This window comes from Aquarana catesbeiana, linkage group LG12 (genome assembly GCF_042186555.1).
Source record: "Aquarana catesbeiana isolate 2022-GZ linkage group LG12, ASM4218655v1, whole genome shotgun sequence".
Lineage (NCBI taxonomy): Eukaryota > Metazoa > Chordata > Amphibia > Anura > Ranidae > Aquarana > Aquarana catesbeiana.
Window position 1 is genome coordinate 71456454 of NC_133335.1, and position 72089 is coordinate 71528542.

The following is a 72089-nucleotide window of genomic DNA, read 5'->3' on the forward strand; positions in this document are numbered from 1 at the left end:
ACCCAGAGGACAACATGAAACAGGCCAATTGGGTACTCCGGCTCTGATCACGTGTTTGTGGGGGGGATGACAGACTTGGTGGAGACCCTCTTGGTCTGGCGCCCCTCAAAGTGCACGGCCACACACATGGAGTGATTGATTTCTGGATGAATGATGGTAGGGGATGGATTGTGTGGGCTGGGGGGGTGGCGCCCCTGCGCCCCTTGTTGACTGACCACCACTGGTCCATACATGAGTAGAATTTAGTTTAAATTTCAGTTTCAAAACTTTAGTTACATTTTTTAATCATTAGTGGGGTCATGAAAAGCATTAAAAAAACCTTGCCATGACACATGGTCCTCAGAAACATCTAAATGGTAAAATAATTTTTTAGGCATGCCGTGTAAATGGTAACACATAACAAATCCATAGTGTTGTTTTCTCAAATTTGAATGCAAAAGTGGAAACGGGCTTTAAGGAATTATTTCTTTAGAATGTTGACTCAAACTCAAGTCTCCCTGTGTTAGCACACCTTCTACCATTTTCTTCTAATTAAACTGTAGTACTATTATACTGATATGTCTTCTATGCATCAACTACTCAAAATTTACAGAAAGCACAGAAGAAAGGAAAGGTGTCTTGATAATATCATTGAATTGTCTTTCATGTATGGAATGCAAACAACTGTATCAGCAAATTATGTGATAATCAGTGTGATGGTTAGCCAGGCAATAGACGGACAGAATTTCAAATGAAAATTCGTAGGAAAATTCTTAAGAAAATTCTCAAAACATTCTCAGAATATTAGAATATTGTTCGAAAGATTTCATTTACTTTTAACATTTGATTTAGGAAAGAATGGACTTTACTAAATGAAAACCACATACACTGTTAGAAAGTCACTTGCTCGAGAAAAATATTCTATCCTGCTCCTTCAAATTTTCTCATCACTGCAGTCAAAAACAAACTAACTAGTGCCTATTATGTATTAGGTCCAATAACCCTGGGTGCAAATAATAGATGCCCCAATGTTGGATCTAATGGCTAAACATGCAATAAGAGCTGAGGAAAAGAGTTATTCTTTTGGTGAATACGACAAACTTGATACGAGAGATAAAATAACACTATGGGTTCTATTTATACATTTTTCCACACAAGATCCACTCAACTTTCAGCCAAAATTCACACATTTTATTCCATTGAATCCAATTGAAAAAAAATTGTGAATCTTGGGTAAAGGTTGTGGGAATATTTTGTGAAAATATTAATAACCAGACTCCCATGACAACATTCTCAGGGTAAGATCATTTTCTTTCTTTTTCGAAGGGAATATACAGTATATATTTTCTTTCTATATTATATTTAAATAAAAATGATGTTTAAATATAAAATATTTTAAATATTTCATATTAACATTCTTTGTCATTGGGAGAGCCCTCTATTTTAGAGGTTGGACAAGGTAATCCTAACTGCTTTGCTGAAAAAAAAGATCTACAGATCTCCATAGCTCAATCATGAACTTTTTTTTTTTTCATTAATATTATTATTATACAGGATTTATATAGCGCCAACAGTTTGTGCAGCACTTTACAAAATAATGCAGACATTACAGTTACAATACAATTTGGTAAAGAGGAATCAGAGGGCCCTGCTCGTTAGAGCTTACAATCACGCAGCTGAACGATTAAACTCTTCAATATAAAGCCCAACATCTTTTGCTCTACTTGGTACTCCCTGCATTCACACCTATGGGATTATGATGCAGTGCAGTTTGTGTGATGTGTTTTACACGTATTCTTCGCTATAAAAGGTGTGTTTTAATTAGAAACTGCGCCAAAGGTGCAGCAAGCAAGATTTTTTAATGTGCTCCACTAAAGACTAAAGTATATTTGTAATTAAGGGTCTCAAATATTACAAATACCAAGGAGAAACCACTTTTAATAGACTCTAATGGGCAGCTATTGTATGATACTCATAAAGTAAGTATACTGTACATAATAAACAAAACAGAACAAAAATCACTGCAAATCATGTCCCCTCCAAAAAGACCATTTATTGTAGAAAATATTAAATCACTGAGGTATACTGAGGTATACCTATCCCCATTAAAACTGACATACCACCAGTATATAATGTGCACAATAAATGGTCTTTGTGTGGACTCATGATCTGTGGTGGTTTTTGTCCAGCTTTGTTTATATATATGCAATATACTTTATGAGTATCACACAGTAGCTGGTAATTTTACTATATTAACAGTGGTTCCTTCTTGGTATTGGTATGTAAAGTCACTGAAGACTCCAGAGGGGTGAAGGGTTTGTAGGCCTCAATCTCAGTATTAGGTCTTAAATATCACCCTCTCGATTCAGTTTGCAGCTGCTATGATTTTTTTTAAATCTTGGGCAACATTGACAGTTCCCTTCAAATATCTTACTTTTTTCCCTTGTAATTGCCTCCCTGCTTTCCTAGAAGTCCACAAAGGGCATGAACTAAAATGATAGGCATTCCTTGAAAAATAAACGTTTAAATTGCCAGTAGTGATGGGCAAGCATCACCCATTCGGGTGTTCGAGAACATACTGCTGAGCGCCCCACAATTCACTGCACAGTGCATTGAAACAGCCCTCATTGGCACCGCTGGTCTGGATACCACTGGTCAGGGCACAGAGCACAGTGAATAGCTAGCCGTTAAGGAGCAGGCCACGTCCTTAACAATGGATCCTTAACCGCGTCTTTAACAATGATTTTAAAAAAAAAACATTGGCGGCAATACAAAAATGTGGACAAAAAAAAAAATGGTGTGGAGGTGCCCCCCAATCCATACCAGGCCCTTTGGTTCTGGTATGGATTTTAAGGGCAACTCCCATATCCTTATCCGAGCATGCAGCCTGGCAGGCCAGGAAAGGGGGGGAACGAGCGAGTTCCCCCCCCTCCTGAACCATATCAGGCCACATGCCCTCAACATGGGGGGTAGCAGCTTTACTACATCAGCTTGTCACTGGAGAGAGGAGCCGACTGCCCCGGCTCCCTGGATCTCCACAGTTGTTGCCGGTGCTGGGCAGAGGTTGGTAGCACTCTGCCCTGTTGCCAGCACTTCTGCTGGGGACTTCACACCCTCTGCTCCGGCTAACTGTTGGGGCAGGAGGCTGGATTCCCCCACTCCCGAACTGTGTAGCTGCCACTGGGGAGGTGAGTCGGCTGCTTCCTGTTCCATTCCCTCATCTGGCTGCTGGGACGACATGTCTGTGGTACTGTCTCCCAGGTGCATGGATCTTTGCTGGGGAGGAAAGACCGCTTCCTCCACCCTGGCCAACTGTTGGGGAGGGACGAAGAACACCTCCTCTCCCTTCTCCCCCTGTATCTGCTGCTGGGAAGTGATTGCCACCTTCTCACCCTGAGCCTCCGAAACTGCCACAGGTGTGGGGCAGAGGTCTTGGACCCTCTGTCTGGTGACCAGCACTTCAGCTGGGGAAGTTCCTTGTAACTCCACAGATACTGCTGTTGGTGCTCGGCAGAGCACAGTGAAGTTTGGCCCTAATAAAAGCTCTTCTGCTGGAGGCTCATCAGGTTGTTCTTCCTCAGCAGAAAAGTCTATTAAATCCCCTGTCTCTATAACTGGTGTCTGGGGATAGAGGTTCACCATCTCCTGTCCGTGGAACTCAGAAGATGCTATCGGTGCTGAGCAGAGCACAGTGAAGTTTGGCCCTAATACCAGCTCTTCTGCTGGGGGCTCTTTCCAGAGTTCGCAGTGAATAGAATCACACCATCCCAGCAGGACCTGCTCTGATACTGGTCCACTGTGCTGTATGTGCATCTCTCACAACCTCCTTCTGAATTCCTCCTCCATGGCGGCTGGTATCTGTACCTCTCCTCTCCTCTCCTGCTATCCGGACCTTGGATCCAGGTGGAAGTTTGGCTGTCCCAGACTGCAGGAAGCATCCCGCTGCTTGCCACCAATGTCACGGAAACGTCCCTCACTCCCAAGCATAAAACAAGACGACACTTGTTTCACTGCTAACATGGACTAACCTTTTATTTGAGATCTCACACAAGTATATACAGCATGATGGCTAAAACCTAACCTAATTAACATGAGCTAATTATCTAATCCGTTATCTAGCCTAGGTGACTAAGAGACATGACCTTTTAGAACATACTTGTGGTCACTGAGCTTCACACAATAGTATTCTCACAATAGCAGGAGCTAATTACAATTAACAATACAAACAGTGTTCTCCCCCCTCCTCAGCCTAGTCAACAACAAACTATAGTAGGAGTAGACTGTTTGTCTCCTAGCCAGTCCTGGAGGCCAATGTGATCAGCTCACTCAATTAACATGTTGAGTTCAGAATCAAACAAACCAATAATAGTCTTTACATATATATCCTGGGAGATATTGGGGATAAATATTACTGTCCCATTTTAAGCAATCCAAGACATACCCTCAAAGTCACCATTTCCCATATGGCATACACAGAGTCCCCAAAGTCTGTGTGTCCTGGGGGACCAGGACCAGAATCCACAGTAATACCACCTCAAGGGTCCCCAGGCATACAGCTCACAAAGAGCACCGTTCCCCCAAATGCCAGGGCCCATAATCGATTGGCAAGAGGCTTGCATTCAGTCCCCTCCAAAAGCCTCTATCCCGGGTGAGTCTGTCACAGTGGGGAAAAAATAGCAAATAAAGAAAAAATAATATAGGATATATAATTGCGTATATAATTGCGACACTAATCATTATGTAATTGAATGTTATTAAAAATTACCTTTCCTTTTCAATCTGCAGCTGCTTTAATTCTCTGAGAATGCATTGCAATATGGCAGAATGTGTACTACCCCCCAGAAACATAATTTCCTGCTTGTGTGATTGGCTTACCGATTTTTCCAGAAGTCTGCCTAAGATACAGGTCAGATTTCAGCCATCCTCTACAACAAAAATGTCATTTTTGGAGAGATACTTTCAATAGGAACACATCTAAAGGGATGCAGCTCAGCAGATTTCCTCATTAGTGCCCTGCAGCTGCACACCTGACAGTTAATTATGAAACCACTCCCATTAGGCCTACTCAGAACAAAGGCACAGAGAAACACAGAGGGATTTCTTCAGAGTAACAAAAGGTAGGAATCTGCAAAAAAGTTTGTTAAAATCCTTGCAATGTAAATAACACTAATAAACAACAAATTGGCAGTCATGTTCCTCCAACCGCAGCATATTGCCAAGTTTCAGTGATGAAGATGGAGGGGATGATGATGATGAGGTCACTGACTCTACTTGGGTGCCTGAAAAAACAGAAGAGAAAAATAAGGGGGAGGCACAACCCCAACAAGGCAGGATGTCCTCCAGAGGCAGCCCTCATGGAACTGTGGGGAGCACCCACCCTATTCCATCAGATTTTAGAGCTCTTATCTCTGGACCCACTTCCCAGAGCTCAGCTGTGGGACATAATTTTAAGAGCAGAGTCCACTCTTGCGTTTGTCAAGGATAAATGTAAAGGGTTACGGTGTGAAGGCACCACCAACACCCGAGGCCCAATTTTTCTGCACCTGTTACTTCTATCCAAAGTCTGCGAAAGAGACGCCAGACTTTATCTAAATGTAGCGCTGGTAGATTTTCAATCTATCACTGATAGGTAAATTTTGTGGGTTGCTTGTTAGGTGAAGTTAGATTTGCCTCTGTTCCAGCTTGGCTGAATTACGTGTAGTTCCACACTGTGCCGGTGGGTGTCGTTGTTACCATGGGCTGGTGTTGGAAAGGCAACGTGTTGAAGCGTATGAGTGCTCCTCTGTCCCGGAGACAACTCGGTGGAGGTGGTCCTCTGAGTTGCATTCTGGGAGAGGGTACTTATGGGACAGACGCCATGTTTAGGGGTTCCTTTTCAGCCACCTGCTGGCCCTCCCGGCTGACAGGTATGCGTTAGGAGTACCACCTCGTGGTCCTCTGATCGGGAGGCCCGCCGCAGCGTGTGGGTGGGCCCAGAAGCCTGTCTGGGGCCTACCACAGCAGCAGAGGAATGGTCCTGAGCTGTCTATCCTGAGAGAAGAAGGTATTTGAGCTTCTCTGCAACTTTCCTTCTGCCTCTTTCCTGCTACTTCCGTTGTTACTTGTTTATTAAAGCATTGGAAAATATATTCAAGTGTTTGGTGTATACATCGTCCAGAGCTCCACCGAGAGTTAGTGCTACATAAAGAAATCATTACTCTTGGCCTGAGTGTACTATAATTTGGCTTCTTCACATAAGGCTTGCTCACTGTGGTGCAAAACTTTGTTAATTCCATTCAAAGTCTGCCAAAGAGACACCGGTATTTATCCAAAAAATCTCCAGTCTTGTGCACTAAAACATGGCCTCATCATACTGACTGGCTCCCCAAGTGGTTGTTTACAAAATGTAATGTGTACACCACCAGAAAAGTAGTAGCAGCTGCACTACGGTTGCACTGTATTGTGTGCTGTGTACACCACCAGAAAAGTAGTAGCAACTGCACTATGGCTGCACTGTATTGTGTAATGTGTACACCACCAGAAAAGTAGTAGCAACTGCACTACGGTTGCACTGTATTGTGTGCTGTGTACACCACCAGAAAAGTAGTAGCAACTGCACTACGGCTGCACTGTATTGTGTAATGTGTACACCACCAGAAAAGTAGTAGCAGCTGCACTATGGTTGCATTGTATTGTGTGCTGTGTACACCACCAGAAAAGTAGTAGGAACTGCACTACAGCTGCACTGTATTGTGTAATGTGTACACCACCAGAAAAGTAGTAGCAACTGCACTACAGCTGCACTGTATCGTGTAATGTGTACACCACCAGAAAAGTAGTAGCAACTGCACTACGGTTTCACTGTAGATATACACTACACTGGAAGCTGCAGCGTGTATATATATATATATATATATATATATATATATATACAGTCAGGTCCATAAATATTGGGACATCGACACAATTCTAATCTTTTTGGCTCTATACACCACCACAATACATTTGAAATGAAACAAACAAGCTGTGCTTTAACTGCAGACTTTCAGCTTTAATTTGAGGGTATTTACATCCAAATCAGGTGAACGGTGTAGGAATTACAACAGTTTGTATATGTGCCTCCCACTTTTTAAGGGACTAAAAATAATGGGACAATTGGCTGCTCAGCTGTTCCATGGCCATGTGTGTGTTATTCCCTCATTATGCCATTTACAAGGAGCAGATAAAAGGTCCAGAGTTAATTTCAAGTGTGCTATTTGTATTTTGAATCTGTTGCTGTCAACTCTCAATATGAGATCCAAAGAGCTGTCACTATCAGTGAAGCAAGCCATCATTAGACTGAAAAAACAAAACAAACCCATCAGAGAGATAGCAAAAACATTAGGTGTGGCCAAATCAACTGTTTGGAACATCCTTAAAAATAAAGAAAGCACCGGTGAGCTCAGAAACACCAAAGACCCGGAAGACCACGGAAAAAAACTGTGATGGATGACCAAAGAATTCTTTCCCTGGTGAAGAAAACACCCTTCACAACAGTTGGCCAGATCAAGAACACTCTCCAGGAGGTAGGTGTTTGTGTGTCAACAATCAAGAGAAGACTTCACCAGAGTGAATACAGAGGATTCACCACAATATGTAAACCATTGGTGAGCCTCAAAAACAGGAAGGCCAGATTAGAGTTTGCCAAACAACATCTAAAAAAAGCCTTCACAGTTCTGGAACAACATCCTATGGACAGATGAGACCAAGATCAACTTGTACCAGAGTGATGAGAAGAGAAGAGTATGGAGAAGGAAAGGAACTGCTCATGATCCAAAGCATACCACCTCATCAGTGAAGCATGGTGGTGGTACTGTCATGGCGTAGGCATGTATGGCTGTCAATGGAACTGGTTCTCTTGTATTTATTGATGATGTGACTGCTGACAAAAGCAGCAGGATGAATTCTGAAGTGTTTCGGGCAATATTATCTGCTCATATTCAGCAAAATGCTTCTGAACTCATTGGACGGCGCTTCACAGTGCAGATGGACAATGACCTGAAGCATACTGCGAAAGCAACCAAAGACTTTTTTAAGGGAAAGAAGTGGAATGTTATGCAATGGCCAAGTCAATCACCTGACCTGAATCCGATTGAGCATGCATTTCACTTGCTGAAGACAAAACTGAAGGAAAAATGCCCCAAGAACAAGCAGGACTGAAGACAGTTGCAGGAGAGGCCTGGCAGAGCATCACCAGGGATGAAACCCAGCATCTGGTGATGTCTATGCATTCCAGACTTCAGGCTGTAATTGTCTGCAAAGGATTTGCAACCAAGTATTAAAAAGTGAAAGTTTGATGGATAATTGTTAATCTGTCCCATTACTTTTGGTCCCTTAAAAAGTGGGAGGCACATATACAAACTGTTGTAATTCCTACACCGTTCACCTGATTTGGATGTAAATACCCTCAAATTAAAGCTGAAAGTTTGCAGTTAAAGCACATCTTGTTCGTTTAATTTCAAATCCATTGTGGTGTTGTATAGAGCCAAAAAGATTAGAATTGTATTAATGTCCCAATATTTATGGACCTGACTGTATGTATATATATATATATATATATATATATATATATATATATATATTTATATATATATTAGACTGTAGGTATATATATATCAACTACACTGCCTGAAGTAGATTAGAAATAGTACCCCACAGAATGCACTGTAGAATGTAGATCTCTAGGCTCAATAACATGGCCAGTAGCAGAAAAAAAGGACAAGCGTGCCCCACGGCCACCTGCAGAAGATGCACCATGTCCACGACCAGCACTGTTGACTGTAGACACAGAGCCTGCTTGCCCTCTTTAAGTGGCCTGTGAGCTTCTGCCTCTCCTTGGTGGCCTTCCGGACATGATGTATATTTTGTTTGGCAACATCACACTGCACTGTATTGTGTAATGTGTACACCACCAGAAAAGTAGAAGCAACCGCATTATGGTTGCATTGTATTGTGTGCTGTGTACACCACCAGAAAAGTAGTAGCAACTGCACTAGGGCTGCACTGTATTGTGTAATGTGTACACCACCAGAAAAGTACTAGCAACTGCACTACGGTTGCACTGTATTGTGTGCTGTGTACACCACCAGAAAAGTAGTAGCAACTGCACTATGGCTGTACTGTATTGTGTAATGTGTACACCACCAGAAAAGTAGTAGCAACTGCACTACGGTTTCACTGTAGATATACGCTACACTGGATGCTGCAGAGTGTATATATATATATATATATATATATATATATATATATATACTAGACAGTCGGTATATATATATATGTATCAAATACACCACCTGAAGTAGATTAGAAATAGTACACCACGGAATGCACTGTAGACTGTAGATCTAAGCTACACTGACTGGATGCAGAGTATACATATATATATATATATATATATATATATATATATATATATATATATATACTAGACTGACTGTATATATATATCAAATACACCGCCTGAAGTAGATTAGAATAGTACCCCACAGAATGCACTGTAGAATGTAGATCTCTAGGCTACACTGACTGGATTCAGAGTATATATATATATATATATATATATATATATATATATATATATACTAGACTAACTGTATATATATATATATATTAAATACACTGCAACTAACTGAATAACCTGCCTGCTTAATCTAAATCAAGCTATGTCTCCGTCCACGCCAACAACACTACACAGGGCTGCCGTGTAGGTAGCCTTATATAGTGTGGGGCGTGGACTTAATCCCCATGAGCTAAGATTGGCCATAGGCACCCTGCCTTTGGCCAATTATGGCTCTAGTAGCAGAGGGCGCTGGGATTGGCCAAAGCATGCAGGTCAGGTGCATGCTTTGACCAATCGTCATACAGCAATGCACTGTGATCTCGCAGAGCATTATGGGGTGTTCTGTGGGTGCTTGAATTTCCCTCGAACGCCCTATAATGTTCGATATTCGGCGAACGGGTGAAAACCCGATGTTCGAGTCGAACATCAAGCTCATCCCTACTGAAGAACATAGAGAATTGGGGCACACTGAATTACCAAGTAAACAAGTTATTATGGATGTTTCAGAGTGCCAAACTGAATATATAGATATATCATTACATTATTTTGCTCGTCCAAATGTAAATGAGCTTGCTGTCTTTTTCAAATATCCACGACAGGATATTCCACCTACTGCAATGAAAAAAAATCTATGTTCTGCTCTGTTTGATCTTTGATAACCTTGCTCTCAAAAACAACTGTTAACAAAGTAATACAAGCTATTTGGATGCTTATCCAGGAAAATATCTCAAAAGAAGTAAGGGAAGCCGGTGTTCTGCCGAGAAAGTTCCCCTCGGTGGATAAGGACCCCCCTCTACTGCGCAGGCGCTGCTCCTGCGCAGAAGGGGCCGGCGGAAATAGCCAAAGCTGAATAGTTGGAAATCAGCTGTACACGGCGCCTGTAAGAGGGCCCCTTGCGGGCTCGCTTCGCTCGCCACGCTTCGTGCACGGCCTCGCTTCGCTCGCCTCTTTTTCATTCTCCCTCTAGGTCCACTTGGATGGTGGGGCTTGAACCTGGACCTAGGGCGCAGGCGCCGCGTACAGCTGATTGAAGATTTTCAGCTTCGGCTACCTTCGGCGGCTCATAGTAGTTCATACTGCAGCGCCCGCCGGGGGAACTTTCTCGGCAAGACACCGGGATGTTTTCAAATTAGATTGAAACAACTCAAGACATCACTTCAAAAGATCAATGCTCCATAATTGTTCACTATGTGACTGATTGTATCAATGAAAAGCTTCTTGCAGTTGTTGAATGTGAATCTTCAATAGGGCAAAACCTTTTTAGGTTGCTAATGGAAGCCTTAAAATCATGCAAACTTAATATTACAAATTGCATTGGCAATTCAACGGATGGAGCAGCAAATATGCAAGGCCAATACATTGGTTTCTCTTCCTGGCTGTCAACTGAATCACCAGGGCAAATTCACATCTGGTGCTATGCACACATTCTGAATTTAGTACTTGCAGATACAACAAAGGTGGTAGTTGAAAGTGCATCACTATTCAGTTTGTTGAATGACATTGCTGTCTTTATTCGTGATTCTTATCAGCGCATGAATACCTGGGAACAAGTTAGCCAGGACCCTCACCATCGAAGAAATTCAGTAATTGGGGAAACGCGTTGGTGGTCAAAAGGTGCTGCTCTAAGAAAAGTGTTTGGGGAATTTTCAAATCCTCATTTTGCTTTGTTTCTTAGTCTACTGTACACTTTGAGCAGAATCGAAGACAGCGTCTCATCGAAACCTGAGGTGCATGTTAGAGCAAAATCTTATGCAGAATCCTTACTCAAATATGAAACCATTGATACAGCTCAAATTTTTCTGAGAATATTTGAATTGACAACACCATTGTCCAAATATCTGCAAACAACTCAGATGGATATCTCCAAAGCTATTCAAATGGTACAGGAAACTTATGAAAAACAAAACAATTACACAAAATTTTGATTCCATACAAATGACTGCTGATAAGTTTGTTAAGTGGGTAAATGACAAGATTCAAGAAGAAAGTTACCACCTAGAAGTACAGACCACTTAGTCTAAAAAAAGAATAATAAAAAGAAAGTGAATGTCTGATGAGACTGTTGACAATGTAGCAGTTTCTGATACTGTTTCAGCTTATAAAATACGTGTGCACAATGTAATCTTGGATACGGTCACAGAGAGCATGAATCGCTGCTTTCTCTCCTGTGGGACTCTCTATGCCAACTTAGCTTGCTTGGAGCCAAACAGCTTTTCTGATATAAAAAAATCTGGACTTCAGGCACCAGCAATGGAAGAACTCAGCAAATGATTAGTTTGATGTGATGAGGGAGCAACATCAGAACATTTGCTTTCCCAACTGGCAAATTTTGCAATGCAGTGGGACAGGCTGAAATCGTCACCTCTTGAAGAATTTAGTATTGTAGAAGATGTATCTATGGAAAACCAGGAAAAAAAAATTAACAGAAACAGAACTGGTCAACAATTCTTGCATGGCATGTAAGAACTGTGCTATTTACTGCTATAAGATTCTGCAGCGCTATCATAGGCGTGTGCACAGGGTGTGCCGGATGTGCCCAGGCACACCCTAATCCCCCCATGCGCATTAGTGTTATCGTTCTGTGTAGCAACAGGAACATGGGAAAGATCTCCCTCTTACCGGCCCTATAATAAGAGAAGTGTTTATCCTTTTCTCTTTCACTGTGCCAGCAGGGAGATCAATGTGCCGGAGTCATATATATGTAGATACATACACATGCATGTGTGTTTGAGCTTAAGGGTGCACACCCCAATGCATTAGGCTGCGCACACCTATGAGCGCTATAATTTGTTAACTGATGCCTATAATGTTCTGTATCTCAAGAGCATTTGAGCTCTTTGATGCTGATAGCAATCGAAAAGGATATACTAATGAACCTTGATTCGGATGATGTCATTGACAAAGTTGCAGAAACCAGTGAACTTCTACGAAACTTGCTGAATCCTTAGTGCAGTTATTTTGTTCTGTGATTTTGAATATAAAAAAAAATATGCCAAAAAATGTAATATATTTTGCTATTTGTTATTGTATTGAATCATTCATTAAAGATGTTTCACCTTATATATTGCATTCATTCTATCATTTATTATCATATATTTATATAATTCCAAATGATTGACAAGTTACAGTGCAGTCACTGTAACTTGTCAATCATTTGGAATTATATAAATATATGATAATAAATGATAGAATGAATGCAATATATAAGGTGAAACATCTTTAATGAATGATTCAATACAATAACAAATAGCAAAATATATTACATTTTTTGGCATATTTTTTTTTATATTCAAAATCACAGAACAAAGCAGGCTAAATATAACTAAAATACATCAAGAAACCCGTTGTCATTATTTGTAATTTAAGATGCTGTACTAGTTAAAGTGAAAAAGTATGTGAGTATGTTATAACATATTCATAGCATATATATATATAAAAAAGGGAAAGGAAAGGAATCTCATGGGAACACATCACAGTCACCCCTACTGGACAGATTATTATTATTATTATTATTATACAGGATTTATATAGCGCCGACAGTTTACGCAGCGCTTTACAACATTAGGGCAGACAATACAAGTACAATACAATTCAATACAGGAGGAATCAGAGTGCCCTGCTCGTTAGAGATTACAATCTAGGAGGGAGGGTCAAGTTATACAAAAGGGTAATAGCTGTGGGGGATGAGCAAATGGAGAAAATAGTGCAGTTGTTAGATGGAGGCAGGATAGGCTTCTCTGAAGAGGAAAGTTTTCAGGGATCGCTTAAAGGTGGATAAATTTGGAGATAGTCTGACAGATTGGGGTAGCGAATTCCAGAGGATGGGTGAGGCTCGGGAGAAGTCCTGGAGGCAGATATGGGAGGAGGTGATGAGGGAGCTAGAGAGCAGAAGGTCTTTGGAGAAACGGAGATAGCGATTAGGTTGGTATTTTGAGACTACGCTAGTGATGTAGCTGGGGGCAGAGTTGTGGATGGCTTTGTAACTTATTGTTAGTATTTTGAATTTAATTCGTTGGGTGAGTGGTAGCCAGTGGAGGGATTGGCAGAGAGGGGTAGCAGACACTGAGCGGTTTGTAAGGTGGATGAGTCTGGCAGCAGCATTCATGATGGACTGAAGGGGGGATAGTCTATTTAAGGGTAAGCCAGTGAGGAGGGAGTTGCAGTAGTCGAGGCGAGAGATAACCAGGGAGTGAATCAAGAGCTTTGTTGTTTCATTGGTTAGAAAGGGACGTAGTTTAGAGATGTTGCGGAGGTTGAGGCGGCAAGCTTTGGAAAGTGATTGGATGTGGGGCCGAAAGGAGAGTTCAGAGTCCAGGATAACACCTAGCACCCTGACATGTGGGGACGGGTGGATGGTTTTGCCATTGCTCTTGACAGAGAAGTCAGGGAAAGAGGCACGTGGGGGAGGAAATATTATAAGCTCGGTTTTGGACAAGTTGAGTTTGAGGAAGTAGTGTGACATCCATACAGATATGTCGGTTAGTAAGTTAGTGATGCGTGAGGAGACTGATGGAGTGAGTTGTGGGGTGGAGAGATAGATTTGTGTGTCGTCAGCATAGAAATGATATTGAAAGCCATGAGAGGCTATCAGCTGACCCAGGGAAGAGGTGTAGATTGAAAAATAAAAGAGGTCCAAGAACAGAACCTTGGGGGACCCCAACAGAGAAGGGAAGAGGAGTGGAGGAAGTAGAATTGTAAGGAGGAGAGGGTGGTCAACCGTGTCAAAGGCAGCTGAAAGATCCAGAAGTAGGAGTACAGAATAGTGTCCGTTGGTTTTTGCAGTTAGTAGGTCATTTGTGAGTTTTAAAAGAGCAGTTTCTGTGGAGTGTTGAGGGCGAAATCCAGATTGAAGGGGATCAAGAAGGTTGTTTTTAATGAGGTGGTCACTCAGTTGGTTGTAAACCAGGCGCTCAAGTAGTTTAGAGGAAAAGGGGAGCAAGGAGATAGGGCATAGGTTGTTAAGATTGGTAGGGTCCAAGGACGGCTTTTTAAGTATGGGAGTGACCAGTGCATGTTTTAGAGCATTGGGGAAGATGCCAGAGGTGAGGGAGAGATTGAAGATGTGGGTTAGAGAGTGTAGGATGGGGTCAGAGGGCGACCGTAGCATTTGAGAGGGAATAGGGTCCAGGGGAAAGGTGGTTAGGTGGGCGATAGAAAGGAGTTTAGCAACTTCGTCTGTAGTAGCAGATTTGAATAGGGGGAGTGTCAGTTGTACCTGTTGACATGGGGTCTTAGCTAGGGGAGATACCTGTAGAGTGGAGATTTCATCATGGATTGTATCAATCTTGTTTTTGAAGTGATTAGCGATCTCCTAGGCAGTGAGTAAGTCAGTGGGTGGAGGCGGTGGAGGACAAAGTAGAGAGTTGAAGGTAGAGAAGAGTTTACGGGGACTGGATGAAAAGGTGTTAATAAGAGTTGTAAAATAGGTTTGCTTGGCAGTGTGGAGGAAAGAATAGTATTTTTGGAGGGCAGATTTGTATTGGTTGAAGTCTTTCAGAGACTTAGTCTTGTGCCACAGACGCTCAAGAGCACGACTACGTTTTTTAAGAATTTTAGTGCCATCTGTTTGCCAGGGTTGTAGGGGTCGAGGCCTGATTCTGCGTATAGTGAGGGGAGCGAGCTTGTCCAGGGTGGAGGACAGGGATTTGTTGTAGATGGACGTGGCTTGGTTGGGGCAGGACAGGGGAGAGATTTTGTCATAGAGGTGGTCAGTAGCAGAATAGAGGAGAGAGGAGTTGAAGTTGCGAAAGTTTCTACGGGTGATGGTTAGGCGATTGGAGGGAAAGGTGGTGGAAGACAGGGGGAGAGAGAAACTAATAAGGTGATGGTCGGAGAGAGGAAAATGATTGTTTGAGAAGTTGCATGGAGTGCATAGGTAGGAGAATACAAGGTCAAGGGTGTTGCCATCAAAGTGAGTAGAAGCCTGTACCCATTGCTTCAGGTCAAATGAAGAGGTTAGACTAAGAAGTTTAGAAGTAGCAGGAGTGTTTGTATTAGCAGGGATGTTGAAATCACTGAGAAGGATTGTGGGAATTTCCGAAGAGAGAAAGTAGGGTAGCCAGGCAGAGAACTCATCAAGGAAAGTCGATAATGGTCCAGGGGGCCGGTAGATCACAGCAATTCTTAGGGAAGTAGGAGAGAATAGACGTATACAGTGGGCTTCGAATGAAGAGAGGGAAAAAGAAGGAGGAGAGTGAATAACCTGGAAGGTGCTCTGGGGGGATAGGAGGAATCCCACTCCACCTCCTTTGCGTCCATTAGGCCTAGGGGAGTGAGTCCAGTGAAGGCCACCCTGGGAGAGGGAAGCAGGAGAAGGGGTTTCATGTTCGTGGAGCCAGATTTCGGTGAGAGCAAGTAGATTAAAGGAATTAGTGACAAAGAGGTCATGAACAGCAGTGAGTTTGTTGCAGACAGAACGGGCGTTCCAGAGGGCACAGGAGAGAGGGAGGCTGGTGTTGGGAAGAAGAGGAATGGAGACTAAATTGCGTAGATTGCGACTACTGTCAGATGGTGTAGGGTGATGTGATGTGTGTATTGGGTACAGTTAAATAAGGGAGGCCCAGGGTTTGGGGAAATATCTCCAGCGATTAGGAGAAGCAGAAGAGTAAGGGAGGTAGTATGAGAATGTGAGTTGTATGAGGGGACATGCTTCAGTGTCCGGGGGGGGTTGTTAGCAAGTGGGCTTAGAGTTAGAAAGAGGTGATGAGTGCAGTAATAGGGGGAGGGGAGAAGAGATGGTGATATGTACAGATTGTGGGGTGGAGCAGAGGGGTGAAGAAAAGAGAGTTTGAGGAGAGAGGCAGCAATTGTGAAAAGGAGGATAGGTAAAGAGTGCATGTTTCAGAGAGGAAGGAGAGATAATTTGAAACTGGGGTCACCTGCAGTCTTTTGTAGTTTTCTTTGTGCAAATCGCTGAAGCGCAAGAGCAGAAGTGCCACTTATTTAAAGAACCCCACTTCTTTGGAAGAACCCCTGTATGTGCAGCCCCCTGTATGTGTGGACAGATGCAAAAAAAGTCAATGCAGTGACAACACCCAAAATGTTAGTCCATTCAAGGTAGGTCTGCTCAATAGATCAGCATGTAATAAAGTAACTAGATGTCAATATAGTCTCTAAATCGGTGATAAGTCAGTGCAATCCTCCTTAGAAGCAGAGATAACAGATATGCATAGTGGGCATGACTTCACACATGGAGGTAATAGATGAACTTCAAACATCAGGGAAAGGCAATGGATACTCTTACCCCAGGGTGTGGACCTACACACCAGCGGTGGTGAGTCGATCAAGCATGGAACGATCCTCCCTGATGGATCGTCAAACCAGGATTTCTGCAAACCAGATGGTGTGTAGCAGTATCAACTGTCAGGAGGTTCCATAAGAAGTAGTCACCATCTGAACTCCAGATAGAGAAGTATGTTACTTCTTCTATATAAAGCTTGGCAGGCTATGTACCCAACATGTTTCGTACTAAACGTACTTCAACTGGGGCATAAACCTGCTAGTGAATACCACGCTATTAAATACTGTTCCTTATCCTTAACAAAACACAAATCAGCTGGTATTTGTTTTTTGGCACCAAACCGTTTGTCCAATGACAAACCATGAACGCTCTACGTCACCTTCTACACAGCCTACTTTGCTAACACTAGAGCTCAAAAGCCAATCAGAAAATGTGGGGCGTCACTGCGTCATTCCGTTGCTGCCGAAAAACGTCATAACGCACAGGCCAGTGACCTCAGGAGTCAGACTGAGGACGGCATGGCAACTAAATGTTCAGAAACGGCAACGCCCACAGTGGTAGCATATCCTAAATATCATGTGACACAAAAGGGAAAAACATGATACATCATTGGATATGTTTACTATAACAATGAAACTATGTAAATATATGGAGATAGCAGCTCAATATTGAATAGTCCCCTAGTAGTCAGGGGATGTAGGACATGGAATGGTCACCACGCAAAAACCATGTTCCTGATAACATTACATAATAAACATTAAAAATAAACATTTAAGTCAGGAAAGAAAATACAGCAAGGTGATAATAAAAAAACAAAAGGAGACCCTGGGTGATAAAACCACACAAAGTTAATATGCATATATGCATGCAACCCCCGGATTTAGTATACATCCTCCAGGGTCCACTAGTGTAGGATGAACATATTTCGGGGTACACTAGTATGGATGGAACGCATTGCTCAGCAAGGCCATACAGACCTATAAGGATGAACACAATGGCCATACATAAATGCCTAACCTGAATGCCTAACCTATATACATATATACCCCTAACATCTAGACTAATTCCATCCTATCAAACTGTCGTACAAAGTAACGACCATATATTCTTGAATAGTCAGTTCCCTTATGAATGACCACAAATGAGGGTCATACATGTAAAAAACATGCCAACTTCATGACTTATTGATAAATGCATTGATATCCCAGTCAATGTTTAACCCAAAAGGTGAGTAACATTTGAGCTGGTATATCCAAAAAGTTTCCAATTTCGAGACCCCCCTTATACGTGACTCACCCCTCCAATGCGGAATAAATTTGTCAATGACCTGAGATTTTGTACCCAGGGGATTTTTGTTGTGAAAATGCAAATAATGTCTAGGCACACTATGATTGGTGAGACCTAGTTTAATGCCAGCAATGTGCTCATTAACTCTAACTGAGAATGATCTAATTGTATGTCCCACATACTGCTTTTTACATGGACATATGATCAGGTAAACAATAAATCATGTAGCAGATGTTGTGAAGTATTTCATTTGATAAATTGCAGACGTGGTGGTGGACTCAAAACTTTCGGTTTTCCTATGTCCGCATACATTATGCACGCAGACGTTGCATTTCCGACAAGGGTAATACCCCTTTAAGTCCTGAAAAAAGTAGGCTTCATGGGGGAGCTGATCACGTTTGGGGCAATATGCCTTCTTAGGGGCGGGGCTCCCCTATAAATAACTAGACCCAGACCCAAATAAGGGTCATTCTTCAAAATTTTCCAGTGGCGATTAAAAAACTTTTTTGATTTGCTTATGTTGCACAAAAAATTGTGTTACAAAGGACCATTTGAATTTAGTATCGGGCATTCGTTTGGGTTGTACGCTGGTAAGCATAGACCTATCAAGCAAGGAGACCCTATGAATCTCATCATCAATGGCTGTCGGAAGGTATCCCTTATCAACGAATCTGAATTTCAGAGTATCAGCTTGTTGGAAAAAATCTGGTAAGCCTGTGCAGTTTCTATTAATATGTAGTAGTTGGCTATGGGGCACAGACTTCAGCCAAGGACTATAATGACAGCTGTTAACAGGGATATACCCATTTAGATCTGTCGGCCTTAAGAATGTTTTAGTAACAAGCCGATGATCAAATGGATACCTCTAAGTCCAAAAAATGGATAGTGGTGGAACTCACTTCGTAGGTCAGCACTATACCCATTTCGTTGTCATTAAGTGTGGCCATGAAATCATGCAACGATTCCTCATCACCCTTCCATAGGAGGAGGATGTCGTCTATGTACCTGGCCCAAAGGGTCAATTCAGGTCTCCGTAGAGCATAGACGACATCCTCCTCCCATACGACCATGAAAAGTTTGACGAGACTGGGGGCAAACTTTGCCCTCATCGCAACGCCCTTCTTTTGCAAAAAGAACTGGTCATTATACCAGAAATAATTACTTTGTGTAGCAAAACGAAGCAGTTCCATGATATAGTGCTGTTGAACAGCAGGAATCAGACTACTGTTGGACAAAAAATGTTCGACAGCTGCAAGGCCCAGTCTGTGTGGTATACAAGTATAAAGAGCTGTGACGTCAGCAGTGACCAAAAAATAGTCATGTTGGTAATCTATATTTTCTAAAAGACGTATGGTGTCACCTGTATCTTTTAAGTAGGAGGGAACTGATCATACTAACGGTTGTAAATAGAAATCTATGTAACGACCTATGCGCGATGTCACAGAATCTATTCCGCTGACAATAGCCCTCCCCAGTGGCTGTGTCGCGTTCTTGTGTACCTTGGGGAGATAGTACATGATAGGTATACGGGGGGCCACAGGTACTAGGTAATCTCTCTTTTTCTTATCTAAGATCCCCTGTTGGAAACCCTTATTAACTAATTCCACCAATCTATTCTTATACTCCTTAGTAGGATCACCAGGTAGTGGTGTATAAGTGTTGGTATCTTCTAAAATCTGACACATTTCAGCATGGTAATCGCATTTGTCCAAAACTACCAGCCCACCCCCTTTATTGGCTGGTCGGATAATAAGGTCCTTCCGCTCACAAAGGGACCTAAGGCCAATTCTAAGATTGGGTGATTGTAGACACGTTTTTTAGGCAGAGATTCCAGATCCTTCAGGACCAAATCCCTGAAAACTTTAATCGAAGATGCCATAGCACTGGGGGAGGGTTAAAAAGAGAGGGGTTAGATAGGCCGGAATGAACCAACCCATCATCACCCGTGGTAATTGCCCTAGGTCCACACGGATTAGCAATAAAGTGCCTGTGCACATTCAATCTACGAACATACTTATGGACGTCCACAAAAGTCTCAAACTTGTTCAACTTTTTAGATGGAACAAATTTGAGACCCTTGTCCTAAGTACGTAATCCAGCATCCGTAAAAATCTGAGTCACCTCAGTGCTCACAGAACTCTCACCTCATAAGCACATCTATAAAGCCCTAGGATCAGATTCTAATATGGGACTGATGAACCTTCCTTGAAGTATCTCTCTCCTTATCTCCTTTTATGTTGTTTCCAAGATCCAGGCTCTTGAAGTATTGCTAATAGCTCCAATCCACATAGGAGAATGAAATAGACAATGTGAAAGACCTAGCCGGGACAAAGGCTTTTGAAGGGGACAGAATGCTAGCCTCTTGCCTACCGATTATGGACCCTGGCATTTGGGGGAACGGTGCTCTTTGTGAGTTGTATGCCTGGGGACCCTTGAGGTGGCGTTACGTTAGATTCAGGTCCATGTCCCCCAAGACACATAGACTCTGGGGAGCCTGGATATGCCATATTACAAATAGTGACTGATTCATACTGTTGGGACACATACTGTTAGATGCTAATGTCATCAACTCCAGCCACTTGTCTGTTGTCTTCTATAATGTAAATAAGTCTAGTGTGGCTTCTCTTTCAGCCATTGTTGTCTGGGCTAATTACCCTGCAATTGTATGAAGGAGTTCTATGTTGAGATGTATGATAATGTGTATTGTATAGTCGGTGAGGTAGGAGACGTGAAGTCTGTCCTAAAGGTCATGTCTCTGAGTCACCTAGGCTGTCTAAAGGATTAGATAATTAGCTCATATTAATTAGGTTTCTATTGAGAGGTTGTATTTTCATCCTGCTGTATATATTTGTGTGAGATCTCAAAATAAAAATTAATTCCTGTTTGACCCTCAAGACAGAGCCTCGTCTCGTGCTTGGGGGGGAATTATACATATGGGTTTCTTGTTCGGCTGATCGGAGTGTTCGGTAGCTGCCTTTGTGTTCGGAAATGGAATGTCCTAAATGGCTTCAACCCCTTTCATACTATGGGTGTCGTTACAGACAATATGTCTCCCATAGTGTGAAATTGTTTAAGATGTAACCATTTATTTGAAGACAATTGGATGCTTACATCAAAACAGAGTTAAAATTGCATGAAAACTTTAAAACATCGGTGTTTCCGACTCTCACTTCACTTCCGGTCCGCTGTCCACTCCGGCCATGCCTTACGCGATGCATTACGTGACTTCTTCAGGGGAACCTTTAAATAAATGGCTACATTTTAAACAATTTCACACTATGGCAGGCATATTGTCTATTTCATTACCCTATGTGGATTGGAGCTATTAGCAATACTTCAAGAGCCTAGATCTTGGAAATAACATAAAGGAGATAAGGAGAGAGATACTCCAAGGAAGGTTCATCGGTTCCATATTAGAACCTGATCCTAGGGCTTTATAGATGTGGTTATGAGGTGAGAGTTCTGTGAGCACTGAGGTGACTGGTGAAAGCACAGCGTTTTTTGGGATTTCAACAAACAAGGATTATACACCCTACTTGAATAGATCACTTGGACACTTTATTTTACATTCAACACATTTACTATGGTTCATTATTGATTTATGGTTTATGGTGATTTGCACTACTTTATATACAACAATCACTGAATATATGTTATGAATGTTTATGTTGATTTCACATTGGGGCATTAGAGGAATTGCACAACACCACTTATTATTTTAATTCTTTATATGTGTAATTGTGAACACAATACTGTAGGTATTGCAGCATCTCCAAAGGAGCACTTTTGCTTTAATTTACTATAGTACTATTCATCAGTTTCAAGGATACCACTATTTTTTACACTACCGAGTAGCGCAGGGGACAACAAACAAATGCACACATGCTGACATGTGTTAGAACAGTTAAAATTGATATCCAAGCATCTTTAATATAAACTAAAATTTGCCTCCTGGAAGAACAAATTGCAAATGAATTTGTTATAGGGCAGATGAAGATTGTAAAACCAACCATCAACAAAAGGACTGTATAAGCAGTACCAAACATCAAGGGATGAGCGCCTGAGGGTTGTTGGAACAGGGGACAGTATGCCCCCCTCCAGTGGTATTTATTGTCCACAGTTGTTCAGCATTGCAGCGTGCTTGGCGGAGGCACAATCATTATGATTATGTGAAAAATCTCAACTCTGAGCCTAGGACAGGAGTGAATCTTTATGACCCCTGGTGCAAGATTTCTGTAAAAATGGGATGCGATTCACTGGAACCCACTTGAGGGAAGGGGTCCAAATTTGGACAAGAAGCCCTTGTGTATGAAATATTGCAACAAGAACAATTGTGTGTTAACATAAAAAGACCCTCTTTTTAAATCTTTATCACCTTTGTCCTTATTTACTTTTCTATTTATATTTTTGTAACTTGATAATATGTAAATCTCTTTTTTTTATTAAAATCTATGTATGCACATTTATAAATAAACCCAACCCTTCATTATAAAATAAAGGAACCCCTAAGTGAGCACATTCTATAGTGTGGTATACCATGTGTTGCATTAAGGCAGCCCATTAATTTTGAATTGGCAGCAAACGCAACCTAGTAGCCACAGATGGCTCATATTTGTGCTTTGCTGTATGCTGAAACTCTTGCACATTGTATTGAGCTGTATAGATATATTGGGGAGCTAACAAAAAGCAAAATTTAAAGCACCACCTATTGTGGGATACCAGGCGCAGTGGTTTACTGCAAGACATAGTGTGAATGAGCCCTTACTGTCACGAACAGTAATATTATTGACTGTGTAGCACTCTAGAGCAGTGGTCTCCAAACTCTGGCCTGGGGGGCCAAAAGCGGTCCTTTGCTTGCTTTTATCCAGCCCTTGGAGCACTTTTCCTCCCACTGACACCAAGAATGTGCCACTATTTCTTCCACTGACACCAACAACCGGGCATTGTTATTTGCACTGATGCCAGCAATGGGCCACTATTCCTCCCATTGATACCAACTAATGGCCAGTATTATTGCCACTGACACCAATTATGGGGCACTATTCCTGCCACTGACACCAACAGTGGGGTATGATTCCTCCTACTGATACCAATGATGAGGCACTTTTCCTGCTACTGACAACAACTATGCAGTATGATTCCTCCCACTGACAATGGGGCACTATTTCTCCCCCTAATACCAAAGATGTGGCACTGTTTACTCACACTGATGTCAGACCATTTTCTACTTCCGTTGGCCACACTCCGGCCCCCCTAAAGTGTGAAGGACAGTAAACTTGACCCTTTGTTTAAAAAAATTTGGAGACCCCTGATCTAGAGCAGTGTTTCTCAACTCCAGTCCTCAAGGCGCCCCAACAGGTCATGTTTTCAGGATTTCCCTCAGATAAAACAGCTGTGGTAATTACTATGGCAGTGAAACTGATCAAATCACCTGTGCAAAATAATGGACAGCCTCAAAACATGACCTGTTGGGGCGCCTTGAGGACTGGAGTTGAGAAACACTGATCTAGAGGATCAAACATGCACAAGCTCCTGGCATTTTGCAAATTGATCAAATCAACAGTTACAGATACACTTGGTATGGAAGAAAGCACATGCCACTCAGATGGATTTGGGTTTATGTAAGGGCTGTCATGTGTTGTAATGTATTTGTATTGTATTTTCGGACGACAACTGTACTGACTAAACGAAAATCGTACGATCTTGTATCGTACAAGGAAAATTTCATGCTTGTCCGGTGGAATAATATCGGATGAATTGTCGTGATCAGCTCTCGAAAGCTCTGTACTAACGATTATTTTTGGTCTGATTTTCGGATCGTGTGTACGGGCCATTAGTCACCAAAGCTAGCCGTCCACTTTTAATGGAGATCTTCACGAATGCCAGAATAAGTATACCACTGCCCAAAGCAGCCAGCCAAAACAGAATACTCACAATGCCATTGTTGCCAAAACATTGAAATTTGGAAGGTGGTAGTGGGGGTATGGTGGGGAACTTCTATACCAGGTGGACCAAATAAAAACAATGATGTTTTATTGGAAGCACGTGAGACTTACAACCCATTTTGTGGCTGCCACTGCTGTTTTCAGGTAGGTCACACAAAGCACTTGAAAGAATTAAAATGACAACATCACAGCGTGTACACAATTTACTGTTAAAATGAGAAATTCACATTCACATGAACTGGATTATTACAGACAATATATGATTTTTAATCAGTTCTATCACCACTCTTAATACTAACAAATCATGAGTGGCTGCAGATAATAAAAAAATAACATAAAAGCCACTTCTATTTTGTTGATCACTATGTAACACAATTGAAAGAAAATCTTAAATGATTTATATATTTACCTTTTCCAGCACTGTCAGCACAAGGAAGACAACTCTGGGTAATTGCACTTTAGGTTCTTTTTCAGCATAGACACCTAGGGTGCTTGGAATGCCCAAGTGCCCTGATGTGCACTTTCTTTCTTAGTTCATATGTCAGAAGGTTACCCCAGCCCTTCCTGTCTCACTATTAACCAAGGGAGGTGTCCATCGTCAAAGGCCAATAGAGAAGTATAGGAGACAGGAAGATATGAGGCCTGGTTTTTGACCTATTAATCCAGGAGATACATGCATATTAAAACAGTTGAGCATTCCCAACACCCAAGGTTCTTACACTGACATTAGGTGCAGGCATTCAGAGGGGCCTGCTATGTGCTGGCAGCACTAGATTAGGAAGATCAATTCAGATTTGCTTGAAATCTGTGCCCATTTTGTCTGCTTGTGCTCATGAAAAAGGGTGTATAGGACTCCTAAAATGTTACCTCTATGGCTCATCATAAATGCAATGAGGGTACTTTGACACTTTGTAAAAAGTGTTGGTAAATGTCCCATACTCTCCAACCCCAAAACTACCTATTGGATCTTACAGACCAATAGGCAGGAACAGGAGGGGTGGGTAAGATAACATTGCTAGGAAGTGCTAGACAGTACCAAAGTGTGCATATGAAAGTGTCTCAAAAAGTTATATAGAGAGGAGAGCATAACATTCAAATAATTAAAATTTTAGTATGACAGTAACAACATTTCCAGGAACAAAGCTACAAAATTCTTGGAAAGGAGAGCCAATAGCAATTATGGATTGTTAGGCACAGGTGGCTTTCTGGTGGACTACAAGATGCCTGAGAGACATCAAGATGAAAATGTAAATGTTACAATGAGTGGTCACTAACTGCAATAGGTCTCAACATTATATCTATTTTATTACTTCACATTGCCTTATTTCTATTGGTGTGCAAAGGCTCTAGCAGCCCATGTATAACCCCTTTGTCCCCAACCTCACGCCATATCTTTTACCCTGTGTCCAATAGCTGTGGAAAGGATTGACGCTAAGCCAGGTGTAAACCCTGACTACCCTGACTACCTAAAAGTCATGAAACCTTTCAAAGTATCAAAGTACTTGCTTTACCCTTCAGTCCTGAGCTGTGCCAACCTTGCAAACCTCCCATCCACAGTAATAAGTGCCATCACCTTCAATAAGTGGCAGTGCTACTTAAATAAAAATAACAATTCAGGGGAACTGCAGTTACACTTTTGTTTTTTTTAACATGTAATGCATTTTGTTGTGTTAAAATACATGTAAAACATGACAAAATGCATTTAAATAGGCATCCATGTGGATTATGTATGCATAACAATGCGCTAAAATACACAATTTTTTTAACAAAGGGTTTAACTTTTTTAACTTTTACAGTAAATGGTGAAAATTCGAGATAGTGACAAATCGCTGGAAGCTCGTGTGATCCCTGTCACTTTCAATGGCACCCCAATCACGACGTGATTTTGCCACAATTGTCGCCCGGCGAATGAATCGCACAAACAGAATCACGAGGCACCTGTTGCCCAAAAGAAGTACAAGAACTTCTTTTGGGCAACAGATGTCCCGCGATTCTGTTTGCGCGATTTTACCACGATTGTTGCTCGGCGAATCGCGTCAAAATCGCACCACGATCGGGGTGCCATTGAAAGTGAGAGGGATAGCATGGACTCCCTCGATTTGCCACTATTTCGAAACGCGGGCAGAATCTCTGTGATTTCGCCCGTGATTTGGAACGCAACAATGTGAACGGAGCTTTAAGGCAGGTTTCAAACCTACTGTTCTCTACTACTCATTACAGTATGTTTAAGGTGTGTTGCAACATGTGTCATTGTGTTATTATGTGCATATTTACATACATTTTACAATGCATTGATGTGCATTACAACACACGCTGACACACATTAACATGCACTTCCATTGATTTTAATGGGACCCTGAGCGTGTGTTAAAGTGAAGAGGAATATATAATCAATGACTCTCACAGAACAGTGTTGTCAACCTTCCATTTTTTTACTCTATCTTCATCTTAGCACATGAATAGAATTTTAATTCTGTAAGCACCAGAGGTAATGACCACAACACAGGCCATTTACGTAAATGCGCTTATCCTATTAACAGGGCAGTTATCAATGTTACCAAAAGCCTAGGCCTTCAATTTATGTCTATTTTTCTGAACGCATTAGCTAAAAGAGATAAATCTAAAACCACGTCACAGTTTCTGAGCATATAACAATTCAGTTATAATATAATGTAGGTGTTATCAAACCCATTATAGGTAAATGGTGGTGGTTTGGGAGCACATGATGCTTTTTCAGGTATACAGGCTAAAGGATTGACACTACAAGAACTGAGGTTTTCTTCGGGTAAGAAATAGACAGCATCCACTGAGTGAATCGATGGGTCTTCATCAAAGTAGTTATAAGGTCGGAGGTAGAATCCAACTGCATTTCCAGCTGTTACAGTGTTTGGGATGTCTTCTGAATGTGGAATGTGTAGGAACCCAGCTGTAATCCAAGCAACCAAATCCTGTGTATGAAAAAAATAGAAGTTTATGTTTGAAATAGAAATGTATCCTGTTTATTGCTGTAACATATGCGTACAGTATGTAATAGGGAAGATGTAGATGTTATAATTTCAGCAAGCAGTAAGCAAACATTTATTACTAAAGTCTTAGGAATGGTCATGCCTAGGGATGAGCTCAAGTGTGTTCAGATCCTAGTCCAAACCCACCTGAGCAAGCTAACAAGGAAGCTGTCACTGTATTGGACCAATCAATCCAAAGGCATACCCCACCCTACACGTATACTGTATATGCCCCTGGTAGATGACTGGCCCAGTACAGGTGACAGCTTCCTAGGGGGCTGGCTCAGTTGGGTTCGGACTAGGATCTGACCACGCCTGAACTCATCCCTAGTCGTGGCTTACATTAAACCTGTGCTTTTCCCCTGCAAGTTCACTTCCATACTGCACCCCGTAGATCCCCCCTGTTTCCCAGCTCATTATACTCTCCTTCCTTTCACTTCCTTGCCACTTCGTTTAGGAGAGAAATTCATGTCTGGAGGACACAAAGAAGGTCCAAACTTGAGCTTACACAGGACTCATCACACCCCCATGTTATACTGTCATCATTTCCATCATTTGTGAAAGAAAAATGAACCACATGGCCTTCATACCTGTAAGTACCGAGTACACCACTTCCTTTCTGTTTCTGTCAGATGAATGTATGGAAAAGGAGCAAAATATAACTTTTGCGCAAACCAATCAATATACGCTTATTGCGATTTTTATTACCAAAAATATGTATAAGAATACATATTGGCCCAAACTGAGGAAAAAATTAGCTTTTTTTAAAAAAATTATGGATATTTATTATAGCAAAAAGTACAAAATAGTGTTTTTTTCAAATTGGTCGGTCTTTTTTTGTTTATAGCGCAAAAAATAAAAGCCGCAGAGATGATCAAATACCACCAAAAGAAAGCTCTTTTTATGGGAAAAAAAGGACATCAATTTTTTTAGGGTACAACGTCGCACGACCGCGCAATTGTTAATAAAAGCGACGCAGTGCCGCATCGCAAAAAAATGGCCTGGTCATTGAGCGGCAAAATCTTCCGGGGCTGAAGTGGTTAAAGATACATATCCAATTGGCCCAAAAATGGGTGGTGTTTGTGATGCCACTGCGATCCTTATCTATGGATGTGATGTTTATCCTTTTAGTGCTATTTAGAAGTAGGCCTATATAAGTGTACATCTATGTTTTAAATAAATGGTTTTAAACAGTTTTACACTATGTGTGGATGCTTGCCACATGTATCTGTGAGCTGCCGATTTGCCTGATGAGGTTAGCCATGTGTCGGGAGCCTGTCCTTCGATAATTGATTCCTTCCACCTATTTTCGGGGCAATTGCATATCCCTAACAACCAGTGGCGGGGACATGGGTGGGGCGGCAAACAAACCACCCGACCCCCCCCCCCACCTACAGTACATCCTCTCCCCTCCGTGGGTAGTACTCATGCCATCGGGCTCTGGTGTACGCGGCGATGCAGAGTGAGAGCACTCACTCCGATGAGGACGGCCTCCTCTGATTCTCCGCGTACATTCCCTCCCGGTAACAGCCAATACGGTCTGCTAGTCGTATATCGAACCCGAAGAATTTCCTAACATTACAAAAATTCTCGTACGACAGAATACAAAAATTGGAAGTGATGTCATGTGTTGCAGTGTATTTGTATTGTATTTTCGGAGGACAGTTGTACTGTACTGATCTGGTATCTGCCTGAACCGTCGTGATCGGCTATCAAAAGCTCTGTACTAACGATCCGATCGCACGATAGCTTTGAAAGCAGTATTTTTCAGACGATTCTCGGATCCTATGTACGGGCCATAAGTGACGCTTTTTGGGGTTCAGTGACAATAATACAATGATTAGTGTTAAAAAAAATACACTGTATGACTGTACTAATGACACTGGCAGGGAATGGGTTAACATTAGGGGCAATGAAAGGGTTAAATGTGTTCCTAGGGAGTGCTTGCTAACCGTGGGGGAGCTGCTTTGACTGGGAGAAGACAGAGATCTGTGTTCCTGCTTAGCAGAAACATTAGATCTCCAGCTTCCCCTCTGACAGAACGATGATCTGTCTTGTTTACATAGGCAGACCGCCGTTCTGCCTGCCTCGGGAACCGCGGGACCAGCTGATTGCCTCCCGCTGTGTCCAAATACAGCGGAAGCGGGTCGCCGGCGACGTGCATGCACCCCCTCGACCCGCTGAAAGAAATCACGTACAGGTACATAATTTTGCACTGAAGGGCTGTGCTGCTGCAGTATATATGCGTAGGGGTGGTCCTGAAGCAGTTAAAATGCCAAGCTACAGATATGCTCCTAGAAAAACTTCAGCAAAAAAATCAGCTTACACCAAAAGCAATAACAATCGTTGTCATCATATGGATATTACATATGTCCAAAGATCTATGAAAAATAACCTAATTTTCTGTATTCAAACTCAGCACAGGATATAAGATAATGTTCTTGGCGCTTGCATCCTGTACCGATTACGAAGGAAGGAAAGGAGTTAGACCTTTATCTAGTATATTGTGCTGATTTGGAATAAAGCAAAGAATCTTGAGCTTTATAATAAATCCTGTTCTGATTTGGAATTTAGAACATAAATTGCGATCTTCTCTTTTTCTTTGTTGGATGTTGTTAGGTCTGGGAGAGAGACTACACCTGCATCTGCACCTTGAGTTACCTCTGGGCTGGCTAGGAATATAGATAGACCTGGAGCAGGTGATATATCACCTACTCATTAGCAATGTGGCTGCCCACTTAACAGGTTTATTAAAATCAGGTGATAATAATTTAGAGACATCTTGCAAGGATTGTGCTCAGCTACATAGATACCTTTCTACATACATACCATTGAGTCATCTGGTATATTTTTCATTTTATTCCAGATTCTAAATTCAATAACTTATACATAGTGTACAGTCTTTTTTGGAGTGGATTTGCATTATCTCATCAAAAACTCACCTCATCTTGAATGTTTTCGTTATTAATATATTTAGAGAATTCCACTGTTGGTGACCATGGATCATTTTGGTTGTAGATGCTGCTGCTCTGCTGCTCATTGTCTTTGTATTTGGTAACAGCCAACTTGTATCTAAAAGATATACATATGAACAATTTGGTGTTATAAAAAAAAGGAGATTTTGTTTAAAAATAATAATAATAATAATTTGTGAGGAGGAGATGGTAATTTGGGGTTTTCATTATTTTGAGATTGTTTTTCTTTCTTATGTTGCTAGGTCCTTTTTTTAGGCCAAGCTGCTTTTTTTTGTTGCAAGGCTTTCCTTTAAAAACAATGATCCTTTATTTCAGGAATAGTGTTTTGGGGTCTTATTTTTTTAATTTTCATTTTATATTGATAAGGCCTTTTTTAAGTTTGTGGTGTTTAAAGTGCAACTGTGATTAGTTACTAGAGATGGGCTTGGGCGTGTTCGAAACCCCACGTGCCTGATCCCACCAGCAAGCCGACACTGCACAGCGCTAATCCCAAGCAGTGAGACATTTTCCGATCTGTGCAGCTGCGGACCGGGAAATGTCTCACTGCCTGTGATTAGTGCTGTGCAGTGTCGGCTTCCTGGCAGGATCGGGCACGTGAGATTTCGAACGCGCCTGAGCCCATCTCTATTTGTTACTAACCATCTGTACTTGGAGCTGCCTTTTATTCACAGCTGCATCATTTGACTTAAAACAAAAACCCTGCAAGAACAGTGTGCTCCCAAATCACCTCAGATCATATTAGTCACATACACCGCACTCAAATTATAAGTTAGGCATACAATAGTTAGGCCTACTATGCATGCTTAAAACTGTTCTTCACAGAACAAATAGAGAAGGATCTAAGGCACAGCAAACCATACAAGCCCAGCATGTAATAAGTGATAGCAGCCTCAGCCTAACTCCATCCAGGTCATGCCCCCTAACATATTTCGTCCCACCCATGGAGCTTAGTCATGTACAAGGTACAAGGTACTAAGGTGTACTGCTTGCTAGACTATTGCTTGATTGGGTCACATCTTTCCACTTGTGATAAGTGCGAGTAGCAGGGATTTCCTCAGGCTGGTCTTGTGGGGTGGCTTATAAGCTGATACACAGACCAGACATATGACATTTGTCTATGGAACTTGATGGTCTTTTTAGCTTCTGCAAGATTTCCTAACTGCCGGAGAAAAGTTCTGCGTATCTTCCAGGACATAATTGGAGCACAGTGTGAGACCGCTTCTCCTTTATTGGTGGATGCCGTTTTTACACACATTCTGTTCCGGAGTAGGAGTAGGAGTAGGAGTACTTACCGTTTCCTGGGAACATCCTGATTGGAGATACAGTTTACTACACGGTCTTTACCCCTGCAGGGGTGGGGGCCTCTGGTGAGTGCACATACATGAGGGGGGCACAAGAAGTCACCTTATATTGATGCACTTGGTCACTTTAGTTTATGCACAAGAAGCCACTTTATTTGATGCACAGAAGAGGACATTAAGTCGCAATACCTGGAAATCAGCACAAGTCACTGTCATGAAAATATGAATATGGGACATTGAATAATTTCTTATTATACATAAAGGTTCTCTTTTTTATTTAATATCCCCATGTCATGACCCCATGAATAAAAAAGAGAAGGATTAAATAAAGAGAAGGAGTATTTGGTTCCTCTAGCTCCCCCGGTAACCCGCCAGGAAGACCCATCATCAGTGGTATAGATTCCATTACATAACGTGTGGGTAAATACATTGATCATTACCTACAACCACTGGTGATGGGTACCCCTTCTTTTCTCAAGGACACTAGGCATGTCTTAAATCTATTGAGCGGAATTGAGTGGAAGACTACCTATATGCTGGTCACCGCTGATGTCGCATTGCTTTATACGGCGATATCTCAAAGATTGGGCCATAAGGCTGTGCAACACTTTCTCTATCGGGACTCCAATATTTCCACCACACAATACAATTTCGTGATGGAGTTATTGGACTTCTCTATGGAGCACAACTATTTTTGGTATAATGGCGTACATTATCTACAAACAAAGGGAGTGGCCATGGGAGCAAAGTTCGCTCCCAGTATGGCCAATCTTTTTATGGCCAAATGGGAGGAGGATGTGGTTCTACATGACAAGCCACCGCAGCTTATCATGTGGAAAAGATTTATAGATGACGTCCTGTGCATATGGGATGGTGATGCTGAATCTGTGGCCACTTTCCTATCCTTCCTGAACAACAATGACAGGGGTATCATACTCAGTTATGAAGCTAGCCCAGTGCAGATCCATTTTTTGGACTTGGTAATCGCAATTGAGGATGGAAAGATTGTTACATCCACTTTCTTTAAATTGACCGACAGGAACAGTTATATCCCATTGGATTCTTGTCATCATTGGTCTTGGCTGTCAGCTGTCCTTAAGGGTCAATTCCTGCGTCTAAGGCAGAATTGTACCAATGGTGATGAGTTCCATAGAGCGGCCTTGGTCCTCAAAACCAGGTTTCTTAATAAGGGCTATGATAATGCGACCCTGGATTTCTTGATCCCAGAGGTAGGGAGCAGGGACCGTCAAGCTCTTTTGGGTGACAAACCCCCTCAGGTTGAGAATAGAGAGGATTTCGGCTTAGCCTTTCTTATCACCTATTCTAGCCAGCATTGGACTATAAAAAAGAATAATTAAAAGGCATTGGCCGGTTATTAAAAATGATCGGATTCTCTGACCTCTGTTGTCGGACAAGATATAATTATGATATTTCTGTCTTGGTAGTGTGGAGGAGCGTAACCTATAGCAATATTTCTCATAAAGGTTTTTTTTTAATATAGGCCTATTTTTATTTGGGTCTGAATATAAAATGCTCACTCTACAGCATTGTTTTTCTTTTTGCTTTTTGCTTTTTTCGTTTTTTTACTCTTTTTAGCAATCTTGCAGTGGTCCCCAAGATGGCACTGTTTTTATTATTAACCGCTTCCCGACCGCCCACTGTATATTGACGTCCTGTTTTTTAAAGATGGATATCTCGGTAACGGCAGCAGCTGCTGCCACAACCGAGGTATCCATCTTTAGGGCCGGCGATTCTGTACACGATAACGGTGGTCTCTGCGGCGGGTTCGCCACCCCCCCTCCCGCCGCTCTCCCGCGCCCTCCGCCGCTTACCGGAGCCGTCGGTAGCGGCGGAGGAGATCGGGACCTGTCACTGCTGAGGTACTGAGACGAGTGAGGCCAAGATGGCCCCCACCCGTCTCTATACCATGTGACGGCCGGAGCAACGCCATTACGACGGCTCCGCCCACTTCTCTTAAAGGCACAATTTTTTTTGTGTAATTTTTTTTAAACGACTTTTTTTTTTTTTTTTTTTTGCATTTTAGTCTAAATATGAGATCTGAGGACTTTTTGACCTCAGATCTCATATTTAAGAGGACCTGTCATGCTTTTTTCTATTACAAGGGATGTTTACATTCCTTGTAATAGGAATAAAAGTGATTCAAATTTTTTTTTTTTAAAAACAGTGAAAAAATAAATAAAATAAAGTAAAATAAATAAAAAAAAAAAAAAAAAAATGTTTAAAGCGCCCTGTCCCGACGAGCTCGCGCGCAGAAGCGCATATGAAAACGGTGGTCAAACCACACATGTGGGGTATCACCGTGACCGGTAGAGTGAGAGCAATAATTCTAGCCCTAGACCTCCTCTGTAACGCAAAACATGCAATCTGTAGAATTTTTTAAACGTCGTCTATGGAGATTTTTAAGGGTAAAAGTTTGACGCCATTCCACGAGCGGGCGCAATTTTAAAGCGTGACATGATGGGTATCAATTTACTTGGCGTAACATTATATTTCACAATATAAAAAAAAATTGGGCTAACTTTACTGTTGTCTTTTTTTTTTTTTCAAAAAAGTGAATTTTTTCCAAAAAAAGTGCGCTTAGAAGACCGCTGCGCAAATACGGTGCAAAAAAAAGTATTGCAATGACCGCTATTTTATTCTCTAGGGTGTTAGAAAAAAAACAATATATAATGTTTGGGGGTTCTAAGTAATTTTCTAGCAAAAAAACCTGTTTTAAACTCTTAAACACCTAAAATCCAAAACGAGGCTGGTTTTGAAGTGGTTAACTTTGACTTTTAAGTATTACCTGGAGCAGTGTTAAAGCTGCCCTGTGTGAGTGTTGTGCCAATGTTTCAGCCAATCAAGATAGTCATTGGTTCTAGTTTGGCGGTAAGAGCCAGTTATAATTTGTCCAATTAGCTCCGAGTATGGTTTATGGTAACCTATGGCTGCGCTTCTCCACTCTGCCATGCGGACTTATAAAGCACATGCGCGGGCGTGTGTACGTACCACTGATGACATCAGTTGTGACGAAACGGTCGTAGGGTTGTCACGTAAACAAGCACTGCGCATGCGCAAATTGTTTTATAGATACCAGCGGAGCTTTTTATCTTTATCCTTGCAAGAAACGCTTTTTATGTACTGGAATTTTTTGGAACTTTTAATAAACTTTTAAAAAGGAATCTCTGCACTATTGGAGTCTCTCTTTCTCTCCCCCTTTTTGGATAATCCACTAGATGCCTATGCTTGACCCGTGGAAGTGCATGTCTTCTGGGAGTACGCCATTGAAGGTGGTCTTCATTGATGCCGACCTGTCACCTGCCAAGGAGGTCTGTGAGATACTAGCAGCATTCCTGTTGCTCTGCTAAGCCTGTTTTGACCCCCCTGAATAAGGGCAGTCGCAGGCTTTCTGGTAAGCCTCCATTGTTTCTATTGAAAGGTGATGGGCAGCACAAGTGGTGGAAAATGCAGATCCAGTTTTTCGCACTGGAAAACCTCCATTTGGATATTTTCACTTATGAACTGTTTTGTCAAAATGTTTTTTCTTTGTTTTATATGCATGTTTTACTGCTAATGGGGTAATTACACATGGACTATTTTTCATTTTGATGTTTACTTTGCACTTGATTTTGATTACTTTTGATATACTGGCAACATTTTTACACATTGTTATTACACATACATATTTACTATTTACCTTTTGTGCCCTATATCGGGGTTATAGTGCTTAGCTGCAGGATATCCTTCATGGTCACCTTCAATCCTTTTTAATTTTTCACGTTCATCACACACCTAGCGCAATTCTCCTTTTTTAATTTCTTATTACATATTGGTTTATGGACTTCTGTCATCTATACACAGTGATACATATAAACTTTTTATGCTGAATTGTTTACAGATTTGTATTATTAATTATTCACACTTGTCACTTTATCTTGCAACTTAGGATTCACTTTAGATTATCAACTATTGGTCATTGCATACCCTGTGTATATGCATCATATATGATGTGGTGAGAGAGTGGTTTTTCACTTACCATTAGGTTTTCATCATACTGTTCAAAATTTGCACCTTATATTTGTTTTAAATTAGATACATTACCATTACCAACTCATTAGAGTTTCATCGTTTCATAGTGGTGCAAGATTTATTTACTTCCTTGCTTTATACCCTCACCGTGTTTGGGGGATAATCAATTACACTCATTATTAGCAGCGCCAACATCCTCGTTTCTTATTACACAAGTTAAACTGAATTGGTCCCAGGACAGAGTCCTGGGGCACCCCACTGAAAACTCTAGACCATTCAGAAAATATGCTATTAATCACCACCCTCTGGATGCACTATAGCAACCAGTTTTCTATCCAGGTATATACAATATCATTAGTGCCAAAAGACCTCAATCTGTAAATTAAGCATTTTATGTGGTACTGTTAATGCCTTAGCAAAATCTAGATACTATACGTCCATAAGCCTTCCTCTATCCAAATTTTTGCTCACCTACTCATAGAATGTTAAAAGGTTGGTCTGGCAAGAAAGGTCTATCATAATTCCATGTTGGTTACTACAAATATTACAATTTTCACTGGCAAACTCTTGGATATGGCCCTTTATCTTTACTTCCAATAGTTTACATACATTTAATGTTAGGCTGACTGGTCTGTAGTTTCCAGGTATATATCTTGGCCCTTTTTTCAATATAAATTTGCTTTTCAATAATCTGCTGGTACCATTCCAGTCAGTAAACTGACCTTAAAAATTAAGAATAATGGTCTGGCTATAATATGGCTAAATTCTATTAGAACTCTTTGGTGTAAGCTACCTGGTCATAGTGATTTGTTCACATTAGGTTTTCTAGTCTTTTTTGAACACTAGTTGTCTTCTCCCTGTTGCTTTTGACTAACTCCCCTGATCATCTTTCACTGGGCCAATATTTCTTAATCCAGCCTTCTTACTATTAACATAATTGAAAGAATGTGGGGGATTTTTTTTTACTCTCCTCAGCAACATGTCTCTCATAATCTATTTTAGCTGTCCTGATATCACTTTCACATTTATTACTGCATTCTTTGTGGTTTTGGAATGCCGATGATGATCCTTCATTCTTATATTTTTAAAGGACATTTTTTTCTCATTAATATGCCTTTTTACATAATTATTTAGCCACCCAGGTTTAATAATTTTTATTTTATATATGTTGCCAAGTGGAATTCATTGACGAATGCCATTGTTTAATATGTCCTTAAAGCACTTCACTTCTCTCTTCAGTATTCTTTGTTGCAAGAATTTGATGTTTTTACAACCCCCAAACACAAGTTTAAAGGAGCCCTACATCTGCTAAAGATCTTACATTTGTGTCAGATAATGGAGAGGTGAAACATGAGCAGTAACCTCCAACAATTATAAATATCTAAACATAGTGAGCCAATTCACAAAGGACTTTCAGAGAAAACCAGTGGTAAAATACAATGGGGGTTATTTACGAAAGGCAAATCCACTTTGCAGAGTGCACTTGAAATTGCACTGACAGTGCACTTGGAAGTGCAGTTGCTGTAAATCTGAGGGGTAGATCTGAAATGAGGGGAAGCTCTGCTGATTTTATTATCCAATTATGTGCAAGCTAAAATGCTGTTTTTCATTTTCCTTGCATGTCCCCCTCGGATCTACAGCGACTGCACTTTCAAGTGCACTTTCAGTGCAATTTCAAGTGCACTTTGCACTTGTAGTTTGCACTTGTAGTGCCAAGTGGATTTGCCTTTAGTAAATAACCCCCAATATGTCTAGTGAAACTAAACTGAACTGTCAGGATATATGCTGTTTTGATGACAAAAGCAGTCATTCATTTTCCACTTCAGAGTTCTTTGCCATGTTTAATCTAAAAGGAGAATTACTTTCCAGAGTGCTGTGCACTGTGCTAAATGTTGCATTTTCCAGGCTACTGCAGTGTGTACATTACATATTTTAATGGATGCAAACTAGGCGTCAAGTCCTGGGGAAAAAAGTGTGGAAACTCAACTCACCCAAGATTCCCCAACCCCTCCCCCCCACCTCAAAAATAAAAAAGGGTGTATGTGATATATATATATATATATATATATATATATATATATATATATATATATAGAACATACATGCTCCTTTTTTAACAAATAAAGTGCAACATTTATTGCAAAGTGCCAGTTTACGAGGTCACCTCCAAAATTCACATGCATTAAACAAATTAATATTGCACAGATGTAACATCAAACAAAATAATTTAACCTGTATGCTATAGCATGGCTTGACAAATTTCCTTAGAATCTAGGAGTCAATTGAACAAGTTAGGAGCCAGTTTTTTAAATCAGCTGCCCAGCACCCAGAAATGCATGTCCGGGGTGTCGGACAATAAGACAGAATATTTAAAAAAAAAAAAAAACGTTTTGGTTTGTTATAAGAATTTGCATATAAGTTATTTTTCTCCTTCTCCTGGCTGCAGGCTGCTATGAGATGTTCTCCCTCGTCCGTGTGAGGGAGCCGGCTGGTAGTTCAGAGGCAGACGCAGCACATCAAATTTTATGTCCCTTATCAAGTGCCTAGTGAATCTAACCCCCAGGTCATTACCCCCTGCATGTATGAACAATACATCAGGGGGCCTATTCCATCTGGATATCCTGCTAACCTCCGGCACAACCCTGCTCCATAACATTCCCGGAATTCCAATCCAATGGATGCTGACTTCTGCTCGTGGGAAACCCAATTGTCGGCCATTAGGCCTGACATCAGCCCTCATTGCCCCCCAATAAACAAAAGAATGGACCAGGATCCAAACGAGACAAGTATGATCTGAAAGAAAAAGTGAAACATAACACACACACACCCATCACCATCTTACCATCACTACTACTCAACAGATCATGGAAATAAACACAAAACAAAAAAGGTGACACATAACCCCCACCTTGCCTTTTTTTCCGTTTATTTTTATTTATTCTTTTTAAAACCAACCAATCCCTATTAAATCAAATGGAGGCGATTGTAAGTTTTGAATCTGTCAGATTCCCTCCTACCAATACACTTAATTACCACGCTGTCAAGACTAAACCGGGCAGCCTCAATGGCTGCCCTAATCCTAATTGAATGCGATGACAAATTACTGGCCTCAACATCGGCAGTCGAAAGACAGCGCCACAGTATCGAAATAAATTGAAACTTAGATAAAGCCAAACCATCAGAATGGATCAGGAAAGAACCAGCCACTGCTGGGCGAAAACGTAAGTAAGCCATCACCGTCTTCACAGGGCATGTGAAGATACCTTGTATTTGGCGCAACTCAATGTGAGCCCCCCTGCCGGCTTGATCTGTCTTTGAACGGTGGATGAAAAACCCGACCACCGAGTCATCACAGCGGACATCGTCCGCCGACAAGCCCCCATGGGCCACCTTGGAAGGGCTGACGAGTTCCCCCACCCTGGGGGCTCCATAAAATACCAACGCAAATGCCGCCTGGAACAGTACTGTCTCGAACTCCGATGAACAAGCTGTAGCCGCCTGTAGAAACAAAGCATGCAAAATATCAAAAGTGATAGGCCGGTGGCCGGTGCTCCTTCTATAACATCTCAATGCCTGTTTACCAAAAAGTCCTTGGTAAAATCAGGCATGCCTCACATTTTGAACCAGAAAGTCATGCCAGCCAATTTTCTTTGCATGGCTGAAATGGATATCCCTTCTGCAAAACACTTGCATATAAAGTATATGAGTAACTGGCTCATCTCCCCACTATCACCTCAGCCTCCCAGTCCTTCCAAACCTTAGAATAGAACGACCATGTCGACTCACTCAAGGAGTTTTGAATCTGACCGGAGGCGATTCCAACGCAACCGGCCATAAATAAGGAGGACAAGGGGTTCCGTGTTGCTCCGCACCCGGCACCAACTCCCGGAACCTGTCCAACTGAAAACGGGAAAGAGCGTCAGCCACCGTAAACAACACAAAACCAAGTACTGCAACAAATGTATGACCGGAGGGGAGGATCCTGACAGCAAGTTAAGAACCTGCACTACCCCCAGGTTGTCACAATGCAACCATACCTTCTTGTTGCATAGGACTTCCCCACAAAGTGCAAAGGCAACCAAAACTGGAAAAAGTTCCAGCAACACCAAATTCTTTAAGTATCCCGCCTTCTGCCATTCTTTGGGCCAGCGCTCCGCACTCTACGACCCCCCAAAAATGCCCCATACCTGGTAGAACCAGCCACATCCGTAAAGAGTTCCAAATCATAGTTGCTGACCGGCCCCTCCATCCAGCCCATTGAACTCATCCAGAAATGCCCACCAAACCTGCAGGTCATCCCTATGCTCCCTATTCAGTCTGATAAAATGCCTGGGTGAAGTGACCCCAGCCGTGGCGGCCAACAGCTGTCTACAAAAAACTCTGCCCATGGGCATAATATGGCATGAAAAATTGAGCTTGCCGAGTAAAGACTGCATGTCCTGCAGTTGAATCTTGCATTTCCCTGCAACTAAGCTCTTCCTGTAAGGCATGCAACTTATCGTCAGGCAGACGACATTCCATAGCCCTAGAATCAATCTCAATCCCCAGGAATTTGATCACCTCCGCGGGGCCTTCTGTCTTATCCGCCGCAAGGGGTACACCAAAACGCTCCGCTATGTGCTGCATTGTAGCAAGCAGTACGCCACATAACATAGAAGCTGGGGGGCCTGCGCAGAGAAAGTCATCCAGGTAATGAATGACAGAATTGACACCCGCCACATCCCGTACTACTCACTCCAAAAAGGAACTAAAAGTCTCAAAGAATGCGCATGAGATGGAACAACCCATAGGCAGGCAGAGATCTACGTAATAGGCCCCCAACCATTTACATCCCAGGAGCTGAAACCTGCGTAGGTGAACAGGGAGTAAGCGAAAGGCCGCTTCTATATCCGTTATGGCCATAAGGGACCCCTTGCCGTATCGCCGAACCCAACACAGCAGCATTGAACAAAGTATACCATACTGTAGATGCCTTGGGGTCGATGGCATCATTAACAGAACCACCCTTTGGAAACAATAGGTGGTGTATCAAACGGAACTTATTGGGCTCCTTCTTTGGAACTACACCCAACGGTGACACCACTAAATTCCCCAAAGGGGGAGTAGAAGGGGGCCTCCCATGTGGCCCAAGGACACTTCCTTAGCAAGATTCTCAGAAACTACTTCAGAATGTTCCTTAGCAGATCTAAGGTTGTCCGCTACAGGGGGAATCTGCGTAAGGGAGCACGGAATAAAAAAACTCTCCGTGAAACCCTCTCTTAGTAACCGAGCTGCCTGCCGGTCCGGATATTTATTTAGAAAGGGGGACATCCTGTCCACCCTCACCAGCATCCGGCCTCTTACCTGCAGTATCACCGGTACGGGATTTCTCAGCCTTACAATAGCGGGACAAGGGGTGAGCCCCTCCGCAGTGTGAGCATTCATGTTTGTATCGGCAGTTGGCGCCGAACCTACAAGAACCCTCGTTGAATTGCCAGCACTGACCCCGCTGCGGCCAGCTGTCCAGGGGTGTTTGGACTCCCGGCCCCCGCTTGAAAAAATGTTGTAGAGGCTCATGGAGAGGACATAAGTTTCATCCACAAACGGATGTCCTTATGGTCCCAACACAGGGAAGAGCGTATTGCTTTGCACTGATGGAATTGTTTGTCATATCGCAGCCAAGCCACACCACCGTACACCCGCTGGGCCTCGCCAATGGAGTCCAGATAGCAAAACAATGGCGAGCAATTCTCCGGTGCTTTTTCGCCGATGACACTAGCCAAAATGGCGAATGCCTGCAACCAATTACTAAACGTTCGTGGAATCAACCTATACTGCCGCTTTCCCTCGTCTTCCTTTTTTGATTTCTCCGGCTTAACCCTGTCCAGCTTAAACTTTTCCAAGGGGAGCAACAAGAAGATCTGCACATACTCCCCTTTCCAGATCTTTTCCCTGACCTCAGCTTTGAGATGAGCCCCCAAGGGGCCTTCAAAGCAGATGTTCCCTCGCAGTTGGCTGAATCGGCCATCCGCACCAGCACAGTATTCTTATTAACCTCCTTTGCGGGAACTGCAGGGGAAGGGGCGCTCGACTCCTGAACCACCGAATCCCCCGGTGACACCACTGCTACTAACCCCTGTCCCATCCCCTGTACCTGACCCACTACTGATGGGGCCCCTGCCTGACCCGCATCCGAAACCCAGGCCGTCACCAACAGAGATCATGCCAGTGCACCTGCATCAAAACACTGCACCAAAGACCGTAGCCCCACCAATAGGCTTCCCCAGGCGTGACTGACCCCACACCTGACGACCGAGGGGGGGGGCGAGAGGCCCTACTCCCTGATGCTGAATGGACATGTTCCCCTGGGGCCCTCCCACCTCTGGACCTGGACACAGGGACAGGAGAAGACTGAAAAGAAGCATCAACATTAGGCAAGGACTTACCGAGCCAACCAGGACGTGGTCCCACAGCCGTCAATCCAGAATCCACCGCAGTCAACCTCCTCGAGGCGACTACCTCCTCCTCACTGGACAGCTCACCTTCCGAGCGGGATGACTCTACGAGACCGCCTGGAGATTGCACTGGTGAGGAATTGCCGGCCACAGAAGGCCCTGACAGCTTGCCCTCTGTTCTGCGCCTTTGGCCTGTGGGGCTGCTGGTCCCAGCGGCAGTGAGTGACTTCTTCACCCCCCCAGAGGTGGGAGGGGCCTTGTTTCTCCTCCCTTCCACTGTGGCCCTTGGATCCTGGCCGGATCCGGGTGCATGGGTGACACTGGCCACCCTGGTGTATGGGCCCGTTCCCGTGTGACTCCTCCCCCGCTGAGCCGCCATCTCTGGTGAAACATCCACCAGGGGTGGTGCCGCACTCCCCCTGGTCTGTGCACGGATAAAAGCCGTGGGTGGGGATGTGCTGCGCCGCCGTCCCATCTTGCCCCGCCTCCGCTGAGGCGTCCACCCAGCAACGTCCCCGGTTCGCGCCGATGGTAGTGGAGCCGGTGGTGTCTGAGGGTGATAGCCCGAGCCCCCCGAGCCACGCTGAGCTCGAGGGGACCCGGATAGGCTGTAAGGCTCCGTCGGGCATGCCCTGTCTGTGACCCGCAGCGGCCATCCCCTGCATGGCTGCGAGCTGGCTCTGCAGCCATGCCGTGCCCATAGTCTCTGTCATTACCCTGGGTTGCTGAGCCATCCTGTCAGCTTCAGCCATCGATCCGCAGAGGAGAGCAGGGGTAGACACGTCAGCACATTAGCTTTTCCTATTCTAGTGTGCTGACAGGAAGTTTGCACTGTCTCCCCCTCACACCTCTCTGACCAATCACCTGTGAGCTCAAGTTAACTTCAGGAAATAATTTAACCCTCACTAGCCCAGCCTACAGGGTCCCATTTCATGTAGCCCTGCGCTTATTTCTTCTTTTCTTTTGCTATAGGCTTTTTCTAAATCCTCACTCAGGGTCTCTGGATACCCGTCCCCAGAAAGCTCTTGACTGCCAACTTGGGTGAAGTTTTTCTATTCGTCTTTTGGAATTTGGAGTATATAATCTACAATAGTGTAAATCAGTGTTACCAGTTTTTTCTGGGTTGGATATAGAGGAACACAATGGCTGAAATAGTTATGTTTCCTGGACCACATGTCTGAGGTCCAAGAACTGGGCCATATGATCTTGGCTGATGAAGATAAGATGAAGAATTGCCTGATTCTCTTCTCAAACCATGCTTATCTTTTGAAGAGAATCTGTCTAACAATAATGAGGATATTTGCCAGCACACCACGGATATCGTCATTATTGTTAGATAGATTCTCTTTAAAGGATAAGCATGGTTTGAAAAGAGAATCAGGCAATTCTTAGTCTTATCTTCATCAGCAAAGATCATATGACCCAGTTCATGGACCTCAGACATGAGGCCATCTGAAGCATTATTTCTTCCAGAAAACATAACTATTTCAGCCATTTTGTTCCTCTATATCCAACCCAGAAAAAAAACTGTTAACACTGATGTATACTATATACTCCAAATTCCAAAAGATGGATAGAAAAACTTCACAACGTTGGCAGCCAGGAGCTTTCCAGGGACAGGTATCCAGAGACCCTAAGTGAGGATTTAGCAGAGAGATCATTACAATTGGCACAGACAGACTCCTCTCCCTCTCCCAGTGCTCCTGCCCATACACACTGCTTCAGCTCCTCTGTTCTGCCCGCTCGGCTCCTGGTGCGGTGTGGTGCTGTGGCAGGAATGCACCATGACATCATCGAGTCATTACTCGCCTCCCGACCAATAGGTGCGCCGCACTCGCACAGCCTCTGCCAGTCCTGCCCCCGGCCTCCACTGGCCGAATACAGGATCGAATCATGGATGATCCACCAGGACGCAGTGGTGGTTGCTAATGGAAACGGGGTTCCTGCTGTGGAATAAGTGCAGGAACGTCATTCCCATGTGTTGCCACAGGAATCGAGCAAAGGTTGACACCTTTGAAAAAGTCACGTGTCTAGTGACGATACGCGTAAGGGAGAAGGAGCCTGTCAGCTCTTGTCAGTGTGCAGCCTGCAGTGATCCTGAATAGCAGCAGCACGGAGGAACACGGAGGCAGTGATTTCTACTGACCATACATCAGTGAAATGCGATCTAGATCTTTTACATCATGTGAGTGGATCTATTGGGCTCTTTGTTAACTTTATTCAGTAGAAGTTATGTGCGCAATGGTCTTTGTCCCACTTTTGTATTTCATATGGGGGAAAGCATATGAACAGGAGAAGCGGAGATTAGATGATCCTAGCTGGTGGATGTAAGCCTATCCTCTGCTGATTAACCCAGACTCAGTAAGCCTTGTTTAAACACAGATACGAGGTATCATCATCATTTTTTCTTCTAACCTGCAAAGGAATCACCTTTTCAAGTAAGGTGTATGGGAATTCACACAATTGTAATCTTTTTATAATTGTTACCAACTACATATTTATATAATATATCTGTTTTAATATATTTTTCACTCTATTTTTTCATCACTTTTTTCCACATTTTGTTTGTTTATTATTTCACAAGAACAAAGGTGAACTAACTTTTGGATTTGTATTCCGGGAGGTCTCCAATTAGACTTTCACAGCAGACTTTTTAACACATTGTATTTATATTTATTTATATTATGCTAATCACTGTTCACGTTTTTGTATAGTTTGTAACAAAGTATCCACAAGTAGAATGTGACCTGTCAGCACATTGAATAGTAGGATATCCTATAGATATTACGAGCGCATCACTTTATCTATTTAACTATTTATAAGTGGGGTGTCACTGAATGATTGCAGCTGCAGTATCTGGATATTTGAACTCTTTTTTATATATCATTTATTTTATATATTAGTTTATTTATTTATTTATTTTTTACACTACTTTGTACACTATTTTACAGTTTTATATATTTACTTTAGCGCTTGAGTACCTTAATACTTTTATGCTGTACATTACATACTCCAGAATGCTGCAGTGTTTTCCCATGTACCACAAAATATATTCCCCAAATTGCTGCTCTCTTTATGCTTGGTTGTACCTCCCCATCACTCCACTCTGTATGAATTACCGTACACACTGTAAACAGGACCAAACCATTTTATAAGCTGTACAGAGTGTTGTCCTCATAAGAGGAAAAAATTGTCTACTGGACAAAAGATTGCTGCAACCTCCTGACAGACCTTTTAATAAAAATGATGGTAGCCGAGGATAATTTGGCTTGGCCAATAACCTAAATACAGAGAAGGTGTTATTATTCCTTAAGGCATTCAACAAATGACAGCTAAGAATACATTTACTACAATGTATATTATACTTTACCACACGTAGTAAACTTACTTTGCCCAGCCCATTGAATCGTGTAATTTGCTCTTTTCTGGTAGATAGTCCCCTGCAAAGCTGACTATCTGGATCCTATAGCCACGATTGTGGTTCCATTTATTCTTCTGCTTGCTGGCAAACTGGATATATCGTGGCATTGGTCCATGCAAGGTAAATGCTGACTGATCTTCAGTTTCAAGTACTTTCTTGGTAAGCTTTGTTTGGTCCAACTTCCATTCAGGATTCCAAGGAGCAGCCACATCTTGAAACTCCATGTCAAGGGCCACCACAGAATTATTTATTCCTGTAAATAATAATACATATTTTTTTTTTTTAAATATGAATGTGTGAAAAGGAACGTGTCCCATAAGACACACATCGCTGCAAACCCAGTGCAAGGAAATGTGTGACAGCCTCAGCCCTGGGCTCCGACCAGGCTGCACCCCAACTCGTTTCGCTCCGCCCCGTAGAGCTTAATCATGGGGATCATCATAATTATCCACTTGCTGCCAAATCACGTACCTGGTACGTCATTTGACTTCAAGTGATTGTACCTGGTACGGTTTTTTAGAGCCGACGGTCTGCTCTCTTGTGATAACAACCAGAGTGGCTAAGCAGCCACTCGGTTGTTATTACAAGCAGCAGGAGAGGACATCCCCCCTCCTTCCACCGCCTTCCGTGGCTTCTCCGGCTCTCCCATCCCACCCGGGACAACCAGCGGCACGTCCGCCAACTGGCCCGAGACCTGAAGAGATGGTCTACTGGAGTCTTAAAGGTGCCAATTTTTGAAAATCAAAAGTATTCAAAAACACCAATCTTGGCGTTTAGAATGCTTTCAAGTGCAACGGAGGGATTTGGGGTCTTATAGACCCTCCATAAAGAGTACCTGTCACGTGTCTATAGCTGTCACATGGAATTTTACATTCCTTGGGACAGAAATAAAAAACATTAAAAAAAAAATTAAAACAATGTAAAAATAAAATAACATAATATAAATCAATCATTAAAAATGTTTTTTTTAAGTGCCCCTGTCTCCCTCATCCTAGTGCAAAGGCTAACATGTGCATCGAATGCATGCAAACCACGATCGTCCCACACATGTGAGGTACAGTGCCTTGAAAAAGTATTCATACCCCTTGCAATTTTCCACATTTTGTCATGTTACAACCAAAAACTTAAATGTATTTGATTGGGACTTTATGTGATAGACTAACACAAAGTGGCACATAATTGTGAAGTGGAAGGAAAATGATAAATGGTTTTCATTTTTTTTTACAAATAAATATCTGAAAAGTGTGGCATGCATTTGTATTCAGTCTCCTTTACTCTGATACCCCTAACTAAAATTAGTGGAACCAATTGTCTTCAGAAGTCACCTAATTAGTAAATAGAGTCCACCTGTGTGTAATTTATTCTCAGTATAAATACAGCTGTTCTGTGAAACCCCCAGAGATTTGTTAGAGAAACTTAGTGAACAAACAGCATCATGAAGGGCAAGGAACACACCAGACAGGTCAGGGATAAAGTTGTGGAGAATTTTAAAGCAGGGTTAGGTTATAAAAAAATATCTCAAGCTTTGAACATCTCATAGAGCACTGTTCAATCCATAACCTGAAAATGGAAAGAGTATGGCACAACTGCAAACCTACAAAGACATGGCCGGCCACCTAACCTGACAGCCCGGCAAGGAGAGCAGCGAAACAGCCAAGAGGCCCATGGTAACTCTGGAGGAGATAAGGGGATCCGCAGCTCTGGAGGGAGAATCTGTCCACAGGAAAACTATTAGTCGTGCACTCCACAAATGTGGCCTTTATGGAAGAGTGGCATAAAGAAAACTATTATTGAAAGAAAGTCATAAGAAGTCCCGTTTTCAGCTTGCTAGAAGCCATGTGTGGGATTCAGCAAACATGTGGCAGAAGGTGCTCTGGTCAGATGAGACCAAAATTGAACTTTTTAGCCTAAAAGCAAAATACTATGTGTGGTGGAAAAGTAACATTTCACATCACCCTGAACACACCATCCCCACCGTGAAACATGGTGGTGGCAGCACCATGTTTTGGGATTGCTTTTCTTCAGCAGGGATAGGGAAGCTGGTCAGAGTTAATGGGAAGATGGATAGAGCCAAAAACAGGGGAATCTTAGAAGAAACAGAGTCTTCAAAAGACTTGAGACTGGGGCGGAGGTTCACCTTCCAACATGACAACAACCATAAACATACAGCCAGAGCTACAATGGAATGTTTTAGATCAAAAGTATATTAATGTGTTAAAATTGCTTAGTCAAAGTCCAGACCTAAATCCAAAAGAAAATTTGTGGCAAGACTTAAAAATTGCTGTTTACAGATGCTCTCCATCCAATCTGACAGAGCTTGAGCTATTTTGCAAAGAAGAATGGGCAAAAATGTCATCACCAAAAAGACTTGCAGCTGTAATTGCAGCGAAAGGTACAAAGTATTGACTCAGGGGGGCTGAATACAAATGCACGCCACACTTTTCACATATTTATTTGTAAAAAAATTTGATAACCATTTATCATTTTTCTTCTAATTCACATTTACGTACCTTTTTGTGTTGGTCTATCAAATAAAATCCCAATAAAATACATTTACGTTTTTGGTTGTAACATGACAAAATTTGGAAAATTTCAAGGGGTATGAATACTTTTTCAAGCCACTGTATCACCGCAAACGTTGGTTTATGGGCAGTAATTCTAGCACTAGACCTCCTCTGTACATCTAAAGTGGTAACCTGTAAAGGCTTTTAAAGCATCGCCTATAGAGAGTAAAATTTATGTTGTTTGTCCCCGTTGTGCAGGCGTGCAGAATTTTAAAGCGTGACATGTTGGTATCTATTTACACGGCATGACAACATCTTGTATATTTTATAAACATTTGAGTAATTTTTTTGCATTAAAATTATAAAAAAGTGTATTTTTTTAACCAAAAACTGCATTTGAAAAACTGCTGAGCAAATACCGTGTGACAATAAAAAAATTGCAAAACCCACCAATTTATTCTCTAGGGCCTCTGCTTTAAAAAATATATAATTTTTTGGGGTTCTAACTAATTTTCTAGCAAAAAAAGAAAAACTGATTTTTACATGTAAGGATTTGGCATAGTTACCTGTGTACATTGTGATGTGGTTATCTGAATCCCTAAACATTTAAACCAATATGATAATGGTGACAGTGACAGTCTATTTACTGGTATCTGGGATAGGTAGTTGAAACAGTGGGATTAAATATCAAGAAAAGAACAATTTATAAAACTCAAATGTCTTTATAGTTGCAGCATACAACTTTCTTTGCTGGTCAGTGATAACGACAGTGGCTACTCTCAAGATTCTCTTGAAATGGAAACTGGAGCGTGACTCGATAACATTTGTATACAAATGGTCTATTTGGGCCATTGGCCCAGTGTACAGACCCAATAATCCCCATGTTTCAAACACAAGGCCTGTGAGTTGAATCCAGCCCACCAGGCCATTTCATGTGGCCCTCGCACCCAAGGGTTTTTTTCAGATGGAAGGCGGTAAAACTCCTGAACTCACTCCCCACTGCCACTCCTCTCGGCGGTTCTCACAGATCCCTGCACTCACAACAGCAACAAGGGAGATGCAGGTGCAGTGTGGGATGGGGAAATAATGTGGTAAGCTGCACTCTGTACGTAGCACGCCCCTAAACTCTGCAATCTGTACGTAGCACACCCCTACAAATGCACTCTGTACATAGCACACCGCTGATTTCTGCACTCTGTATATAGCGTGTCCCTAAACTCCGCACATAAAGCACTCCTGGTATTTATTCCCCCCCTTTAAGATTCTTCCACTGTTCAATTTGATACCCACCGTTTAATGCAGTTCGTTGGGGGGGGGGGGGGGGGGCATGGTTGAGTTCCTGCACCTATTCTCTGAGAAAAAAAGCCCTGGATAAATGTATATAGTCTTACAGATACAACCGGCCCTTTGGGGCAACCATAATGCTGATGCGGCCTGTGATTAAATTGTGTTTGATACCCCTGAAATAATCCATCGGGCCAATGGTTATGGCTTTTGCATTTGTCAGAGAGTTTTAATCATCATCCAAATAAATCATCTCTTAGCACACATTTTCTCTCATCTCTTTCTACTCAAAGTTCTTAGTGCTACCATTGTGCCCACTAAAAGCCCTATTTTTCCATCTACTAGATCTGCTCTCCTCTTTCAACTCACATGCAAGGTCTTTAGATTTTTAATGCACAAAGCTGCTGCAATTATAGGCACATAAATGGAGCATTCAAGGATACTTTACTCATGCTCTTGCAGTTGACCTTCTTCTGGCCTGTATTTGACCTGCTTCAGGAGGTTTTGCATTCCTATAGACTTGTATGAATAAGCAATTTCCCCTTGAAGGGACCAGAGGCCAGCTAATACAGGCCTTTATAGTGTCCCAATCATCTTAGCACTAAGTCTTTCCCATGCACCTCACTGTGTTCTGTCTGGCTCAAAAATCTGCAGTTCTACATCACACAGATGGAGAAAGGGTATAAACAGGTGATCCTCTTCACAGAAGGGAAGAATTAGCAGTTTCACTCTGCCGTTCTGCCTAATGTTCTTTTGCCTACTACCTCGCCCCTCAAAAGTAATTTGCTCCTGTTGTCTGTTTCCCCACCACAAACTGTGCCCACTGACTTTTAGCCCCTCTGTACTGTAAGCTATTGCTAAGAACACTGCCAGGACGGATGGTGCGACCTACGGACCCCCAACACAGCACAGGGAGCGAAAGCAATACTCAGCATAATCCCCATTTCCCTCTACAATGAAGGATTACGAAAAGGCCTGACCCGGCCCTTGCTGAGATACCCCCTTTGTATTAGCTTCCAGGCTCCTGTCACCTATCAATACTCTGCATTGTGGGGGAGATTGCTATGACATAACCTGTAGTTTGAGAGACATTAACGGAGGCTAGATCAGACCTCCTAACACACCATCCATCGACAATTTTTCCATATATTTTCTTGAACATCTCTGCATCTGGGTGCTGCAGTTTTCATCGTACATTGAATACAAATTCTTCCATACAAATACCCCTGATGAAAGGGCTTTGAGCCTGAAATGCGTTGGAAGCCGAGAGCACTGAAGAGTCCTTCTCGGGCATTGGAGAGTAACTACTTGACATATATACCTCCACTCTATTTTGCAAGAAAATATGTTTATTGTTCATTTGTGTTTGTGTTGTGTTTTTAACTATCGCCATATTTGTCATTAATGAGTTTTTATCCAATTTTTCCCTATTAGTCTGTTGGTTGCCATTTAAAGTCCCATGCAGGGGGAAATTCACTTATTTTAGTAAGCTATTGCTAATGCTTTCTCTTTCCCAACTTCCCATCCATGATCTGTTCCTCCAGACTGCACTCTTGTCCTGGATCTCCTCATTGCTGTTCCACAATCTGGCCTTGCTTATACTCTGTCCCAAAATATGTCCCAAAATTCCCAGTTTCTTCCAGCTGACTTTTTTTTTCTCACATACTCTACTTAAGAAAATTCCCATCCTCTGATCTCCCAATTCCTCTCCTAAGCAGCCTCCACATATCTTTCTTAAAGTTTAGATTAAAATCCATGCTGTGTCTGCATTTATTTACTTTACAGCTTTTGTTGGAAAATGACATTCACTTCTCACTTCTAAGCTTGATATCCAGGGGGAGATTTACTAAAATTGGATCACTCAGAATCTGGTGCAGCTGTGCATGGTAGCCAATCAACTTCTAACTTCATCTTCTTCAATTAAAGTGATATTAAAGTCTTGTTTAATTTCTCTATAAAAATAACAAAAAAAACGTTATACTTACCTGCTCTGTGTGTTGATTTTGCATGGAGCAACCCAGATCCTCCTTGTTGGATCCCCTCGCTGGCGCTCATGGCCTCTCCCTCTCCTGCTGAGTGCCCCCAAAGCAAGCAACTTGCTATGGAACACCCGAGCTGAGCCGCTGCTCTGTGTGTCCATTCAGACAGGAAGCCGTGGCTCAGCCCCACCCCTCTCTCTTCTCATTGGCTCACTGACTTTGATTGACAGCAGCAGGAGCCAATGGTGCCTGCTGCTGTGTCTCAGCCAGTCAGGAGGGAAATTCCCGGACAGCCGAGGTTCTTGTGCAACATCACTAAATTGAGATGGGGCTCAGATAAGGTGGAGCTGAGGGGGGCTGCTGCACACTGAAGGTTTTTTAACGTAAATAATAAAATGCATTAAGAAAAAAAAACCTTCTGGAGCACGCACCCTGGAATGTCCTTGACCGTCGTATCTCCCAGATCCAGCGTGTCATGGATTGGAGTAAGGGGCTAATGACATCGGCCCTTTACCACGTGATCACTCCGTCCAATGATGGAGTGATCTCTTGTAAACAAACCGGAGCATATGCAGGGCGGCACAGTGGCGCAGTGGGTAGCACTCTCGCCTAGCAGTAAGAAGGGTCGCTGGTTCGAATCCCGACCACAACACTACCTGCCTGGAGTTTGCATGTTCTCCCTGTGTCTGCGTGGGTTTCCTCCGGGTACTCCGGTTTCCTCCCACACTCCAAAGACATGCTGGTAGGTTAATTGGATCCTGTCTAAATTGGCCCTAGTATAGGTATGAATGTGAGTTAGGGACCTTAGATTGTAAGCTCCTTGAGGGTATAGGGACTGATGTGAATGTATAATATATATATGTAAAGCGCTGCGTAAATTGACGGCGCTATATAAGTACCTGAAATAAATAAAAAAATAAAATAAATATGCGGTTCGACTCCTCTCCTCACTCCGATCAGTACAGCGTGTGAGGAGAGGAGGGAGCCATTGTAGCAGCGCTGTGGGCTGTAACTGAAGTGCCCAGAGCGCTGATTTGTGCCCATCCCTGGCTCATCCATCTACCCATCTACTCCATCCACATTCATGCTCAGCCATGCTCCATCCCTGGCTCATCCATCCTCATTCATGCTCCATCCCTGGCTCGTCCATCCATCCCTGGGTTATCCATCCACATTCATGCTCAGCCCTGACTCATCCGTCCTCATTCCTGGCTCATCCATCCCTGGCTCATCCATCCACATTCATGCTCATCCATGCTCCATCCCTGGCTCATCCATCCACATTCATGCTCCATCCCTGGCTCATCCATCCACATTCATGCTCCATCCCTGGCTCATCCATCCACATTCATGCTTCATCCCTGGCTAATCCATCTCCAACCATGGCTCATCCATGCTCATCCATGGCTCATCCGTGCCACATCAGTGATTATCCCTGCCACAGTAGTGATCATCTGTGCCACATCCATACCACATCAGTGCTCATAGGTGTCACATCCATGCCACATCAGTGCTCACCCATGCCACATCAGTGATCATCTATGCCACATCAGTGCTCATGCATGCCACATCAGTGCTCATCTGTGCCACATTAGTGATCATCCGTGACACATCAGTACTCATCCGTGCCACATCCATGCCTCATTAGTGCTCATCCGTGCCACATCAGTTCTCATCAGTGCTCATCTGTGCCACATTAGTGATCATCCGTGACACATCAGTGCTCATCCATGCAAGATCAGTACTCATCCGTGCCACATCCATGCCTCATTAGTGCTCATCCGTGCCACATCCATGCCCCATCAGTTCTCATCTGTGCCACATCAGTTCCCATCCATGCCACATCAGTTCTCATCAGTGCCACATCCATGCCACATCAGTGCTCATCCATGCCAGATCTGTGCCACATCAGTGCTCATCTTTGCCGAATATATTTTCGGATGTAATTTTTGCTATGTACATGCTATGGGTTAGAAATAGCTTATAAATGGAGAACTTTGTGTAAAAAAAAATAAGTTTTCATTTTCTTTAAACAAAAAAAACTCAAAAGCAGCTAACACAATATTGCTGGGTACAATATTTCTTTACACATTTTCCAAAAACTTGTGGAAAGAAAATGACATGTTCAAAAGACTCATTATGCCTCAAAGATTATATTTTGGGGTGTTTACTTTCCAAAATGGGGTAATTTTTTGGGCGTTTTCATTGTCCCTGGTGCTCCAGGGCCTTCAAAAGTGTAAGAGGTAGTCTAGAAATTATATGTGTAATTTATGTCCCTAGAATGCCTGATGGTGCTCCTTGCATATTGGGCCTCTGTATGTGGCCAGGCTGTGTAAAAGTCTCACACATGTGGCATCGCCATACTCAGGAGGAGTAGTAGAAGTATTTTAGCGTGTAATGTGTGGTATGCATATGCTGTGAGTGGGGAAATAACTTGTTATTATGACAACTTTATTTTGCAAAGAATTGTAAAAGAAAAAAAATTACAACTTCAAAAAAACTCACCATGCCTCTTACTAAATACCTTTCTAAAAAGGGGTCATTTTAAGGGTATTTTTACTTTTATTTCTCAAGAAATTAGATAGGCCGTCAGTACACCAGGTGTGATCAGTTTTCAATGATTGGCACCACAGAGTTGCATGACTGAGTAATTGTCATTCAAAATGTGAGAGCACTGAAAGCTGAAAATTGGTCTGGTTAAGAAGGGGGTTTAAGTGGCCAGTGGACAGGTGGTTAAGCTTTGACAATAAAACACCAGTTTTAGTAAATCCCCCCTCAGTATCAAAGCTGCCTGGTCTGCTCTTAAAGGTTTTGGGGATTGCTGGTAATATTCATTAATATTTAGGGTTTCAATGACACCCTTTATTGGCTAACTTAAAGTGATTGTAAACGTTCAACTTGTAAAACAACCCATTCCCTCTGTTCACAGCTGCATAAGAGCTGGGAGAGGAGAAGCAGCAGCACACTGAGCTTCCCAGTGAATGATCAAGTCTGATCACTGGAGGAGGGTAGGCTGAGTTCCCAGCACAGCTAGAGAACTGATCACAATGTGCTCTCCTGCTTAGTCTGGTTAGTTTTTAATAGGAAAGCAAGGGGACCGGCAGGAACACCAGGGATTTCACACAAATTAAGCAGTACAAAGAGAACAGGATACTTTCTCATACAAATACATGGTATAGCAGGAATATATCAGGAATATGAAATGTTGGGATAACAAACGTTTTAAGTAAATTAGAATGCAAATTTTTTTGGGATGCAGTAGATCCCTTTTCTATGCTTTATGAATTGTAGAAACCCTGAAGAAGGAATCTAAGTCATCTCAAATCATCTATCTTTAATATATTAGGCTCCAACTTTCTGCATTAAAATATCACTATCTGGGTACAATATTCTGCTACTGGTAATAATCATTAAATGTTGATTACAGGGAATATCATGGCTGATTAACCAGGGGGTCTATGTAAAGTCTTCCCACAGGGAACTAATCCTTAATGATTTCACTTTCCTGAGAACATATGAAGATTATTTCATTGGGCATACCTAATGCGGGGAGATTATCACAGTGAATCACAAGAGATGTAGCTGTTTATATAATTCTTTAAATAAATGAGCCTCCTAAGATAAGATGTTCCTGCATACACGTGCTTCAGTACTCCGGTCTAAGTGTAGACTGACAAAGTTCTTTACTAACCAAGTAAAAAAAAAAAAAAATAAATAAATAAATATATATATATATATATATATATATATATATATATATGCACATACACACACACAGTATTTCACAAAAGTGAGTACATCCCTCACAATTTTGTAAATATTTTATTATATCTTTTCATATAACGACACTGAAGAAATTACACTTTTCTGCTATTTAAAGTAGTGAGTGTACAGCTTGTATAACAGTGTAAATTTGCTGTCCCCTCAAAATAACTCAACACATGGCCATTATTGTCTAGACCGCTGGCAACATAAGTGAATACACCCGTAAGTGAAAATGTCCAAATTGGGACTCAAAGTGTCAATATTTTGTGTGGCCACCAATTTTTTCCAGCACTGCCTTAACCCTCTTGGGCATGGAGTTCACCAGAGCTTCACAGGTTGCCACTGGAGTCCTCTTCCACTCCTCCATGACGACATCACAGAGCTGATGGATGTTAGAGACCTTGTGCTCCTCCTCCACCTTCTATTTGAGGATGCCCCACAGATGCTCAATAGGGTTTAGGTCTGGAGAAATACTTGGCCAGTCCATCACCTTTACCCTCAGCTTCTTTAGCAAGGCAGTGGTCGTCTTGGAGGTGTGTTTGGGGTCATTATCATGTTGGAATACTGCCCTGCGGTCCAGTGTTCAAAAGGGAGGGGTTAATGCTCTGCTTCAGTATATTACAGTACATATTGGCATTCATGGTTCCCTCAATGAACTGTAGCTCCCCATTCCTGGCAGCACTCATGCAGTTCCAGACCATGACCATCCCACCACCATGCTTAACTGTAGGCATGACACACTTGTCTTTGTACTCCTCCCCTGGTTGCCGCCACACACGCTTGACACCATCTGAACCAAATAAGTTTATCTTGGTCTCATCAGACCACAGGACATGATTTCAGTAATCCATGTCCTTAGTCTGCTTGTCTTCAGCAAACTGTTTGTGGGTTTTCTTGTGCATCATCTTTAGAAAAGGCTTCCTTCTGGGAGAACAGCCATGCAGACGATTTTGATGCAGTGTGCGGCGTATGTCTGAGCACTGACAGGCTTACCCCCCACCCCTTCAACCTCTGCAGCAATGCTGGCAGCACTCATACGTCTATTTCCCAAAGACAACCTCTGGATATGACACTGAGCATGTGCACTCAACTTCTTTGGTTGGCCATGGCGGGGCCTGTTCTGAGTGGAAACTGTCCTGTTAAACTGCTGCATGGTCTTGGCCATCGTGCTGCAGCTCAGTTTCAGAGTCTTGGCAATCTTCTTATAGCCTAGGCCATCTTTATGTAGAGCAACAATTCTTTTTTTCAAATCCTCAGAGAGTTCTTTGCCATGAGGTGGCATGTTGAACTTCCAGTGACCAGTATGAGAGAGTGAGAGCGATAACACCAAATTTAACACACCTGCTCCCCATTCACACCTGAGACCTTGTAACACTAAGGAGTCACATGACACACATGAGGATAAATGGCTAATTGGGCCCAATTTGGACATTTTCACTTAGGGGTGTACTCACTTTTGTTGTCAGCGGTTTAGACATTAATGGCTGTGTGTTGAGTTATTTTGAGGGGACAGCAAATTTACACTGGTCTGGTATACAAGCTGTACATTCACTACTTTACATTGTAGTAAAGTGTCATTTATTCAGTGTTGTCACATGAAATGTGAGGGATGTACTCATTTTTGTGAGATACTGTATATATATATATATATATATATATATATATATATATATATATATATATAATTTTTTTTTTTTTTGTGCAGACTACTGAATGCATTTGACTCCCTGGTTTAACCACCAACTACTACTTGCTTTGCTGATATTCAGCTGTAACACATTATTATTACAGATAAATATTTTACTGCTAAGTAATAAGATATTTTAAGGGTTAAATATTTCCTATTATCCCATTACCTCTCCTATTGCAAGTCAACAGGACCCTTGTACTTGCTAAATACATAAACATTTCACAAGTCACTTGGGGCTCTAAATAACAATTATGCAGGGAGGTCTGTGTATATAGAGCTTTCTTTTGGTATTTGATAACCTCTGCGGTTTTTATTTTTTGCGCTATAAACAAAAAAAGAGCGACAATTTTGCTATAATAAATATTCCCAAAATATATATATTAAAAAAAAATTTCTTACACAGTTTAGGCCAATATGTATTCTTCTACATATTTTTGGTAAAAAAAAAATTGCAATAAGCGTATATTAATTGGTTTGTGCAAAATAGGGGATAGATTTATGGCATTCTTATTAATATTTTTTTTTTATTAGTATTGGCACCGATCTGCGATTTTTATCATGATTGCGACATTGCTGCGGACAGATCGGACACTTATGACACTATTTTGGGACCATAGTCATTTTTACAGGGCACAGTGCTATAAAAATGCATGGATTACTGTGTAAATGTCACTGGCAGGGAAGGGGTTAAACACTAGGGGGCGATCAAGGGGTTAACTGTGTTCCCTCAGCATGTTCTAACTGTAGGGGGGGTGGGCTCACTAGAACATGACAGAGATCACTGCTTCCGATCACTGGGAGCAGTAGATCCCTGTCATGTTGTTAGGAAGAACAGGGAAATACCTTGTTTACATCTCCCCATTCTGCCTCACTGTGCCATGATCGTGGGACACCAGCGGACATCGAGTCCGCGGGACCCGCGGGTGTGCTCCCACGATGCATGGAGTGCCCCCGCTATCAGCGGATGACGCGGATGGGTACGTTGTTTTGTGCACCCGTGCCACTTTGCCAATGTATATCGGCGTGAGCCAGTCGGCAAGTGGTGAATTACACATAACTTTATAAGAAAAACTTTAGCTGCTGACTGGATGTAATAGTGACAGGACTGCATCCCAATTTGATTTCCGATTATCTGCTTACTGAATATAATTTATAAACCCAAACATGATCAATATACATGTTTGCATTTCATAATTTTACACCCCACTCCTTCTCCTACATACATTCCATACATTTGAAAATGTATTGTTTTTAAATTACAGCTTTAAAACATTATCTTCAACTCAAATACATGCTTCTACCACTTAAATTATCATTTGTACTGATGCATGCTTACCTCCAACATCCAAGTCAACCTTGTAATTCATAAAATGTGTGTGAATAGTTCCCAGTGTATGGGGCCCCACTCTGTGTCCATGTTCAACACCGTTTTCCATAAAGAATGATGTGCTTATATATCCTGTTGCACGAACTTTTGATTCTATAGCCCCATTTTGATAGAAGATATAATCAAACACATAGTCATAGTTGCCCAGTGTGGCAATAGTTCTTATGACAAGAACAGTGCTGACCAAACCACCAAAGAAACTAGAACCTAAACTTGAGAAGTGACGTCTCAGAGGAATGCCAGTGTTTAGCTCAAAGATACAGATGGAGCCTTTGTTTAGGACTGATGTATCTGAATCAAGCAAGTAATGGGTGTCTACATAAGTAGCAAAGTAAGGACAGTCAACGCCACGGACCAGTTGGTAGATAGAACGTCCAATGCCAAAGTGTCCATCCATATACCTTGTTGACATCCCAGTTGGGGCATTGGAACCATAAATACTAATTGCTTCTTGGAGACCAAGCTCATAGACAATTCTGTCACCCTTGAATTTAATATCATATAATCTGAGTCCTGTGTTTACATTAACCCCAAATGCAAAACTCCACTGTTGGAATAACACCTGATTATATTTGACACTGTAGCGGGCACTTTGTGGTTCATATTGCATGGGCATATCAGATAGCACACGTTTTTCAGGCTTCAGTGAAGCTATGTCATCTTTAAGATGTGGCTTTTGCATCTTAACTGGCTTTAAACTTCCTCTTTTATACTGCTCCTCTAATTCAGAAAATGTGTCAAAATACTGACCATTGTAAAATATTTTATCCACTGTCCACTTCTTTACATCAAGGTGTTTGTGGTTAAAGAGTAGTTCTAATCCAGTTGGGTTTAGGAAATATCCAGTGCCCTGTGTGTTGTAGAAAATAGAAAACCAGGTGCTCCGGTCTCCAGATTGAAATCCTCTTGGAGCACTTGTTAAAGCAGTGAAGTATTCATTATCAGCCAACTCATTATAGCCAAACACGTCATTGAGGAAACTTTTTGCTTTGGGAAACTCCTTGGAATGTACATGATTTCTTATCTGAATGTACTCAGTGCCAATTACAGGTCTACGATAATAAGGTAGTTTGCCTTTGTATTTTTTGGCAGTAATATCACTATAGTTCGTTGGTTTTGGAAGGGGTCCCACTACATATTCTTTAATTTCTGGTTCCTGTTGGCTTCCAAAATAAACTATGACCAATGCTTCTCTTCTGGGTTTGGGTCCTTCCTTATCCAAATACAGTAAGGCATCTTGTTTTGTTGGTGGTAGAAGCTCCACTGAATATATGCAATTGGAATCAGGTTTAGCCTTAGTGATGTCCACCAGATTTACTTGGAGATTTTCCTTTAAATAGCTTACCACTATATAATATTCTTCAGGTCTGAGATCCGCAAAGATCAAACTCTTATCTTCGTGCTTTAAAAGCAAAACTTTTTCATTTGCCAAACTGCAGGATTTTGGTTCTGGATCAAACAAAATGACCAGCACCAAAGCTAAAATTGTTAGAAGGGCAAGAATCAAAATTGCTGTAACAACTTTCACATTCATGTTTAGTCGTAGTAAACCAGCTCCAGTGCAGAATTGTGAACTTCCAGACTTGACTTGGCACAGAAAGAATTTTGCTTACTCATTCCCAGCCTTTTTAACTTGCTGGATAAGAGAAAACTGCTGAAATAGGAGGGGGGAGGAATTGGATTCACTAGAAAAGGAGATCATGTGACTTATATTGAAACGTTTCAACTGAGGCCCCTTGAGAACCTCTCATACATCACGACTATATCCTGTTTTTTTTTCTCCTCTCAAATTCCAAATTTTTAGAAGTAATTTACATTTTAGTAGTATACTGCAAAGATATTGTATAATGCCTTTGTTGTTTTGTGAATGTTATAATCCTTTAGTAAATAAGTATGATTTTTAAATGAAAATAATCTAATTTGTTAGAACACCATCTTTCACTGCTAAATGATTTCTAACAATTTATTTTTTAAGTTTTAGTGCTATAATTACATACATTGTACATGTTTATCTGCAGCCATCACTTCTCTATAGCTTCCCAAAATACACAGATCAAAGGCTTTTTCCCAGCACCAGGAGGCAGGGGGTTGAGCGAATGGGCACACCCCTGTACAAATTGTTAAAGGGAAGATTGGACAGGCTGTCAACTACTTGCTGTGTGCTGGAAGGGGCTGTCAACTGAGATTGTCTGATGTTGATATTCTGCCCACATACAGACAGTAGTAGTAGATAGTAGTAGATAGTAGGGATGGGCGAACGGTTTGGCCCGAGCATAAAATCGGGCCTAACTTTGGTTGTTCGGATGTTCTGCAAACACCGAACAATATGCGGTGTTCGGGGAAAATTCGGAACACCGTTAAAGTCTATGGGACATTAACATGAAAAATCAAAAGTCTTCATTTTAAAGGCTTATATGCAAGTTATTGTCATAAAAAGTGTTTGGGGACCCGAGTACTGCCCCAGGGGACATGTATCAATGAAATTTTTTTTTTTAAATGGCCGTTTTTTCGGGAGCAGGGATTTTAATAATGCTTAAAGTGAAACAATAAAAGTGAAATATTCCTTTAAATTTCATACCTGGGGGGTGTCTATAGTATGCCTGTAAAGTGGCCCATTTTTCCCGTGTTTAGAACAGTCCCTGCACAAAATGACATTTCTAAAGGAAAAAAAAGTACTAGTGGTTATAATGAATTGTCGGTCCCGGCAATACAGATAAAAGTCATCCCCCACAGTCCATTACCAGGCCCTTTGGGTCTGGTGTGAATATTAAGGGGAATCCTGAACAAAAATTTTTAAAAAAATTGCGTGGGGGTCCCCCCAAATTTTATACCAGGCCCTTCAGGTCTGGTATGGATATTAAGGGGAACCCTGCGCCATTTCTTTTTTTTTAAATGGTGTAGGGGTCCCCCTCAAAATCCATACCAGGCCCTTCAGGTAGCCCCCCAAAGCACCTTGTCCCCATGTTGATGGGGACAAGGGCCTTATCCCCACAACCCTTGCCCGGTGGTTGTGGGGGTCTGCAGGCGGGGGGCTTATCGAAATCTGGAAGACCCCTTTAACAAGGGGACCCCCAGATCCCAGCCCCCCTTGTTTGAAATGGTAACGGGTACATTGTACCCGTACCATTTCACAAAAAAAAAGTGTCAAAATTTAAAAAAAAACAGAAGACACACTTTGGGACAATTCCTTTATTAAAAAATAAAAAAATAAAAATGTCCCACAAAGTCCATTCATCTTCTCTCGCTCCGCCAAAGGAACAAACATTAAAAAAAAATAAACCCGCAAGCCACCACTGAGCTGCCTCCATGGGAGGCACCCGCCGTATGATGCGTCCTCGCAGGTGACAGTTCTTTTATGAACAGTTACCTCCCAATAGAGAGTTGCCATCATAAAAATTGGCTTTATAATGTCCCTAAAGGACAACTTATGCGACTTATGCCGCGTACACACGAGCGGACTTTACGGCAGACTTTGCCCGGCGGACTTTTCAATGGACTTTACGAACTTTCTGAATGAACGGACTTGCCTACACATGATCGACCAAAGTCAGTCGAATTCGTACGTGATGACGTACGACCGGACTAAAATAAGGAAGTTCATAGCCAATAGCTGCCCTAGCTTGGCTTTTTGTCCGTCGAACTAGCATACAGACGAGCGGACTTTTCGACCGGACTCGAGTCCGTCGGATAGATTTGAAACACGTTTCAAATCTAAGTCCGTCCAACTTTTGAGAAAACAAAGTCCGCTGGAGCCCACACACGATCGAATTGTCCGACAGAATCCCGTCCACCGGGCAAAGTCTGCCGTAAAGTCCGCTCATGTGTACGTGGCATTAGACGCAATTGCACCAACCTTAACACTTTTTTAGACCAAGCAGAGAAGATAGGACAGACATTCACCAGGAAAGGCTATGACCATTTATTTATTAAAAATAAGATAGTAGAAGTGACAGGAATGAATCGGGATGAACTGATCAAAGATAAGAGTAAACAAGAACAATCTATGACAGTAGCACCTTTAATCCTGGATTTCAACGCACAATATAAGAAAATAGAAAAAATTATCAAACGACACTGGCACATCCTTCTGGCAGACAAACAACTACAAGACACTCTACCCACTAACCCTAAGTTTATATATAAGAAAGCACCTACCATTCGCGACAAAGTAGTCAAGAACATAATAGATCCACCTAAGAGGAATTTTACCTTTTTTACTGGAAAAGGTTTCTATCCTTGCAAGAGATGTTTTGCATGCTTGAGAACTAGACGTCTGAACGAAAAGAAATGTAATTTTATATCCACAAGCACGGGAGACACGTATGATATTAAAAACTTAATCTGTTGTAATATGGAAGAAGCAGTATACGCCCTGGAGTGCAGTTGCGGCCTGCAATATGTCGGCAAAAAGACCCTTGAAGGTACGCATTAAGGAGCATATTCAAAATATTCTGAGTGGATACGATAAACATTGTGCATCCAAACATTTCCTTTTATGCCACAATAAAGATCCCTCCCATCTGAAATTTTGGGGAATAAAACCATATATCAAACATTGGCGGGAGGGGACACAAAGTTAGGACCCTCAGCCATTTGGAATCAAAATGGATATTTACATTAGATATACATTAGATAACATTTGGGCAATATAGTGTGTTTTAGTGCATTAAAATTAAAAAAGTGTTTTTTTCCCAAAATAATTGCTTTTGAAAAATCTCTGCGCAAATACTGTGTGAAAAAAAAATTTGCAACACCCACCATTTTTATCTGTAGGGCCTTTGCTTTAAAAAAATAGATAATGTTTGGGGGTTTAAAGTAATTTTCTAGCAAAAAAAATATTTTTTTTCATTTTACCGGAAAAGGTTTCTATCCTTGCAAGAGATGTTTTGCATGCTTGAGAACTAGACGTCCGAACAAAAAGAAATGTAATTTTATATCCACAAGCATGGGAGACACGTACAGTATGATATTAAAAACTTCATCTGTTGTAATACGGAAGGAGCAGTATACGCCCTGGAGTGCAGTTGCGGCCTGCAATATGTCGATAAAAAGACCCTTGAAGGTACGCATTAAGGAGCATGTTCAAAATATTCTGAGTGGATACGATAAACATAGTGTATCCAAACATTTCCTTTTATGCCACAATAAAGATCCCTCCTATCTGAAATTTTGGGGAATAAAACCATATATCAAACATTGGCGGGAGGGGACACAAAGTTAGGACCCTCAGCCATTTGGAATCAAAATGGATATTTACATTAGATACTTTCTCGTCCAGAGACCTCAATATCGAATTTGACCTCAATTGCTTTCTTAGCGACTTTTAATTATGTGTCTTTTCCCCCATGCTGGTTTTAGCATTTTTTAGATTTTTTATTACTTCTCAGTGTGCTCTTTGTTTTTCCCTTCCCCCCTCCCCCTCAGAGGGGAGACATTTGACAGGTAAAGATACATGCAGGAGGCATGTATATCCTTATAGATAACCCCTATGGCAGTAGTTTAGAAAGGATGACATTGGATTTACATCCACTTTTTTTTTTTTTAACAGTTACGTTTTTATTCATCTCCAAAGGAGAAAAGTTTCAGTACAAAGATAAAAAAGACGTACATTCACAAATATATATATAAATGTACATATACCTATACATAGGAGTATAAAAGGGGCACAATAAGAGAGGATTACATAAAAGAGGCAAAGAAGAACCATTTCCAGAAGGAAAGTGACAATCTAAGTTAAATAGTCTCAAGTATTACATCAAAAAGCAAGGCACATCAGTTCAGATCTTAGTTGCAAGTATTCATATCACTACAAAGTTGTATTTTAGGAGCAATACCTCCTCCTCAAAGCAAAAAAAAAAAAAAAAAAAAGGGGGGGGGGGGGAGAGGTATATTTTAGTGGTCATTTTAAGTGTATTCTAAATATTTCTTAATCGATCTAGTGGTGTATAAGTTCAGCGATTTCTCCTGGGGGGATCCGCATCAGTGGCCATCACCTAGACACCCATGGACCCCAAATTTTTTCAAACTTTTTGGGACACTTCCGGCTCATAAATGTGAGCTTATATAGAGGGAGGGTCTTATCAATGAGTGTTTTCCATTGTCCCACTGTTGGGGGGGTCTGTCTGTTTCCATTTAAATAAGATGGTTTTCCTTGCATAGAATAGAGCATAGAAAACGAATAGCCTCTTATGGGTGTTCGCGATGAGGGTATCACAGATCCCCAGGAGAAGGACCCGGGGATCCAGTGTAAGTGTCAGGTTCCCAATTAAGTTGATGTATTGTACCACCTCCCTCCAGAACTGTTGAAGAAGGGGGCACGACCACACCACATGTAAGAAAGTACCTATATCCGTATTGCATTTTGGGCACCTATCAGAGTGAGAGGGATATATTTTAGCAAGCCGTTGGGGTGTGTAGTATGCCTGGTGAAGGAATTTTAACTGGATGTACCTGTCTCTGGCGGATATCATCAAAGGAATATATTGTTGGACTCCCTCTTCCCAATCGTCATCCGTCAGGGAGGGCACAGCCAGCTTCCATTTGTTAAATAGCCTAGTCCCCTGGTTATCAGTTCCCAGGGTCACCCGGAGATACAAAGAGGAAAGGACACGGTCCACATGCTTGGAAATAAGGAAGCGCTCCACCATATGTGATTGTAGTTGAATTTCTGAAGGGAATTGAGCCTGAGTTGCGTGTCTCAGTTGCAAATAGCGGAAAAACATTTTAGTAGGGAGTTGGAAGGTATTACGTAGTTCGTCAAATGTAAGGAGTTTACCCTCTGGCATAATATGCTGTAAGATTTTAATTTCATATTTAGCCCAGACTGCTGGGTCTGGGATCATTAAGAGATGTGGTAGTTTAGGGTTACCCCAGAGTGGTGTATAGGGTGAATAAGTTTGTGGTGGGTTGAGCTTAGCTGTCAGCTGTTCCCAAATTTTGGCGGTCGTGCGCATAGGGATGGTCATATTGCCTTGTGCTTTTGGACCCCTGAATACCAGGTTGCTCAATGCTGAATATGACCCCAATATGGCTGCTTCTAAATTGACCGCTGGGTTATGTCGTGACTGAACAAACCACCAGCGCACCGTCACCAGCACCGCTGCCCAATAATATTTCCTGAAGCACGGCAATGCCAGCCCACCCGCAGATAGGGGAAGCTGCAGGCCCGTTTTGGCAACCCTGGGGGTCTGTCCCACCCAAATGAAATTAGTAATCACCCGATCTAGTTGCTTAAAAAATGATTCAGGGATAGGTACTGGAGTGTTTCTAAATACATACAGGAATTTGGGGAGGAATATCATTTTGAGAAGGTTTATCCTACCCACCGGTGTCAGGGGAAGGGACTTCCATGTTAAGCAGCGTCTTATTAGTTGCTGTAGAATGGGGTATACATTATCTGTCAGATAACAAGAGAGATCCCTTTGTATTTCAATGCCTAGATACCGAAACTTAGTGACCGTTTGCAGGGGTATATGGTGGGGGGGGAGTAGGGGCGGCTGGGAGATCGGGAAAAGCATGGATTTGTTCCAGTTTATGCGTATACCTGAGAAGGAGCCAAATAAGTCTATGACCCTTAGGGTCTCCTCGAGGGAGTGGGAAGCATCTGGGAGATAAAGAAGAGTGTCATCCGCGTAGAGGGAGATCTGTTCCCGTAGAGGGCCCACCTCCATCCCCCCTGCAGCTACGGAGGACCTAATAAGGATAGCAAGAGGTTCAACAGCTAGGGCAAACAAACCCGGGGATAACGGACATCCCTGTCTAGTACCCCTTTGTAATTTGAAGGGGGGTGAGAGGGACCCATTGGTTCTGACTCTGGCAGTGGGGTTAGCATACATCCGTTTTATCCAAGAGATAAACCTAGGCCCAATATTAAATTTTTCCAAGACATGCCAAAGATATTCCCATTCGACCGAGTCGAACGCCTTTTCGGCGTCTAGGGAGGCCACTACTTCGGGGGTACCTCTGGCAAGGGCGTGGGATATATTTGTATACAATCGTCGCAAATTGATGTCTGTTCCCTTACCTGGCATGAAACCCGTCTGGTCTCCATGAACCAGAGTAAGGATAACAGTATTAAGCCGATTCGCTAGAATTTTTGTGATGATCTTAGCGTCGAAGTTTAATAGCGAAATGGGCCGGTATGACTCACATAGCTCGGGGTCCTTGCGGGGCTTAGGTATTACAACAATCACCGCCTCTGACATTGATGGAGGAAGGTTTTGACCCTCCAGCATAGACAGAAGAAGTTCATGAAACTGAGGGGCCAATGACTCACTATTAGTTTTATAAAACTCGGCCGGTAAACCGTCTGGGCCTGGGGACTTTGCAGATTGCAGTGAAGAGATTGCCGTCTGCACTTCTTTGAGGGTAATGGGTGCATCTAATTTAGTTTTATTTTCCTCCGAGAGGACTGGGAACTCTATTTGACCTAGGAAGTGTTGCAGGGTATCTAGGGTGTAGTCAGTTTTGGATGTATATAAGTGTTCATAAAATTGTGCAAATCTGGCATTGATCTTAGCGGGATCCGCTAAAAGGTTCCCCATGTCATCTTTAATGTTGGCAATGTGTGCTATGGTGGAGCGCTCCTTGGCCAGCCACGCCAGCAGCCTCCCCGATCTCTCACCCTGTTCGAATATTCTCTGGGACTGTGAGAGCAGTAGCTTGTGGGTCGCAGTTGCTCACAACAACGCAATCTCACGGTGGAGAGCTTGAAGCGTGGTATAAGTTCCCGTGTCTTTGGTGGTCACATAGCTGGATTCCAAACTCTGAGCCCGTCCCTCAGCCTCCTCCAGTGCGAGCCTATTGAGTTTCCTAACTTTATTTATAACCATGCGGTACTGACCTCGTGTATATGCCTTAAAGGCATCCCACACCATTGCAGGGGAGGCCGTTGCTTTATTTTGTAACCAAAATGTATTCATCTCTCCCTCTATCTCAGGGGCAACACCCTCATCCGTTATCCAAAAACCCGAGACCCGCCACAGGCCAGAGCCCGTTGGCGAGTCCGTGTTTAGTTGCAAAAGGAGGGGAGCGTGGTCAGAAATGCCACGCGGCAGAATCTTAACCTCCTGGACACGGGAGATAATGGGTCCCCCAGCATAGAACAGATCAATTCTTGAGAAGGAGGCATACGTGGCAGAGTGACAAGTATATTGCCTATCCCTGGGGTGACGCCATCTCCACACATCACTAAGGCCATATCCCTCCGCCCATCTCTTCAGTGGAGAGTCAGAAGCTCCATCGTCACCCAGCCTATCCATACTGGGGTCCGGTGGCATATTAAAGTCTCCGGCCAGAAGAATGGCTGCAGCCGGGTATTGAGCCAATATAGGGGTCAGTTTATGTAAAATCGCCATTGAGGCTGGGGGTGGAATATATAAACCCACTATTACCATCTCAATCCTGTCGCACATGGCATGCACGACCACATACCTCCCCTCGGGATCTAGGTGGAAATCAAGCAGTGTAAAGGGCAGTGATTTATGGACCAGGACGCTGACTCCTCTAGAATAGGTAGAGTATGTAGAATGATAATATGAACCCACCCAGGGCTTTTTTAGAGCCAGCGTCCTGCTCCCCGTTAAGTGAGTCTCCTGCAAAATGCAGATATGGGGGTTGTATTTTTTTACGTAAGTAAAAACCAAGGAGCGTTTTATCTTAGAATTTAGGCCCCGTACATTCCAGGACATAACATTAAGGAGATTCATTCTGGTGCCCTGATACATGTGCCACAGGATTGGTACAGCATACGCTCCATACAGAGCTTACATGATAACATAATACTCTTAGTGAGATACACATTTGTGATAATACAGTGAACCGAATAACCCTCCCTCTCTAGTATTAGCAGATTAATACTGCATGTCTTGCCTTGAGTAGAGCACTGATTGTACAATCTGGAGCAGATAAGTGCCAAATGTATAACAAGTAAAAGTAAAATAACATAACGTAAAACTGGTCTGGGGTGAGAACCCCAGCACCAACCCTTCCCCCCCTCCCCCCTCCCCGCACCACCCCCCAAACTTCGGGATGCTCGTTCCCCAAAACTAATTGTGGCAACTACCCATGGGGCTCGTGAACAGTGAGCCATCGGAGCGACTTAGTCTGTGTTCATAAAGAGCAGCCAACAAGACCCAAAATACCCGGATAAACGATCCCAGCATATTAAACTGTCTCCCAAAAGTCTGGGGGTACTATTCTTAAATTAAAACACGTTGCAAACTGAAGATTCCGGTCCCCTCACCGTATATTTAAGCACGATCACAAACAATTCTTCATCTCTTTTTGCGTAAATGTTCTGTAACTAGTAGGCATATATACTCACAGAACCGGATCTTAGGGAGAATATAGAAGTGACTTATTCTGATCTAGTTGGACAAGTCAAGGTAAAGGGTTCGGGCTTGTAGTGAAGTCAGCAGATGAAGGTGATCTTTGTTGCAGTAAAACATATGTTATAAGGGGATTTAGTAAGAGCGATCGGATCAGCCTCGTAGTACTGTTTCAAGCCACCTGGATGCTTCTTCTGGAGATGTAAAAAACCGCACTGACTCTCCATCCTGCACTCTCAGACGGGCGGGAAATAGCATACTGTATTTGATCTTGCGATTGCGGAGATCCAATTTGATCTGATCAAACGATCTTCTTGCCTTTTGTGTATCGATGGAGAAATCTGGGAAGATCATGAGTCTCGCTCCCTCATGGCGAAGCACCTTGATCTTTCTCGCCTCCCGCAAAACCAGATCTCGATCCCGAAAATTGAGGAGTTTCAGAATAAATGTGCGTGGAGGAGCTCCCGGGGGCCCCCGGGTAGCAGGCATTCTATGTGCCCTCTCCACCACAAAGACATCAGAGAACTTGGCATCTGGAAGAAGGGTGCACAGCAAGCATTCAGAAACGTCGTAGGATCTTTACCTTCCGCGCCCTCTGGCAGTCCCACTATCCGGAGGTTGTTCCTTCGATTTCTGTTTTCTGCGTCCTCCGCACGAGCCTCCAGGACTTTTATTTTGGTCTGCAGCGTGCGGAGTGAGGCTCCCTGGTCTTGTAGTATATCTTCTTCCTCCCCCACTCTTCTTTCAGCTTCAGTGAGCCTGGAGCGGAAACAGTCCATGTCTCTACGAATGAGGCTGATGTCTAGCTGCATGCACTCTATTTTCCCCGTCAGGGTAGTTTGGCAGGTAGTAATAGCCTGCATGAGGGCTTCAAAGTTAGTTTGTTCCCATAGAGCTGCCTCTCCTTCCTCTGCCTGAGACGCCATACTGGCCGCCGTGGCGGGAGACAAGCGCACCACGGAGGCCTGCTTCTTCGGAGTACTCCGGGGCTTGCGAGATGCCTGGGAGTGTCTCCCTCCGGTCATACCGGTCCCGAGAAGCTCCGGTACCGTTTGTGTCCACTTTCAGGTCGGATAGTGCAGGGTGCAGAGCCCAGGAAGTAAGGATGCAATACTGGTGGGAAGGCTGAGAGTACCAAGATGGCCGCCGGGACCAGGCCAGATCCCCAGTTCGGATTTGAGACTGTCACTGTGTGGGGGGGCACTATGTGAATCAGACTCCTCTCAGGGTCCCATGCAGGGGGGTCAGCTGGTAGCAGGAAAGCCAGGTGTCCCAGGGGCCAGATCGTAGCACCCTCGGAGAGGCCTGGAGGAGCAAGATGGCCGCCGGAGCTCCGGACTAGGCCGAAGCCGCAGCCTAAATTTGGGGCTACCGCCGTGCGGTCCTGCACCGCTCCGCCTGAGACTCCTCTGGAAGCCCTCAGGGTAGGGTCCGTGGGCGGGAGGAGATCCAGATACCCGGGAGGCCTAGGAGGGCAGGATGGGCTCCGGATTCCAGTAGGCCCGAAGCCGCGGCCTGTAGTTACGGCTGCCGCCGCGGAGGAGCTCCGTGCTGGTTCGGACGCCTGTCCGATCAAAGACCTGCAGGAACAGGTCAATACGTTTACAGGGGGCTCAGGAGGTACCTCAGCTTGCTGGATGATGATGCTGGGAAGCAGGATGGGTAAGGATTAAGGAGTACTGGACGGAGCTCTGGTCCAACACGTCCTACTCCATGCTGCAGCAGGCCACGCCCTCGTACTCTACATCCACTTTAATAGAGCATAAATCATAAAATCAAAAATCATAAAATGGACTTATGGGCTTCACCATTATTATAATTATTTTTGATGTCCCAAATCACTTTTTATTAATGTATTAATTTAGTATTTATCTACTATTACTTACTTATTACTCACTTATTATTCATATTTTGATTTTATGATTTATGCTCTATTAAGTACTTTTGCGCGAGATCATTATTGGTATTGCTGCAGTTCTGTTTAATTGGTATTGCTGCAGTTCTGTTTAATTGTTTATTGTATCTGTAAATAAGGAAGTTGTCAGCAAGCAGGGAATTCTCAGTAGAATCTTAACAGGAAGTTAACCATCCACCATTCTTTTCAACACATTGCAGGAAGCAAGTCATGTCTTTCTCAATCTATCGCCATCACCCCTTAGAGAACTTAAAAAGTAAGTTTTTACTATCACATCTTGTATTGTACATCGTTGTTTCTGCAACGTATGCTGTATTGTATGCAATATTATACTTTTTGAAGTCTATTTCTGTTATTTGTAGTTTCACCTGGCTTGTTCTAATAACTGAGATCAAAGAAATATGGTATCTGAAGTTATTAGGATAAGTAGGTTTAGCTATCTGTCCCAGAGACAGAACAGTGAAATTTTTAAGCTGACCTCTGAAGGGAAGATAAGCCGACTTCGGAAGTCTGTACAGCCCAGGGCTGTGCAGTATCCATACAGTCAGAAGCCTTAAAGAAACAGGCCTGCGGCAGGCGAAGCAAGCAGTCACGCTACACAGTGACGCGCTCTGTCAAGCAGCATCGACACTAGAACGGTCTCTATACAGCAAGACAGCTTCTTCACCGCAGCCATGTCTCACAGTGGGACATCTTCCTACAAAACACGTTCACGAGCAAGCTTATCTAAGTCATCTGTAGCAAATGCAGCAGCTATCGCCCGTTCAACAGCTGAAGCAGCAAGAGCCAGGGCCGCATTCGCAGACCAAGAGCTACAGATGAAAAAAGAAAAGGCCCACCTTGAAGCAGAAAGGGTGAGACAGGAACAAGAGAGTGAGAAGGAAAGAGTAGGCTTGGAGCAAGAAAGGGTACGCATTGAAGAAGAGAGAGAGTAAGAAAGAGTACACTTGGAGCAAGAAAGAGTACGCATGGAAGAAGAGAGAAAGCGAAGGAAAGAATACGCCTGGAGGAAGAGCTAGCCCAGCAGAAAGCATCTCTGAAATTGCAGCAAGCTATCTTAGAAGCTAACATAGAGAAGCTGGCAGTAGAAGGAGACACTGCCGCCGACATTGCAGAAGCAGAAGCTTTAGAAGCAGCCGTCTATGATGAGCCAAGACTAGGCAGCAGCATACCGGGTCTAGAAGAGGACCAACAAGATTCTTCGCAACGCACGTCAGATTATGTCTACCAGCACTGTGACCCAAGCAGCATCCCACAACAAGAAATTAAACATGACGTCACTGAGTCACATCAAATAAAGCAGCAACAAGACGACCTGGGACCCCAGTGCTACAAGCAAGAAAAATCTGACAGAGTTCCAGACTTTCCAGTTCCAACCAAACCTTCTACTCCACAAGGTACCCAGCCTTCATACAAGCTTCAAACACCAGTCTTCACTCCAAAGGTGTATGCAACGAGCCGGTACAAACTGCCTACTTTATGCAAGTTTGAACCCAGCGCGCCTAAAGAAGAGACTTTTACCAGGTATGCCTTTACACTGTGCCACAATACACCAGCAGCCTACCTCAATGCCAATCAGGCTACTGTAGACTTTGCCAAGTTCCTGGCCAAAAGAGAGTTAGTTACCCAAGGACTTGTCAAATTTAGTGATCGCCCTCAACACTACAGGGCGTGGCGATCCGCTTTCCAGAGTGTCATTCAAGGTCTAGATCTATCCTGCAGGGAACAGATAGAACTCCTCGTAAAGTGGCTTGGCAATGATTCTGCTGAACATGCCAAAAGGATCAGAGACATTAATATAAACCACCCTGAGATAGGCCTTACAAACATTTGGAACAGACTGGATAGATGTTATGGCTCACCAGAGGCTATAGAGAGTACACTGTTAAAAGGATAGAAGACTTCTCAAAAATACCTAGCAGAGGTTACCAAAGACTCAGAGAATTCAGTGACCTGTGTATGGAGTTACAAGTTGCTAAAGCAGAAGGAGACTTACCTGGCCTTTCCTATCTTGACTCTGCTAGAGGTATTAACTCCTTAGCAC

The 72089-nt window shown here is 42.6% G+C and overlaps 1 protein-coding gene across 1 annotated transcript; it reads right to left on the reverse strand.

The window, feature by feature from the left end:
* Positions 1–24216: 24216 nt before the first annotated feature.
* LOC141114383 (amine oxidase [copper-containing] 3-like) lies at positions 24217–59428 on the reverse strand. The gene is made up of 4 exons (XM_073608030.1): positions 57752–59428; positions 45161–45446; positions 29976–30105; positions 24217–26976 (listed from the first exon to the last, which is right to left on the reverse strand). The coding sequence occupies exons 1-4, from the start codon at positions 59334–59336 to the stop codon at positions 26689–26691; spliced, it is 2289 nt and encodes a 762-aa protein (XP_073464131.1). The 5' UTR covers positions 59337–59428; the 3' UTR covers positions 24217–26688.
* Between the last annotated feature and the right edge of the window lie 12661 nt (positions 59429–72089).

What these genes read in the sequence shown, in the direction of transcription:
- LOC141114383 (XM_073608030.1), bottom strand. Translation starts at nt 59,336, where the DNA reads ATGAATGTGAAAGTTGTTACAGCAATTTTGATTCTTGCCCTTCTAACA. An exon ending in GGTTGACTTGGATGTTGGAG is followed by an intron (nt 45,447 to 57,751) that starts GTAAGCATGCAT and finishes TATTATTTACAG; the next exon opens with GAATAAATAATTCTGTGGTG. An exon ending in GATTCAATGGGCTGGGCAAA is followed by an intron (nt 30,106 to 45,160) that starts GTAAGTTTACTA and finishes TATATCTTTTAG; the next exon opens with ATACAAGTTGGCTGTTACCA.